Source organism: Capricornis sumatraensis, chromosome 9 (genome assembly GCF_032405125.1).
Source record: "Capricornis sumatraensis isolate serow.1 chromosome 9, serow.2, whole genome shotgun sequence".
Lineage (NCBI taxonomy): Eukaryota > Metazoa > Chordata > Mammalia > Artiodactyla > Bovidae > Capricornis > Capricornis sumatraensis.
Window position 1 is genome coordinate 51,624,777 of NC_091077.1, and position 72,089 is coordinate 51,696,865.

The 72,089-nt window shown below is 41.4% G+C and overlaps 1 protein-coding gene across 1 annotated transcript; it reads left to right on the forward strand.

The window, feature by feature from the left end:
- Positions 1-240: 240 nt before the first annotated feature.
- LOC138086144 (protocadherin alpha-6-like) lies at positions 241-49,143 on the forward strand. The gene is made up of 4 exons (XM_068980941.1): positions 241-696; positions 14,336-14,394; positions 17,674-17,762; positions 46,800-49,143. The coding sequence occupies exons 1-4, from the start codon at positions 241-243 to the stop codon at positions 47,108-47,110; spliced, it is 915 nt and encodes a 304-aa protein (XP_068837042.1). The 3' UTR covers positions 47,111-49,143.
- Positions 49,144-72,089: the final 22,946 nt, after the last annotated feature.

Genomic DNA, 72,089 nt, shown 5'->3' on the forward strand with positions numbered 1-72,089 from the left:
TGGCGAGCGGATGAGCTGGGATATGGCGAGTCAGGGCTGGCGGCGGGGCCAGGAGCCCTCCGGAGGGCCCACGAGGGGAGCGGCCCCTGGCATTTGCTAGCGTTTGCTGGCACGTGAGGTGTGGGGGAGCGGGCGCTGGGCGGCACGAGCGGAGGCGGAGGCGCGGCCGGGGCGTGGAGCAAGGCTGGGGAAGCTGCTGCCTCCGGCCCTGCCCGGCTGCCTCCGCCGTGGCCAGTGGCTATGGAGCTGGCGGGCATCAGACCCGGGGCGACAGTGCATCCGCGACCCCAGCCGCCCATGTCCTGGCTGCCGCTGTTGCAGCTTCTCCTGCTGCTGCCGGGCCCAGCGGCCTCCCAGCTGCGATACTCGGTGCCAGAGGAGCAGGCACCCGGCGCGCCTGTGGGCAACGTGGCTCGTGCGCTGGGGTTGGAGCTGCGGCGCTTGGGGCCGGGCTGCCTGCGCATCCACCACCTGGGTGCGCCCAGCCCGCGCTACCTGGAGCTGGACCTGACCAATGGAGCGCTCTTCGTGAACGAGCGCATTGACCGGGAGGCGCTGTGCGAGCAGCGGCCTCGCTGCCTGCTCAGCCTGGAAGTGCTGGCGCACAGCCCGGTGGCGGTGAGCGCCGTGGAGGTGGAGGTGCTGGACATCAACGACAACTCGCCCCGCTTCCCGCGGCCCGACTACCAGCTGCAGGTAAGCGAATCGGTGGCCCCTGGAGCGCGCTTTCACATAGAAAGCGCGCAGGACCCCGACGTGGGCACCAACTCGGTGCAGACCTACGAGCTCAGCCCCAATGAGCACTTCGAGCTGGACCTGAAACCCCTGCAAGAGAACAGTAAGGTGCTGGAGCTGCTGCTGCGGAAGGGCCTAGACCGCGAGCAGGCAGTCTTGCACCACCTGGTTCTCACAGCTGTGGACGGGGGCAGCCCGGCCCGCTCCGGCACGGCGCAGATCTCGGTGCGAGTCCTGGACACTAACGACAATTCTCCCGCCTTCGACCAGTCCACTTACCGCGTCCACCTTCGGGAGGACTCGCCCCCAGGCACTCTAGTGGTAAAGCTGAATGCCTCCGACCCGGATGAGGGCTCCAATGGCGAGCTCACGTACTCCTTGAGCAGCTACACGTCGGACCGGGAGAGACAGCTCTTCAGCATCGACGCCAGCACAGGGGAAGTGCGGGTCAGTGGAGCGCTGGATTACGAGGAGGCCTCCTCCTACCAGATCTATGTGCAGGCAACTGACCGGGGTCCGGTGCCCATGGTGGGTCACTGCAAGGTGCTGGTGGATATCGTGGACGTGAATGATAACGCACCAGAGGTGGTGCTCACGGACCTGTACAGCCCGGTGCCCGAGGACGCTGCCCCCAACACTGTTGTGGCCCTTCTCAGTGTCAATGACCAAGACTCAGGTCCCAACCGGAAAGTGAGCCTGGGCCTAGAGGCTGCACTGCCTTTCCGACTGAATGGTTTTGGAAACTCCTACACATTGGTGGTGAGTGGACCTCTGGACCGGGAGCGGGTGGCCGCCTACAACATCACAGTGACTGCCACTGATGGGGGAGTGCCACAGCTCACGTCCCAGCGGACACTGCAGGTTGAGATCTCTGACATCAATGACAACCCCCCCAGCTTCCCAAAGGACTCCTACTCCATCTACATCGAGGAGAACAATTTGCCAGGGGTGTTGCTCTGCACTGTGCAAGCGACGGACCCAGATGAAAAGGAGAATGCAGAGGTGACCTACTCCCTCCTGGAGAGGGAGGTTCAAGGGCTGCCGGTCACCTCCTATGTCTCCATTAACAGTGCCAGTGGCAGCCTTTATGCTGTCAACTCCTTTGATTATGAGAAGTTTCGGGAGTTTTTTGTGATTGTGGAGGCCCGAGACAATGGGAGCCCACCACTGAGCAGCACTGTGACCGTCAATGTGTATGTAGTGGACGTGAATGACCATGCCCCTCACATCCTGTACCCTACCTCAACCAATTCATCAGTAGCCATTGAAATGGTGCCTCGAACTGCCCCTGCTGGCTACCTGGTCACTAAAGTCATAGCCATGGACTCAGATTCTGGGCAAAATGCTTGGCTCTTTTACCATCTGTCCCAGATTTCTGACCTGGACCTCTTTAAAGTAGAGCTCCACACAGGAGAAATTAGGACTACCAGGAAGATGGGAGACGAGACTGGAACCACTTTCAACCTGACCGTGGTGGTCCGAGATAACGGAGAGCCATCGCTGTCAGCCTCTGTGGCCATTACAGTAGCCGTGGTGGATAGGGTTTCCAGAATCCTCCCTGACACTCAGAGACACGTGAAAAGTCCTCGGACATACTCTGAAATTACACTTTATCTCATAATAGCACTAAGCACAGTGTCTTTTATATTTCTTTTGACAATCATTGTTTTGAGCATCATCAAGTGCTACCGCTACACTGCTTACGGCACCACGTGCTGTGGAGGCTTCTGTGGAGTGAGGGAGAGGTGCCCTGCAGAACTCTACAAGCAGGCCAACAACAACATTGACGCCAGGATACCTCCCGGCCTCAAAGTGCAGCCGCACTTTATCGAAGTGCGAGGGAACGGCTCCCTCACCAAGACCTACTGCTACAAGGCCTGCCTGACAGCAGGCTCAGGGAGCGATACCTTCATGTTTTACAACACAGGGGCACAGACAGGACCAGGACCTGGGGGAGCCCAAGCAGCGGCAGGTGACAGCAGGCACCTCACAGGCCAAAGTGGGCAGAGTGCTGGGAACCTGATTATACTAAAAAATGAAGCTGTTTCTCAACATGAGGTGAGATGGTAGTCAAGGGGCCTTCCACAAAGTCATGCATTTTTCACCCCCCCCCCCACCACTATCATGTGGCTGGCTTTATTGAGTCATTAACAATGATGAGGGTTATCTGGCACACTGCATATATGTAGTACCTGTGACTGAGTTATAATCTTATGTGTTTTCCTCTAGAAAAAGAGCACTAGAGAATTGTTTTAGTTTCCCTTTTCTTTTCAGATATATGAAGACTTGACTGTAAAATTGTTTGAGAAATGAGGGTTTGTCTTAAGTGTGGGATGTTCAAGCACAGCTTTGTAGAGAAATAGAATAGACCCAAGAATAAGATGGTGCTATAGGGAGTGATGTTATGAGACTCAAGGAGGAAGGGCTTGTGCCATGTCATCTACAGGGAAAGTTCTCTTTTGAAACCCTAGAGGACTGTTGTTTTTTCAAAGTTCTTAGCCTTCAGGGTTATGGTGGTTCACCTCTATATGCTTTCCATACTATTTATACCTTGGACTATCTACAGTGTAAAGTATCTAGTTAATATTTCTGGATATTAGTTCATATTCGTTAATCCAGTTAATATTTCTAATATTAGTTTTGCATTGTACTAATGTGATACGATCTGCTAGAAACTCTTATCAGAGTTGATGAGACCATAGAATGTGGACCTCCCCTCCTCCCCACCCCAAAGACAAAGTTTGTTTTGGCTGTTTGCTGTGGTGACTCTTCTGTAGGGGCTGTCAGAGGAGATGAATGATGGTAAGGCCGGGAATCCATTTGTCTGGTTGGGCCATGGAGATGTTAGAATGAGTGGACTAGGGATGTGAGGGTATGGTGAAGCCTGGGACAAGCTGGGGTTGGGGAAAAAAAAAGGCGGGAAGAATCCTGCCTTTAGTCCTTCTTGGCATTGTGTGAACTCATTGTAAGAGGATTTCCCTGCACTTAGAGTAAGTTTGATTCCCTCTTAACAGTTTCTGAAGCTTTGATGAGATGTGAAGCAGCCTCTTCAAGGCCCTCTTGTCTTTAACTTAAATGATAATACTTTAAATAATACTTCAGTATGTTCCAAAGCACACGTTCATTTACTGAATCTAGCTACAAAAGCCTTGGAAAGTGGGACTTACTGTACAGGAAGGACAGGTGTTAGCAGATACACTGGTTTTAAGTTTTAAGTAGGCATAAGGTTAGTTTGCTCATTATATGAAGGATGTATATGTTGGATAGTGCATGTGTTTTGTGTAGTGTGTTTGTCTCCACACGCATTTTCTGTGATACTTTAAATAGGATTGCAGAAGTCAAAATTTTATCTCATAAATAGTGATAAATTGTTTCTTCCCAACCAACTACTTTATAGCTAGGACTTTCAGAGATACTGCAAAATGAATTAATAGTATTTGTCCCTCCTATATTTTTGTGATGTGTTTTCATTGACATATTGCTGTCTTTTTATCCATAGTTTCACATTCTAAATTCATGCTCATCTTCAGGAAATTAATACATAAGCACAGAATAGAACAGAGATGGATTGAGAGAATTTCCATGTACATTGAAGGTAGATTTATCTGAGGAGCCTGGTGTTAGTCAGTGCTGAGCAGTCACCAGAGGCAGATTGCAGATTAAGAACAAGGGGTGGGGAATCAAGGAGTTTCTAGAATTCTTTGGATCATAGCTTTTGGCAGCATGTAGGGGAGCCTGGTGGGCTGCTATCTATGGGGTTGCAGAGTCAGACACGACTGAAGTGACTTAGCAGCAGCAGCAGAAGGGCTTAATTTTAAATAAGGATGCTGTAGACATTTGCTGAACAAATTCCTGAGAAGTCTTCTTGGGCCTCTCTACAGAGAGCAGGGCAGGTGAGCTTTGCTACCTGCTGTGAGCCAGAAGCTAGGGGAGTGAACTGTTACCCTCCCTCTCCTGACTCAAAGCTTGAGACAATTTGATATGTGAACTATTTTTGTTTCACACTGACCTGTGTGTTAATATGTGCTTTGGTTCACAAACCTTTAATCTAGGGAGAAAATTCTGTCAGAAAAGTGCTTACTCCTGTGGGATTTTGCCAGGAGAGTACTTGATTTTAATAATGGCAAATTTTTGCCAGATGCTTTTGAAAATTCAGTGCCTATCTGCAGCTCCTGGAATACTTGCAGTTACATAGAGAGAGTGAGTCATGTTGTCATAGCATGGCAAAATGGGGACAGAAACCACTCAACTCTGAAAATCATCACTGCTGGATCAGCCTGTTAAAATCTTATATTAGGCTTTCTGTCTTCTCTACCCAGCCCTTTCAGATGGCAGGAGAGTCTTGGGGTGCAATTAGTCCCATGTGTCTAAAATTAGTTGGGGACTGGAAAAGATGAATAAGGAATTTGTGCTCACTGACCACCCAGCTATATATAAAAATATTCTGCACTGCAATATATGTATGGTTTTATTACCTGTAAGTCATATATTAAACAAATACTTATCAACCTCTAGCATATGAGGAAACAGAGATTAAGTAACATACACAGTCACTCTACTAGTGGTATTTTAAGTCATATCTGTCTAACTCCAAAGACTGTGCTGTTTGAAATGTTATAGATAGAAGTCTCATTGTTTATATTCCTGTTGATATGGGATACTCAGGCATTTAGGCTACTGCTGATTCACCTAGAAGTGTCATTTAACTGCTCTGGAAAAAGAGGAATTCTTTGCATAAAAGTAGGTCACCAATGGGAGGATCAGTGAGTAAAAAATGTTACTACCAAACTAGCATATTTTTATTTGTTTTACCATTGACAAAACCTGTTCAACAGATCTTTTATCTTCATTCTTTCTCTAGTTTCTCTTGTTGCTTATTAAATATCAGTATTTAACATCAGAATTATCTTTTGGTAGATTTTGTCCCCCAGTGAGTTTATTTCATGAGCCACTTGTGCAGTGAGGTTTTTGGAGTAACTGTTTAACAATGGGGCAGAATTTTTCCTTGGAGAGATCTGAAAACCTACTATTGAATGTAGTTGGCACCCTCTTCAGAATCACCAAGAAAAGAAACCAAAGCTTATGGTGGATTCTGTGCACTTGTGGTCCTTTCACTTGTGACTGCTGATGAGTCACTTTGAGTGCTCTGGTCAGAATTGTCCAACTGGGCCTCACTGGGACTAGTTGGCCCAAGATGTAGACATCACAAGAGAGTAGCAGAAATGAGGTATATTTACATTCACTTTCACTTATTTTAAAGCAATTTGGAGTCACCAAATCTTCAGTTATTTTTGCTGCTGTGTGTACATATTCACTCCAATTCCTGATGTAGTAACCTGGAAAGTAACCCTCCTTTCAGTGGCAGCTAATTTTTTTCCCACAGGACTGACTCTTCTAGCTGGTGACTGACTCTGCCCTGGATCAGAATGTACACTTCGTGTAAAGTGGCATTGTAGTGAATTCATTAAAAACCTCACAGTGGTCAAAATAGGCAAAGAAATTGTGTCTGAGCTTCCATTTCAATGTCTCATCCTCATATGGTCACTTTTGAATGGGTGGGGCTGTTTTGTTTTGCCATTTCTGTTTTGCTTATAGGGCTGTTGTGAGAAAAGGTTTCTTTGGTCTAAGAATACAATAATGTATTCACATTACCCTCTTCCTCCCCTTTTCTACATATCAGCTGAGCCAGATGGAATTATGGCTCAGGTCCTCTCTGTCTCTTTATCTTGCACATATTCTGATTGTTGACGAAATCTGTTTACTGTAGCTTGAATGTCATTGGCCTACCCTTCGTACTGACCCAGGAGTGAGCCTGCACACGGGCATCTGGTCTAACTCAGAACACTCTGCAGGGACACAGCCTGGCATATTATAAATTGTCTATTGGCATGCTGTCTGTTTGACAGAATAGCAGAGTCGATTCTGGATACTTGCCTTGGTTAGCCACCAAGTTTTGCTCTCAGTGAGAGGTCAAGATGATGTCAGTTTGCAAATGTTTGAGGAAAAATTACCACCAGCAAGCCAGAGGTTTAGCTGAACTGTGGGGATTTACAGATGTCTTCGAATGTGACTTTTGTAAATTTCACCTGGCTCCATGTTCCTGTGCATATTATAGTATGAATATAAATTTGGCTTATTTGTATGATAATATTTTGAGTATTTTAATCTGAAAGCATGATTTCAAAAATCAAAGGTCAAGAGAATTCCTCTGCAGTGTTTTAAATATGCTAGCCTAAAAATTATGCAACCTTTTTTCTTTCGAGGGTTTGAATTTGACAAATGTGAAGAAATCTCCAAAATCACAAAAATTGAAGAAGAATATTAGTTCCTTGGCACATGAACAACACTGGTTCCTTTCTGGCCTTGCAGGGTCAAAACTCTGGGCTCCAGGGAAGTGAAACTGTGAGTGAACAAGTAACTGCTGTGCTCGCAGGCTGTGCATCCAGAGTTAAGCAGACCCAGCATTTTCTGTTGTACTGGACCCATTATGTATGTTTTAAAGTTATATGTACTTTATTTTCCTGCTCTGTGATTAAGATTATAAATGACTATTTTTAGAAGTAACTATTCACCTAGAGGGGGCTTCCCAGGAGGCACTAGTGAACGGTTCAATCTCTGGATCAGGAAGATCCCCTGGAGGAGGGAATGGCAACCCACTTCAGTGTTCTTGCCTGGAGAATCCCATGGACAGAGAAGCCTGGAAGGCTACAGTCCATGGGGTCGCACAGAGTCAAATATGACTGAGACACTGAGTGTGATCACAATTCACCTAGAAATCTCATACTTATCATCTTTTCATTTTGATTTATGAGAAGACTAATATATAACATAACAATGATTATTTTAAATGTTAGATTCCTTTTTGCCTTGATGACCAACAGTTTTATGTATTCATTTCCTATTGCTTTGTAACAAGTCACCACAGATTAGTGGTTAAAACTAATACTCAATTATTACCTGCCCACTGTGGCTGGCTTCTCTGCTCAGGTTTTCACAAGGCTGAAAGGAACATATCTGCCAGGCTGAGTTCTCTCTTGGACACTCCAAAGAAGAATCTGCTTCCAAGTTCATTCAAGTTGTTGGGCAGAATGCAGTTCCTTGAGGACTGAGCTCCCTGTTTTCTTACAGGGAAAGAAGGGGGCCCCACGGCCCCCTCCATCTTCAGAGCTGGAGAGTATTTTGACAGTAGAAAATATTTTCTCTTGTGGACTCCCTCTCATGTTCAGATGTCTCTGATTTCTATACCCAGATTTAAAAGACTGGAATGATTAGATCATCCCACCTATATTATCTCCCTTTTTTCAAAGCCAACTGTGCCATATAGTATGACTTAATCATGGAGTAAGGCCCATCATATTCAGTCTTGGAGATTATACAGGGCATTCACACAGGGTGTAGTGATCCTGGAGGCCAATTTTGGGTTTTGCCTATCATAATTTATATTAGTGTTCATAAAATATCACTGAAAAATTTGCAGCGGATACATCTTTAGTAGATTCCTACTAGGAAGGAAAAGGAGATGCTACATGTAGTCTTGTTTCTCAAACAACCATTTATTGATAGCTTCATGGATTTCCATAATAAGAAGATAGCATTTACTTCACTGAGTAGTCCTATGATTTTATGAATGGCATAGAGTATCTGTCCTGGAAAAGGTGATTCACTCTTTTGTAGCTCAAATATTCTATAGTATAAATAGTAAATAATAGCACTACAGGATAAATAAAATCTCAGCTATAATTTTGATAGAAATTTAAATGTATTCTTGTTCTTCAATACTACATTACCTGCATGAACTACTTAATTCAGCTTTTCCACTTCTGGAATTTTGTGACTTATTCTACTGAAGGACTACTCTTTGAAACAACATACTGGGGCTTTTTACCTATAAAACTTAAGCAAAGCTCAGGAATGTACCATCCAAGTATTAGGGAACTGAACATATGTCACATTGTATCAGGTATATTGGTAGTCAACCTCTCAGCTTGAATTTTTCCAAGTTTAACCAAGGTCAGGTGAAACCCATGTACATTTTTTTTTACCTTTAATTTCATATCATTTTTAAAATTAATCAATATTGGGGGAAGTCAGTAGTAAAAAAGAGAAAAAAGTATATCTGTTATTCCATGCAAATTTATTTAAAACACAGACTTTCACATTCAGTTCAGTTCAGTCGCTCAGTCATGTCCGACTCTTTGCAACACCATGCACTGCAGCATGCCAGGCTTCCCTGTCCATCACCAACTCCCAGAGCCTACTCAAACTCATGTCCATCAAGTTGATGATGACATCCAACCGTCTCATCCTCTGTTGTCTCCTTTTTCGCCCGCCTTCAATCTCTCCCAGCATCAGGGTCTTTTCAAATGAGTTAGTTCTTGGAATCAGGTGGCCAAAGTATTGGAGTTTCAGCTTCAGCATCAGTCCTTCCAGTGAATATTCAGAACTGATTTCCTTTAGGATGGACTGGTTGGATCTCCTTGCAGTCCAAGGGACTCTCAAGAGTCTTCTCCAGCATCACAGTTCAAAAACCTCAATTCTTCGGTGCTCAGCTTTCTTTATAGTCCAACTCTCACATCCATACATGACTACTGGAAAAACCATAGCTTTGACTAGACGGACCTTTGTTGGCAAAGTAGTGTCTCTGCTTTTTCATATGCTGTCTGTATTGGTCATAACTTTCCTTCCAAGGAGCAAGCGTCTTTTAATTTCATGGCTGCAGTCACCATCTGCAGTGATTTGGAGCCCCAGAAAAGAAAGTCTACCCCTGTTTCCCCATCTATTTGCCATGAAGTGATGGGACCCAATGCCATGATCTTAGTTTCCTGAATGTTGAATTTTAAGCCAACTTTTTCACTCTCCTCTTTCATTTTCATCAAGAGGCTCTTTAGTTCTTCTTCGCCATAGGGGTGGTGTCATCTGCATATCTGAAGTTGTTGATATTTCTCCCAGCAAATATCTTCCAGCCTGCGCTTCATCCAGTCCAGCATTTCTCATGATGTGCTCTGCATATAAGTTAAATAAGCAGGGTAACAATATACAGCCTTGACATACTCCTTTCCCAATTTAGAACCAGTCTGTTGTTCCATGCCCAGTTCTAACTGTTGCTTCTTGACCTGCATACTGATTTCTCAGGAGGCAGGTAAGGCGGTCTGGTATTCCCATCTCTTGAAGAATTTTCCACAGTTTGTTGTGATCCACACAGTCAAAGCTTTTGGCAAGTCAATAAAGCAGTAGTAGATGTTTTTCTGGAACTCTCTTGCTTTTTCAGTGATGTAGTGGATGTTGGCAATTTGATCTCTGGTTCCTCTGCCTTTGCTAAATCCAACTTGAACATCTGGAAGTTCACGGTTCACGTACTGTTGAAGCCTGGCCTGGAGAATTTTGAGCAATACTTTGCTAGTGTGTGAGATGAGTGCAATTATGTGGTAGTTTGAACATTCTTTGGCATTGCCTTTTTTTGGGATTGGAATGAAAGCTGACCTTTTCCAGTCCTGTGGCCACTGCTGAGTTTTCCAAATTTGCTGGCATATTGACTGCAGCACTTTCACATCATCATCTTTCAGGATTTCAAATAGCTCAACTGGAATTCCATCACCTCCACTAGCTTTGTTCTTAGCAATGCTTCCTAAGGCCCACTTGCCTTCGCTTTCCCGGGTGTCTGGCTCTAGGTGAGTGACCACACCATCGCGATCATCTGGGTCGTGAAGATCTTTTTTGTATAGTTCTTCCATATATTTTTGCCACTTCTTCTTAATATCTTCTGCTTCTGTTGGGTCCATACGATTTCTGTCCTTTTTTGTGCCCATCTTTGCATGAAATGTTCCCTTGGTATCTCTAATTTTCTTGAAGAGATCTCTAGTCTTTCCCATTCGATTGTTTTCCTCTGTGTCTTTGCACTGATCACTGAGGAAGGCTTTCTTTTATCTCTCCATGCTATTCTTTGGAAGTCTACATTCAAATGGGTATATCTTTCCTTTCTCCTTTGCCTTTTGCTTCTCTTCTTTTCACAGCTACTTGTAAGGCCTCCTCAGACAACCATTTTGCCTTTTTGCATTTCTTTTTCTTGGGGATGGTCTTGATCACTGCCTCCTGTACAATGTCACAAACCTCCATCCATAGTTCTTCAGGCACTCTATCAGATCTAAATCTTGAAATCTATTTGTCACTTCCACTGTATAATAAAATGTATAGTGACTTTCACATTAGTTAGTTCAGTCACTCAGTCGTTTCTGACTCTTTGCGACCCCATAAATCGCAGCACGCCAGGCCTCCCTGTCCATCACCAACTCCCGGAATTCACTCAGACTCACGTCCATTGAGTCAGTGATGCCATCCAGCCATCTCATCCTCTGTCGTCCCCTTCTTCTCCTGCCCCCAATCCCTCCCAGCATCAAAGTCTTTTCCAGTGAGTCAACTCTTCGCATGAGGTGGCCAAAGTACTGGAGTTTCAGCTTTAGCATCATTCCTTCCAAAGAAACCCCAGGGTTGATCTCCTTCAGAATGGGCTGGTTAGATCTCCTTGCAGTCCAAGGGACTCTCAAGAGTCTTCTCCAACACCACAGTTCAAAAGCATCAGTTCTTCGGTGCTCAGCCTTCTTCACAGTCCAACTCTCACATCCATACATGACCACTGGAAAAACCATAGCCTTGACTAGATGGACCTTACATGACTATCAGCCAGACCTACTTATGAGGCAGGCAATTTAATCTCTCTAAAATTCCAGGTTTCTAATTTTTGTAATTTAAGTATGATAATGTTGCCATTGCTTGGTAGTTAATTTATTTAAAAGGATTTTAAAAGCCTATCCAATACCTGAACCTTGCTAGCTTCTGAGGATATAACTATTATTATGAATATTTGAGACTATCTGTATGTTTTATAAACAAAGATATAATCCCTTCCATAGAGATTATGGTCTAACAAAGGTGTTAGGATAAATGCAGTAATATGTATAAAGTGCTTATCCCATTGCCTGGTATTGTGTGGATACCTAAAACATATTAAGCACTTTCTTCCTTACCTTTTCCCTGCCTGATCTCATTGCTGTAAGATGTATCATAACTATGATTCTGGCAAATAAATCTCAGAAGCATCGTGTCACTGAAGAATTAGTATAGAAAATAGCAGCATGACAAATTACACGTTGCTGAGGAAGTGAGATTATGTAATAGACTGAGTTTCCTGGTCAATTTTGCTAGAACTGTGCCTTTCAGCAAAATGAAGTTGGTGATTTTGTTCCCAAGATCAGCAATTTTCATCATGGATGTTACCCGGTCATAGAAAAATTGGCAGCATTTACTCAACAGATGTCAGAGTCTTTCTTGAAGGAAGGGCCTCATAGCTGACAAGCTGATACCAGTGCTACCAATCATCGGGGGAAAGCTGGTGATGACATGATTAATAAAAAGTATTTTGATCATTTTTCAGGTTTACCAAATGGTTGCAATTTTCTGTGTTGCTCCCTCTACTACCACTGATAGAAAATGTGCAGCCTTCATTTCATATGTAGTTTTATGCTACTTTATGAGGAACATCAGTAACAGTTTGTGAACTCAAGAACCAAGGGTGAAACAACTTGTATGTTCGTATCTTGCCAACAGAATGGAAGGGACCAGAGAGGGCAGTTAGTGTGTGGGGACATTTGAGGCAAAAATATCCTAGAGTTGTAGCTTTTTCCGGGACTTGACTTGGCTAAATCTCAGAATATCATCTAACCATCCCAAAGTCTGCCTGGAAGTTGAGATTCTGATCACTTCTTTGCTGGATGTTGTGAAGAAATATATTTATGAAATACTGTGTATCCCTTGAATGAACTATAAGAATGACAGGATCAAGACTTACTGACATTTTGAAATAGTTTATTGGCATTACTGTGGCCTTGTGTCTACCAAACATGATAATTATAGTCCAGAGGAAAATACAAAATACAACATCTTTCTCTTCATCTTTCCACTCAAATAGACTTCTGTATTCAGTGACAGGACTTCTTTATTATTTTTTTTCAAAATACTTTAAAAGAAATTCAATTGAAAGATAATTGCTTTACAGCGTTGTCTTGGTTTCTACTGTAAAGTGTGAATTGGCCATAATTATATGTGTGTATATATATATGTGCATCTCCTCCCTCTTTAGCTGCCCTCCCTCTCGCATGCCACCCCTCTGGGTTGTCACAGAGCACCAGGCTGGGCCCCCTGTGCTGTGCAGCAGCTCCCCACTAGCCATCCGGTTTACACGTGGCAGTGTACACACGTCAGCGCTACTCTCTCAGTTTGTCCCACCTCCTTCTTCCCCTGCGTGTCCGTAGGTCCTTTCTCTACATCTGCATCTCTATCCCTGCCCTGCAAATAGGTCCATCAGTACCATTTTTATAGATTGACAGGAGTACTGTAATCTCTGTTCATGAAAACACATCGAGAGGAACATCTGTCACAGGTTTTATTTAATACGAATTTTGTTAATTGCTACCAGAATAGTGGTGGTGATTGATTTTGTCCCCAGTGACTCCTGAGTAGCTCCTACTCAGCGCACAACTCTCAAAACAGTCTTCTGATACCCACATTTTCCTCTGTGTCCCCTTTACTCTGAATTGACAGTTTGTAGACACAGGGCAATACATCTTTCCAACACATAGGTGGTGCAGAGCAAGTCAGGTTCTTCTTAGGTCTCAGCTGCTCCCTGTTAAGCAGAGCTTAGCAAACAGTAATTGAATAAGAAGGCAAAGCACTCAGAGGAGCAGGAAACAAGTACAATTTTATGAAAAGGATTATGCAGCACAACAAGGTCAAACCCTGCCACGGTTTGTTTTCCTCTCCCTTGTATTCCTCTTCGATCAGCAGAAGAGGCTGTTATCAGTTGTTGGCATTATGACTGGGCGCATCCGTCCAGGGTCAAACATGCTGCAGTCTGCAAAGCCAGCAGCAGATTGCAGTGCTTTGCAGTCCAGCCAGACCAGCAGAACTTGTGTAGTCCTGTGCCCTGTTATAAACTAGAATACCAAACTGGGGATATTGCCTTAATGGGGCATTTGAGAGCAAAAGAAATGAAAGCTTTTCCTGTTTCAGAACAAACTGTCCTTCCATAAGTGCTGCCTTAGGAACATAGACCTGTGTTTTGTTTTTTAATGGAAGTATAGTTTATTTACAGTATTATATTAGTTTCAGGTATACTGTGATTCAGTTATACATATGTATTCTTTTTCAGATTCTTTTCCATTTTAGGTTATTACAAGATATTAAATAGAGTTCCCTGTGGTATATAGTAAGTCCTTGTTGTTTATCTATTTTATATATACACAGTAGTGTGTATTTGTTAATACATAGACCTGTTTGGAGCAAGACAAAGCCAAAGCTGATCCTCACAGCATCATTAAATTCTGTTTTCCATGATATTTAATCTGTGCATGGACCCTGATGAACTAGTTTAATTTTCTTCTGAAGTGCTATATGTGTGGATATTATCTTAGAGTTGCATATGAAATGGCAACTTCAATATTTTCAATAGATGCATGGAGATATTTAAGAACCAACTTACTGATGAACATCATCACTAGGAGAACATTGTTTTGCCATATTAACGGAAACTCCCTTTGTGATTTTGCAGCCACGACAGCCCAACCCTGACTGGCGGTACTCTGCCTCCCTGAGAGCAGGAATGCACAGGTATGTCTTTCCCTCCTCCTTTTGTCAGAAGTTACTGTAACTGTGATTCAGATAAACTCTTGTCTTCATAGGCCAGAAGCAGCTGTCAAAACTGAGATGTCTAAATACTTTGCCAGGGGAATGAACTTATTTTTGTCTCCGTATCTGGAAGTGGTCATTGCCAAATGCTTATCAAGTGCTGCCAAATAAGAGTGCCCTGTAAAGTCACAGACAGGCGGCTGTGTACTTTCTCTCATGACAATTTCTATAAGGAAGTAGTTTCAACTTCTTTTATCCTTTTTCCATCGATACTTTCTGACCCTGCTGTAAAATGATAACTAATACTGATGCTTTGGGACTTGAGTATATCATATGATATATGCTCGTGTTGTCCACCTTGGTTTTCCATCACCCATTGACTGTTATATCCTATTAGCCACATAATTGTTATTTTTGTCCATGTTCACCCCTATTAGCATCTCCTTATCTTTTCCATCTTGTTGCTGTCTTATTGCCTGCCCTCAGTGGCATGGACTCCTCAGAGGATGAGCCATGTGAAGGGCCTTTATTGAATATCTGGAGACTAAATCAAGCTTACTTTTAAATTAACCTAGAGTAATAGCATTACTCTAAGACTCAGATTAAATATAATTTTGCCTTCTCTACTTTGTCTCTTTGACAGTAATTGATTAACTACAATTATTCCCAGACCTGATCTAGTATTCATGCTACAGGGCCAAATAAAAGATTCATTATTTGTAAGTGTCTTTGGGAAACCAGATGGAGAGTGCCAAGCAACTTATGTTCACTACCACCAGAATAATTTAGTTTTAAAGAGGAAATAAACTCCAGAGTTAAGCCCCTCAAAATATCTGGGCAACTTTTGAGTAGCTCTTTAACCAAACCTTGATCAATTTCTAAAGAGAGAGTTTACAAAGTATGTGTTGAGTTAATGAAAAATTGGTTTTAACCCATGAAAAATGTATTAAATTCAAATAAGTCAGTATATTCCCAACCATTTTATTTCACATTGAGCAGAAATCATTATATTAGGTGCTCTTTCTGAACAAGAAGTGATCAGTTGAAGACTGAAGATCAGTAGTTGGCATGGTGAGACACTGCACTAGAATCTGGTCATAATTTTAGGCCAGAAACACTCAGGCAGATGCCAGCATACTAGGTTTCAGAAATATTCTTTCTGCTTGTTAGAAGCTATCTTATGCTTTTTCCTGCATCTAAGCTATTGTGGTAGACTATATGATAGGAAAAAATATGGTTTATGTTACCAACTCTTTATCTCCCAGTTGAATTAGTACTTTATTTGAAAAGCACCAAAGCTATAAGATTCACCTTTAAAACTATATTAAAATAAAATGCTAAAACATATCACTTCCTTATTCTATTTTCAAATGAAAAAAAAAAGCCATATGTGCTTCTATTCAGGTTTCAACTAAGATGTCGTAAGATTCAAGTAGGATAAGAAAGGAAATAAAAATTAAAACTAAAAGTTATTTATTTCTCACAGTGTAGTACATGGAACATATGTTAAGTTGTGAACTTAAGTAATACTCATCTTTTTCATGCATATGCTTGGCTTCCTTACCTTTCTAGCCTCAGATACTGTATACCTGTCCTTTGAAAATTCTGCTTGAGCTGAGCTGGTTCCCAGGGTAGTTATATCTTCAGAGAGAATCTAATTGAATCTGTATAATTTGTTGGCAGGCTCCAGCAACCCATCAGCAGTACCTGAAGGATATTAATATTTGGAAAAAAGGGAAGATTATAGGATATAGATGAAGGGAAGAATAGCAATAGAGCAGAGCTTATTGAGTGAATTTCCACTAGATACGTTGTTTGAAGTCAAAGGGTAAGAGGATCTTGGGAATTCCCTGGTGGTCCCGTGGTTAGGACTTTGATGTTTCACTGCCAAGGGCGCATGAATCCCTGGTCAAGGAACTAAGATCCCACAGGCCACATGATGTGGCCAAAAAAAAAGGAAAAGAATGTTGAATTTATTTCAAGTTTGCCTGCTCTGTTGAGTCACATGACCCCTTCCGGCAGTTGTCCTCTAAGTTTTACTTCAGTAACTTAATTTCCAAGGTGAATCAATGTCTAGTTTCACAGACTTCTCTTATTTTGCTAAAGGTTTTCTTGGGTGATATTTATTCTTAGGGTTCCATTCATTCCTTTCTTCATCCAAAACATATTTGAGAGTTTCATATGTGCTTATATTCAGTTCAGTTCAGTTCAGTCGCTCAGTCGTGTCTGACTCTTTGTGACCCCATGAGTCGCAGAACGCCAGGCCTCCCTGTCCATCACCAACTCCCGGAGTTCACTCAGACTCACGTCCATCAAGTCAGTGATGCCATCCAGCCATCTCATCCTGGGTCGTCCCCTTCTCCTCCTGCCCCTAATCCCTCCCAGCATCAGAGTCTTTTCCAATGAGTCAACTCTTCGCATGAGGTGGCCAAAGTACTGGAGTTTCAGCTTTCGCATCATTCCTTCCAAAGAAATCCCAGGGCTGATCTCCTTCAGAATGGACTGGTTGGATCTCCTTGCAGTCCAAGTGACTCTCAAGAGTCTTCTCACATACATAAATGAATATGATGTTCTCTCTGCCCATGAACAGTTTACATTCTATCTCTACTTACCGCTAAGGATCTCCCAGTTCACGTCTCACTCCTTTGCAGTATTTCATGCAGAGTTAATCTCTTCTGAATTGGGGTCCATGAGTGGTGATGATAAACTTTCTCTAGTCCCAGGATATGTAGGGTGGGTTTTCTTTGAGGAAAAAATAAAGAGTGATGAAACAGAAAATAAAGTTAGGGAATAATTGGGCAAAACTGAAATAATACTGTAGTTACCAGCAAATAATGTTTGTGCTTTCCTCTGCCCTACAAAAAACCCAGAAATCAGAGAATCAGCAAAAGAAACTTGGGGCTTTTGAAAATAAGCTCTCTTCATCTGCTTGAGCATTAAGATGATAAAATGGCATTTTTTTAGCCCTATGATGGGCTTCCTGTTAGATTTAATGAACACCACACGGCATTAATGAAAACCAAAATTGCTGTAAAGATAAAACACATTTATCTCCTGCATGGTGTAGCAGGCAGTAAGTCAGCAATGCTTTTGCATTTTATGCAAGGTGACTGCTCAATGGTAATTGCTTCAGTTTAAGCACGAGTAGAAATTGTTAGCTGCAGTCCTGCCTCCAGAGATGTAAGCACTTTCTGAGAGTGGAAGGAGAGCTGGAAAGACATTTATGGTCTAACTTTTATTTGGGTCTATGTGTTTACTCAGCTCTGTGCACCTGGAGGAGGCTGGTATTCTACGGGCTGGTCCAGGGGGACCCGAGCAGCAGTGGCCAACAGTATCCAGTGCGACACCAGGTAAAGACCCAGGGTCTCTCCCTTCTTGTTTGAGTTCTGGAAAGTCATCAGATGACCTGTTTTTGTAAGACCAGGAATATCAGTGGCTCTTTTAATTCTTTCTTTTCCTTACATGTGTGACTTCCTCATGTACATGAGTATACACAAGTATTTTGATTTTCTTCTTAATGTACCTCAGTGGTTGGAAACAGGTAACATAAGGGCGTGTGTGCGCATAAACTTCTTTTCTGTAATAACCAGGTACATGTCAAATACTTAGTCTATCTGAGCTACACAGACAAGATCTGGTGGCCTCATGCACAGAGATGACACTGTTAGCAAAGATCTTTTGGTTAAAGATGTTGGAAATCCACTCCAAATAGTAAACAAAAGGGAGACTGATAGATTGATTAATAGATAGACTGATGAAATGGAGCTTCTCGTGGAAGTAGAAAACTTGTCGGAACCAAGGCACCACTCTGTCTGACCTCAAGTCACAGTCAGGCCTCCTTCTTTCCTGACATCTGCATCTTTCAGTAGACTGACTTTTATTGCCTTGACATGCACGTTGCCAAATGTGACCAGTCTTGCAGTTTCTTAGTGCAGAGTACCAGTGGGAACTGATTCCTAATCCAAACTTTCAGGAAAGAGAATGTGCCAGGTGACACAAGAACCCAGTGGCTGGGTGAGCATTAAAAAATTTCCCAAATTCACATTTCCTTATTTTCCTTATCTTTCCCAGTCACTAAAGCAGTGTCATATAACATAAATATGGCTTTGGAGACCCATCCTGGTGGCAATTTTCAGAAAGGAACAAATATAGAGGTTATAAATGTTGTCTAGCATAATCCTCTACAAATAGAACATCATTGTGGTGATAATAGTTACTAATTTTTGAGACACACTGTATCCAGACACTGTGCCGTGCATGATCTCATTTACTCCCTGAGACAGTCTTACATGGGATTTATTAAATCTCTGTTGTACATAAGAGGAACTAGAGACACAGAGAGGTTAAGAAACATACCCAAGTTCACATAGTTTATGGTAGAGGTAGGATTCAAACCTAAGTGTGTCTAACTTCAAATCCAAGTATATCTAGTTCTTCTATTCATAGCATGGCTGGCTTGCAAGAATCCACCCAAATTCGAACATATATATATATATATATATATATATATATATATTCACATACATAACAGATTATATAAGTGTATGTGTAAAAAGTTCTTTCCAAAAATAATCTGGTGCCTTTCAAATGATTAGGCTGTGCAAGTAACATGTGCAGCTAAGGGCCCATTTTTGCTGGCAGCTCTTAAGAGTTTTCGTTGATTCTAATCAGCCAGCATTTGCTATTTATGAATGTTGTATAATTCAACTAAAAGTCACATTTGTCAAAAAAAAACACAAATGCCTAAGTTAAAGCAATTCATTAGAGAGCTAATATTCCAGATGGCAAGGGGGAGAACGTAAAATAGTTCATTGACAAATTTGCAACCCCAGTGCCAGTGGTGGCATAACATGGTGGAGGAGGAAGTGGTTTTAGACTGCCAAGCGTTGCAGGATGAGAGGCATCTGAGAGGTGAGAACTGCTCAATCAAAGCAGTGCCATGAAATCACCCCTACCATCCTGCCTCCATTTCAGGGTTTTTCTTGTTCTCATAGAGACTTTGCAGGTCAGGCTGGTGAGTCCAGAACTAGCTTTGAATACATTCTCCCTTTCATTGATGGTGCTAGTTGGTGTATATTCCTAGGCAAGTGGGAAATAGGAACTGTTTATAGATTATTTTATCTGCATCTGGCCCAGGACTCTCCTTCAAATTCAAAACAATGTTAAGAACCCATCTTTAAAAAAAAATTATTGAAGTATAGTTGATTTACAGTGTTGTTTCTGCTGTACAGCAAAGTGATTCAGTTATTCATATACATATGTTCTTTTCTATATTCTTTTCCATTATGGTTCATCACAGGACATTGAATATAGCTCCCTGTGCTATACTGTAGGACCTTGTTGTTTATCCATTCTCCATGTAATAGTATGCATCTGCTAACCCCACACTCCCAAGCCATTCCTCCTCTAGCCCTGTTTCCCCTTGGCAACCCCAGGTCTGTTCTTTTTGTGTGTGAATCTGTTTCTGTTTTGTAGGTAAGTTCATTTGTGTCATGTTTTAGAGTTCACATATAAGTGAGATCATATGGTATTTGTCTTTCTCTTTCTGACTTCCTTCACTTAGTATGATAATCTCATGGTCCAACCATGCTGCTGCAAATGGCATTATTTCATGCATTTTTATGGCTGAGTAGTACTCTATTGTTGGAGAAGGAAATGGCAACCGACTCCAGTACTCTTGCCTGGAAAATTCCATGGATCAAGGAGCCTGGTAGGCTACAGTCCATGGGGTCACAAAGAGTCGGACACGACTGAGTGACTTCACTTTCACTTTCAGTACTCTGTTGTATGTATATTCCACATCTTGATCCATTCATCTGTTGATGGACATTTAGGTTGCTTCCATGTCTTGACTATTGTAAACCATGCTGCTGTGAACACAAGGGTGCATGTATCTTTCTGAATTATAGTTTTATCTGGGTGTATGCCGAGGAGTGGGATTGATGGATCATATGGCAACTCTATTTTAAGTTTTTCAGGAACTGCCTTACTGCACCAATTTACATTCCCACCAGCAGTGTAGGAGGAAGGAACCCATCTTCTTGACAGAAGATAGAGAAGGAGTCGCCATGGCTCCCTGTCCCTGCTGTCCTGACTCCTCTTGGATAATCCCTTCTGTTCAGGGCTATCCCTGGCTGCTGACTCATGAGTCAGTTTTCATGGACTGAGCTGGACAGAGCTTCCATCTTCCATGGGTGACCTCCCCATACTTTTCAGCATGCCTCTGCACCAGTGATGGGACTTTAGAGAGATGCTCCTCTGTGTTCTGCTCTGTTCTTTGGGTATTTTAGACTCAAAATATGTTCTGCACTGTTTCGAGGGAACACGGGATAAAGATTTAAGATTATAGTTTAAAGTCAGATGTGAATTGAATTCCAATTCCAAACTTACTTGTTGGGTGAGCGCAAACAAATTGGTTAAATTCAAGTTTTCTTTGTTACCCTATCTGTAAATTGGGTATAATAATACCAATTTTATCCAGTTGCCATGATAACTGAAGAAGAAAGAGCTTAATATAGCACTTGACATATAGTATTAATAAATGTCTAATCTTTTCACTCCTTTCTTTCCTGGCCTACTTTTGTTTCCTGCAGTCTTTGTTGTGGCCTTAGATGGTAGCATGGTGGGCAGCGTTCAGTAGTTCTCACTTCTGAGCCCAGATACAGAGCCTCTGAAGTAGTCTGGATCATCCTGGTAGCTGTACAGTCTGTTACACCTCGCTCCCACCCCAGCCACCTTCCTGGAGAATTCATCGACATGCCCCAAAACGCTTGGTTGTTTTCATTCCTAGGTAGAGCTTGCCTTTCACGGATTCTGCTGCCCTTAGTGCTTCATGATGATGGTGTCGTTGCTTCCAAAAGGCTTCCACCTGGTGCCCAAGTCCCCGCACACTTGCTCTCTCCATCTGAGAGCTTCTCTGGAAATAGCACCGTCTCACACCAACCCCCGGCAACAGCCGTGGGAATAGAGAGAGGCCTGCTGTGACCCAGTCCTCCTTGGCATGTGTTCTTTGTAGTTGTTTTTCCTCCACTGATGAATCCTTTGGCCTTGTCATCAAACTGTTCATTTATTGTCACAGTCCCCAGAAGCTGAGGCTAAAATGCCACGCTCTAAAGGGGTCAGTGGAGACATCACCAGGTGATGTTTCTCGCAGGATGAACAAGCCAGGCATTAAACCCGTTAATCCCAATTCCTGGTCCCTTTCTCCAGCCTCAGCTCTGTGTGAGCAGATTTGGACCACAGGCTTCTTATTTCCTTAGCAGCTCAGAGAGACTGAGGAGGGAAAGAAAAGGAGCTGAGGTGGGGAGTGCACAGCTCACAATTCCTCTTCAGATGGAGGAGTGTGTTGCGGGGAGGGGCATTAAAGGGCCAGCCATTCACGCTTACAACTCTTTTAACGTTCTTAGTGTGCAATCTCTGGAGAGGTTTTAATGAGTGCCCTCTTGCACAGTTCCTAGAGGGAATCCCAAGAGATTATGAAAAGACTGTCTGTACCTTCCAGAGAGCCAGTCTGGCTTCGGGGTCCCTGGCTGCTTTGCCCTCACACTGGTTCTTCCGGGCTCCTCTTTCCACATTTCATGGGATCGCAGGACTTATTCAAGGCAACAGTACATTGTTTTTGGAGTGGGAGATGTTCACTGTTTTCAAAAAGAGCTCAGGGAATTCCAAAAGGCACAGCACTGCCAAAGATAACATTATAGCTTTTCAAGCAACATCCGCCCCCGCCCCCCCCCCCCACCGGGGACCTGGGGCTGAACAGTGAAAGGTTAATTAGGTAGGTGAGGCAACTCAGGCCTTGAGGCTTCTTTAGACAAGCTTAGTTTAGAGTGACTGCACAGGGCTTCTCCAAGGATGGTTCCCAGAGCCACACTGATAACACCCATCAAATCCGAAAATCATGGGCGGAGGCCCAGCCATCTGTGTTTTAAGGGGCCCTCTAAGTGACCCTGATGAACCCTCCAAGGTTGAGGACTGGTCGAGAGTTGAGGGTATATTCCCGAGGTTGTCTCATACATTTGGAGGCTCAGAAACCATGCAATGAAGGCCTCTGTTTATGTGCCTGTTTATGATTCTTACTAGAAACAGGAAGCCTTCCCCATATCAAAGAGCCAATAACTAAGAGCTCAGGCTCTGGGTCAGAGTAACCCTATTTGAAATCTCACTCTTCCACTCAGAGGTTGTATATTCCTAGGACCATTATTTCTGAGTCCCAGTTTCTTTCTTTTTGAAATGGAGATAATAGTGTCTACCTTATAGGGTTGATGCATGAATTAAATGAGACAGTACACACATCTGCAGAGCCTGGAGAGCAATGTTTAGTAAACGATGGTTATTTTTAGGATTTTTCAAAGTATGAGTCTACCTTTCAACGTCAGAATTTAGGTCTGAGTTTTTCTGAGTAGTCTCTGTGGGAATGGTTTATTATAGAGCAGACTTTTTAAAAAGCACCATTTTGTGCCCTTGGGGGATTGTTTTTGCCCTGGTTTGCTGCATTTCTTACTCTGTGGAAAATGGACAGTTAACGTGCCCTAGTTTCACGGGGAGATTCATGCTCTTATTTGTCTTAGGGATTCCCACCTCCCTGACAAAAGCAACTCCCCACGGAAGGTCTCCACAGAGACTTCATCTTTGATTCTTCCCCAGAAAGAAGTCATGATCCTTAAATTTGGGGGAATCCATTTAGGAGCACTGCCAACATGAATTTTTCCACTTCATGAGTGGTTGTAGCCTCAGGCCTTGTCCGAGAATTTTAAAAAGCATGCTGTTCCACTAACCTGCTCACCCTCAACTTCTGCTGTTGTCATGGCAACGATAGTCCTGGGAGATGTCTGCATATCTTTATCAGGGAGAAAAAAAAATGAGATCAGCGATCTATGTGGGTGGGGCAGCTCCCTCCCATCAGTATCCTCCACTCTCACCTTGCATCTCACAGCCCAGGAATGCCAGATTGCCTTAGGGTCTCTAGTAGCCAAGAAAAACAAGTCCTTGTGTAAGATACACTTTAACTCTCTTGGTACTGTGGAGCTCATCAGGTCTGCTGGAGTTCTCTGTGTAGCTTATCTTGTGTGTTCTGACCTGGCCTGGAGGGGTGGAGCAAGGTGTTGTGAGAAAGGGAATTAGAATCCTCTACCCAGGAGACACCAGAAGTTTGTCTTTGCTAGCTCCATCTGTCTGGACTTTCTTCAACTCCTTCTTAAAGAGCACTTGGCACCACACTTGGCACCTTCTATTTTTAATGGTCATGTAAATGAAAAACTAGAAGGAAGACTTCCTGCTTTTTCTGAAAAGTTTCTGTTGAATAGATTCTGAGATAGTTCTTTCTCTCCACTTTGTATTCCCCACACCGCTCTCATTTTTCCTACATCCATTCTTCCAGGCTCGGTAGGCAGTATACAGTCAGGGTTGGGGCTGTGATACATAGTACAAGAATTTCTTCCATGTCAGAGGCCCACAACAGATCCTGTGCCTCCTGAAAATGGAATCCCTTGTGCACTGAGGACTTCCCTGGTGGCTCAGACAGTAAAGCCTCTGTCTACAATGTGAGAGACCTGGGTTCGATCCCTGGGTTGGGAAGATTCCTGGAGAAGGAAATGGCAACCCACTCCAGTACTCTTGCCTTGAAAATCCCATGGACGGAGGAGCTTGGTGCAGGCTACTATCCATGGGGTCGCAAAAGAGTTGGGCACAACTGAGCAACTTCACTTTCTTGTGCACTGAGATGTGTGTTCCTGAGCATATATTTTGGAGAGGGAGAGTGTGGTGAGGAGGGAGGAGCAGCAGGCCTGTTGCCTTAGGCCACAGTTTCCTTCAGCCCCACAGAAGCAGAGAAGCAGCTAATGGAGGGCCAGGAAATGGAGACTCATTACAGTTACCTTAGTTATCATCGATCCTTCTAACGAGCCTCAGGAGGAGTGAAGTCTGGTCCCTGCAAACTTCATCGTGAGAAACAATTTTTGCATATGTCTTTAGAAAATAATACACTTCATTCTTCTTTTATTTGAGTGTTGCATGGAACAGGAGAGTTTCTGAGTAACCTTCCTGTCTAGCTTTCTCTATACACTGTCCTTGGTGGCTGAACTTTTAAGTCCCTTTTCGAAAGGAAAATTCAAGTTTCTACTGTGGAGATGTCAAAAGACCACAAGGAAGGGGGGTGTCACCAACTCTGCTGCCTGTCTTGGCTCAAAGATGACAGGCCACCTGTGTGTTTGAGAGCTTTGTGGGGAAGCAGAAGTGTTGGGTGAGAGTCCACACTTCATTCTGTGGGACAGATTTCTTGGATTGTATGGAGCTGGTGGGCCTGGAGCTCCTCCCTGGGAGGTGCTTGGACGAGAAAGACCTATTAATGGCCAGCGTTGAGAGCAGATGGGTAGCAATAACTTGTAATGCCTTTCAGCTTTGCAGCTCTAGCAGGCATTGCCCTCAGCCTCACTGATTCTAGTGAACTGGAAATGAAAGCCAGTCCCCAGCAACAGCATGGATCTTTAATGACAAATATTTTCAGAGCAACTCAGCCCAGATTCCAAAAGAACTCAAAAAGTTCATTTTCTCAGAGGCAGTCAACTTTGCAGTTGAGAAGGTCACTGCCTAATCTGGAGAAACACATTCAGGTCAAGCATTGGCTAGAGACCAGGGGCCTCTAGGGGAAGGTCATAATAGAGTTCACTGCCAGGAGACCTGGAAGTGAGCCTGTGGGTTGGAGAGGAGCCCCTCTCTGACTCAGCCCTCAGAGCTTATTCCCCACGGTCAGAGAAAGGACAAGGAGCAGAGATGGGTGCAGTGTCACTCCCAGCTCAGTGAGACCAAGAGCTTCCTCAGCAGCTCCTTGCCTAGAAGGTCTGACTCCAAGGCAGTGGGCTAGCTGAAGGATGGGAGAAGGCAATCGTGATGGCAATACTAATGGAGATAAAGGGGGGAAAGGTGCTTGTGCTTAGTATTAAAAAAGGAAATGGAGAGCTTTGTAAAAGTCAGATTCAAGAGGTTAACTATAGAAGGTTAGGGTAGGAAAAGGTAACTTTCATGAAACCAAATTTGAATCCATAACATGACAAGAATAAATGAGAAATCTGTTGTTACTAGAGTTGTGTGCTTTAAGTACTGAATACCTAACAGAGTACCCTAAGCCTCCAGATTATAGCTGCAATTGCATGTGAAAAACAACCAAAGAAACTTCAAAAGTAAGTACAGCCTGTCCTGTACAGAAGGTCTGAACAAACAAGTTTGTTGTTGATGGTCCAAGAAAGCCCGCCAACTTGGGTGTACTTCCAACACTGGCCCAGTCCCGAGTCCAGAGCTGTTGCTCTAGGGCGACATCGCGGGCCACACTGAGCAGTCAGGTGACATTCCCGCTCTTATTTTCTTTGACTCTGCATTATAGATACTTTCTTATCCAAGCACACATATGTTATATGTGTTCCCTTGACCACCTGCTGTTACCTAAAGGTCTGTGACAAGGCTAGAAGCTTCAGCCAGTGTAATTGACTTACGTTAGATGCACACCAAGCTCCATGTCAGAGTTTTGTGGGGAGAAGGGTACCACTGGATGTGTAATCAGACTGAGGTGGATGCCCTTGTGGGAGCTTGGAGCCATGTTTGATGAGCCAAGGAGAAGTCCCCTTCCCTCAGCTAATGCCTATTTGTAAGGAGATGTGGAGGGTCATTTGGAGGGTCTTTGTCATTGAAGTTTCAAAGTCTTTAAATCCCATCCTGTTGCCCCTTTGTGTTGTGGAAATAGTATTTTAGAACAAGAGAAAGGGAGACTTGATATGATAGCTGTAGGGGTCTGAATTACTTTCCCATTTCTGCTGTAATAAGTTCCCACAAACTTTGTGATTTAAAACAATACAAATTTATTATGTTACAGTTCCAGAGGTCAGACATACAAAATGGGTTTTACTGTGCCACAATATAGGTGGGGTCCTGCACTATGTAACAAGAATCTACTTTCTTTAGTTTCCAATAACATGTTCCTCATTTCCATCTGAGCCCTCACTAACAGCATCTTTCAAGACCATATTTCCACAACAGTTTGTTAGTGACACTTAGGTATTCCCCAAGACAAGGTATGTTTTCCCTACCATCGTCCTCACTTCTGAGTCCTCTCTAGCAGAGTCGTTAATGTCCATCTTTCTACTAACAGCCTTTTCAAGGTAATCAAGACAGTTTCTCCATGCTCCTCAAAATCCTCAAATCTCTGTCTGTTTCCCAGTTCCAAAGCCATTTTTACATTGTTGGTAATTTTCACAGCAACACCCCATTTCCAGGTCCCAAAATCTATATTAGTTTCTATGGCTGCCATACTGAATGACCACAAACTAGGTGACTTAAAACAGAACAAATGTATTACCTTATAGTTCTAGAAACCAGAAGTCCACAGTGGGTTTCCTTGGGTTAAAACCAATGGATTTGCAAGGCTGCATGCCTTCCAGAGGCACTAAAGGAGGATATGTTTCCTTGTCTTTTCCAGCTCTCAGAGGCTGCCTGCATTTCCAGGCTCAGTGGCTCCTTCTTCCGTATCCATGGCCACTGCAGAGCGTCTGCAAACCTCACTCTCTGGCTCTCCTACCTTGCTCTTTCCCTCGTGAGGACCCTTGTGACTACATTGGTCTCACCTAGATAATCCAGGATAACCACTCTTGCTCAAGATCCTTAATTTAATCACATCTGCAAAGTGCTTTTCTTTTTTTTTTTTTTTTGACCATGTAACATAACATAGTCATAGGTTCCAGGAATTAGGATGAAGGCATCTTTGTTGTTGTTTAGTTGCCCAGTCGTGTCCAACTCTTTTTTGACCCCATGGATTGGGATTTCCTAGGCAAGAATACTGGAGTGTGTTGCCATTTCCTTCTCCAGGAAAATCTTCCCGACTCAGAGATCGAACACTCATCTCCTGCCCACGACTCCTGCATTGCAGGCAGACTCTTTACTGCTGAGCCACTGAGGAAGCCTGTGGACATCTTTGGGGGCACCATTAGCATGCCTATCTCAGGATCTTCCATGTGCAGGCAGAGGGGGCTCTGTGTGTCTGTGTGTGTGTAAATTTCAGTGTAGGTGAAGGTAAAGTTAGATGCAAATTAGGACCCTGAAGAGGGTGTAGTCAGTGTGAACTAGACTTTAAAGGCCTTTTGAAAGCTATCAATTGTCAACAGTGTGCTGGAGATGAATTCATCACCCCCTCCCTCTCCAAATCTTAGCTAATTAGGAATAGATGCATGGGACCAACTGAGAGAATCAAAGTTCAGAATCAGGCGTATTATTGGTAAAGAAGTTCTGGAGAGTGTGACAGGGCTTCCAAGCTTCTGAATGCAAGGGAAGAAAGTCAAGAATGGAAGAACTCTCTCTTGGTGAGGAGGGGGACCTGTCCTGGTTTGATTACCAAACAGAGGCTGAGCTGGAGCAGACAAAAAATTAGGTAAGAGCTATGTCATGAAAGAGGGCTTCCCTGATAGCTCAGTTGGTAAAGAATCCGCCTGCAATGCAGGAAATCTGGGTTCAATTCCTGAGTTGGGAAGATCCTGGAGAAGGGAACGGCTACCCACTCGAGTATTCTGGCCTGGAGAATTGCATGGACTATCCATGGGGTCCCAAAGAGCTGGACACAACTGAAAGTTGGACTTTCACTTCACTTCACTATGTCATGAAAGAACAATAACTGTTGATGTTAACTTGGCCCAATCAGGAAACACAATCTGAAGAATTCCCCAGCAGTCCTGTGGTTAGGACTTGGTACTTTCACTGCCTGATTTGATTCCTGCTTGGGGAACTAAGATCCTGCATTGTGGCCTGTGGCACAACCAAAAAAAAAAAAAAGGAAATTTAATGCATTTAAATTTTAGCTTATGATAATCTCCCCAATGAGACAACTTTTCTGAGAAGAGTAAGTAAGGAAGTAGAGCTAAACATGAAAAGTCCCTTCCTAGCACACTGCTGTGAGATTGGAAGGATGGTTGGTGGGTGTTTCCTCTTCTGTGTGAAGAGCTGGAAATGTGGAGAGAGGAGGAAAGTCCCCACTTCATTGTTATGCTAAGGGAGTTGATGTACTGTTTTGTCCCAGGCTTAAGATTATTTTCCCAAGAGTTGTGGAGCAGTCAGGAGAAGACAGGCCTCTTTGGGTCATTCACAGGAAAGAGTCAATTAAAGGTCTGGCAGAAAAGTCACTGTCCCTAGGGTGATGCCAGGAGGCAGGGCACTGCCCATCATGTGCCCTGTATGCTTGTAGCATCTGTGTCTAGGTGAAAGCAGATTAAAAAATATATATCTAGGACTTTCTTGAAGAAGAAAGTGTAGAGCCTGATCCGTGTATATGTACGTGTTGGGGGTTGTGGGCGGGAAGGGGTACTTTAGTCACTATTTCTAAATGTCACCTTTCCTCAGGGATGCCTCCTGTGTCAGGAGCAGGGGTCAGGGTGATTGTAGGCCAATTATATGGATACACATGCACTCAGGATTTGTTTGTTTGTGTTTTAGGAGCATTTTGCATAACAAATCTATTCTCACACTAGCTACCTCCTTGAGATCCTAACAGGCTAAGCACTTCCTAAGCCTAGAGTGTCCCAGCATGCTCAGCAGCTCTGACTGGAGACTAAATCAGCCTCTTGCCTCTGACAGTGATTAGCCAGGAGACCCATGGAGGAGCCTCCTTGGAGGCCAGCATCCCCTGGAGGCTCCTTGTGTCACTAAGATGTTGATCTGACTGCTATCCCTCAATCTGCAGCCAGTGTGGTTGTGTTTAGCTAACAAACAGTGTCATGTCAGTTTCCCTCTGTTGGACCAAGTGTAAATTCATTCTAAAGTGTTGCCTGGGGGAAATCTCTGTAGGGAAGATGAGCTTTTCAGTGTGCTCTCTCTAATTCTAGGCACTTAGAGATATAAATTAGCTTCCTTGGTCTTTTCTCACTCAAGGTCACAGCCTTTCCTCCAGGGTACTAATGTTCTAAATGGTTGTGATTTGAAGGGCACTAGGAAGGTCCTTACAAAACCTACCTGACAGACGGGTCCCTAGAACTTTACCATTAACCACCACCACTGTCGGCATTCTCTTCTAAAATGCCCATTCTTTCATTGATCCATTCATGCATTCGTATTTTCTCTTCCTCTCTCACACACACACACACACACATACACACACACACACACATACACGCACACACATAAAGAAGTATTAGACTATCCTGTCCAATGAAACTTTCCTTGGTTTGGCTTTAATATAGAATTTGGTTAAAGTGAAAGTGAAGTCACTCAGTCGTGTCCGACTCTTGGTGACCCTGTGGACTGTAGCCCGTCAGGCTCCTCTGTCCATGGGATTCTCCAGGCAAGAATACTGGAGTGGGTTGCCATTTCCTTCTCCAGGGGATCTTTCCAACCCAGGGATTGAACCTGGGTCTCCTGCATTGCAGGCAGATGCTTTATCCTCTGAGCCACCAGGGAACCTCCTATATTGTCATTAAACAAGCATTTGTTAAGTACCTACTTAAGGCCAGTCTCTGTTCTAGGTGATGCAGATACAATACTAAATATAACAGCCCTGTTCTCATGATCTAGTGGGGGAGACAGAAATGTAAAGAAATAAGATGGAAATATTACAGTGTCAGGACCGTAATAGTGCCATGTATAGGCAGGTCCAATGAGGGGCAGGAAGCTGGGACAAACCACCAGGGCCTGTCAGTCCAGGATGGGACCCAGAGTCTATCTGTGTTGTATCCATACAAACCCTATGTAAACATGGTCAGCTGGCTCATGTTTCCTGAGAGGGACGTCCTCGTTGTTTAACAGAGCCCAAACCCTCCCTCAGCAACCATGAATAGCAGATATGTTGTGGTAGCCCAGAAGATGGAATTGGGAATTTAGGGGACCAGGTCAGAGAGTATGTGACATTCAATACTGTATTGAAGGATGGTACATAGATTGTGGGAAGAAAGTTCCAGACAAAGGAAATAATACATGTGCCCCCAAACCAGAATGCATAGTATTGGTGAACAGAATGAATACATTTGATGGGAAGGGTGGCGTGGAAGACTGTTGGGAAATGAGATCAGAAAGACTAGAGTCAGATTTTCTTGGGCTTCCACAATCCTGCTAAAGAAGGAGAACTTTCATTCAGTTGCTAGAAGTGGAGAGCCGCCTCAAGGTCTCTTTTTCCTTTTTAAGAATAGAGCCTCTATTGAGCCTCTTAGCTCTGCTGAATCTGCAAAAACCATCCTGTAATATGTCAAGACAAACTCATGAGCTATCACTCTAACGTTTTTTTCCACCTAAACCAGGAGTTAGAAACTCTTGAGTGTCTAGAAATGTGGGACCGAGAGGGAAATGAATGCATTTTTGTAAAAGGGACTGTCCTTGGAAATGTTCTTAGGTAATTCTCCTGGACTTGGTTTAATCATGTCTAAGAAAATGTGGAATGAAGGGAAGGCTTGTTAAAATTTTGCCTTGTGTTAGGTTTTTAAGGGAGGCAGTGTGGCATTGCATAGTCCCTCTGCTCCCTGTGGGACCACTTCATCATCATGCTTCAGATTTATTAATGTGTGAAAAAGGAAAGACTGTAGGCTGTTGTAAGGATTAAATGAGATGATGCCTGTGAAATGCTTAGCACAGTGCTTAGTTCATGGTAAGCACTCAAAAGTGTTACCATTTTCTCAGTTTTAATACTCCTGATACTTAGCACAGTAAATAGGATTCCCAGTGTCTTTGCTAGAGGAAATGGAATGGTCTTGGAGTGCACAGAATCAGAGATGGTGGTAGAGGAGAGGGTTCTCTCCGATGACAGTCATTCCCCTGCTCTTGTCCCTACAGTGTTCTGACAGCACCTCCATTTTACACCCTCAGTGCAGAGATACCACGGCTTGTCTAGAAATGGTTGCTCAAGGCTGCAAAGTGACACAGCAACGTAGAGCCTGGGATTGCTTCCAAGTTTTAAGAAGCGCAGATTGTGACAAAGTAAGGGAGGGAGGCAGAGAAGAAAAATTTGAAAACCAGAAGCAGTGTTCTTGCTGAGCGACACAATGGTGGCTCACACAGTTTCAGGTGGGACAGGCACTGTGAGGGGTCACTACCAGATGGTGGTGCCGAAGGAGGAGCCCAGTAAGGGACTCGGGTCCAGGTAAGGCTGCTGCATGGGGCCCTGCACTTGGAAAAGGCCCTGTTGGGTTTAATACTCTGCTTTTGCCATCTTGAAGTTCTTAATCTTTTTTTAACAAGGGGCCCCCCTTTTTCATTTTGCAGTGAACCCTGCAAGTTATGTAGCTGGTCCTGGGTCCAGGCTACCTGGGGCAGGGACATTTTGTCTCAGCTAGTGTTTTGAGCTAGTTTTTGAACTTGCAACTGATCAAGTAGAGTGGGTTAGTATTCTGTTTTAAAAAGGTTTTATTTATTTGCTTATTTTTGGCCATGCTAGGTCTTTGTTGCTGAATGGGCTTTTCTCTAGTTGCAGCGAGTCGGGGCTACTCTCTAACTGCGGTGAAGTTGCGGTGCATGGGCTTCTCATTACGGCGGCTACTCTTGTTGCGGATCACGGACTCTAGGGCCCTCGGGCTTCAGTAGTTGTGGCGCAGGGCTTTAGCTGTTCTGCAGCATGTGGGCTCTTCCTAGGTCAGGGATCGAACCCGTGTCTTCCGCATTCGCAGGCAGATTCTTTACCACTGGGCCACCAGGGAAGCCCTAGTATTCTTTTTAATCTCTCTCTCTCTCTCTCTAATTATAAAAGGACAAAAATGATAACAAATTAAACCTGTAAAAACTGAAACAAAATGAGTAGCACCTCACTCCTTTTCTCCCCAGAAATAACCACTAAAAATGCTTTAGTGTGTGTCCCCCAGATTTTTTGTTAACTGTAAAGTACTATATTGTAAAACTGTGTGCATTTACATTGTTGATGTAAATATTAAACAACACAGCATCATTTATGCAAAAATATTCACATTTCCGCAGACCCACTCCCCTTCAGTGAGGCAACCACCATTAACAGTTTTGTCTGTATGCTCCAAAGATATTTTTTGAATAAACTTTATTTCTTTAGAGCAGTTTTAGGTTCCTAGAAAAATTGAGTGGAAAGTACAGAAGGTTTCCAAATGCTTCTGTCCCCACACTGCACAGCCTCTCCCACTATTGATAACCAGACCCAGAGCCGTGCACTGTTACACCTATACTGACACATCATTGTCACCACCCAGAGCCCATAGTTTATATTAATACTAGAGTTCAGTCTTCCAAATATCTTTCAAATTTATTTTTAGTTACGTAATTGATGTATGAATGTGTTTTCTATGTTTATTAAAAATAGGTAGGCTTTCAGAAAGCAAAATGGGATAATTTTATACATATGAGTATGTAGCTTGTTTTTATTTTTTAACAAATGCTTTTCCAAGTCACTACATATAGACCTGTCTCCTTTTTCTTTAATAAGAGCATACTGTATTGTATGTCTATATTACAAGTTATTTATCAAATTTCCCTTTGGTATATATGTTTTTCAAACAATGCAGTACACATTCTATTTTTTAAGTTTAAAAATATTTTTTTAGTTGGAGGATAATTGCTTTACAATGGTGTGTTAGTTTCTGCTGTACAGCATTGTGAATCAGCTATATATATATATATACACACACATACATATATGTATATGTATACATGTATCCTCTTCCTCTTGAGAGTACACTTTCTTACATATATTTTTTGTGCTCCTAGTATATATAGGATAGGGTATGAACATATCAAATTGGCAGTCTCATATCTGGGGTTGATCGGAGAAGGCAATGGCACCCCACTCCAGTACTCTTGCCTGGAAAATCCCATGGATGGAGGAGCCTGGTAGGCTGCAGTCCATGGGGTTGCTGAGTTGGACACGACTGAGTCACTTCACTTTCACTTTTCACTTTCATGCATTGGAGAAGGAAATGGCAACCCACTCCAGTGTTCTTGCCTGGAGAATCCCAGGGACGGGGGAGCCTGGTGGGCTGCCGTCTATGGGGTCGCACAGAGTCAGACACGACTGCAGTGACTTAGCAGCAGCAGCAACACTTGTTATACACACCCTCTAACCCCCACCTCTATGTCACTTAACTCACTGATCTTCCAGGGACTTAGCCCTCAGGGTTGAGAATCCTGGAGCAGATAAAGGAGAGAATTTATTTGTGACTAATAATAGTAACAGCTCACCTGTATTGAGCACTTAAACCATGTTTTATGCACTCAAGCCGCATATTGTTCTAAATATTTTGTGCTGTGCTTAGTCACTCAGTTGTGTCTGACTCTTTGCTACCCCATGGACTGCCAGGCTCCTCTGTCCATGGAGATTCTCCAGGCAAGAATATTTGAGTGGATTGCCATGCCCCCCTCCAGGGAATCTTCCCAACTCAGGGATTGAACCCAGGTCTCCCGCATTGTAGGTGGATTCTTTAACGTCTGAGCCACCAGGCAAGCCTGAGAATACTGGAATGGGTAGGCTATCCCTCCTGCAGAGGATCTTCCCAGCCCAGGAATCAAACTGGGGTCTCCTGCATTGCAGGTGATTCTTTATCAGCTGAGCTACCAAGAAATACTTTATATGTATTAAATCTGTTAATCTGTATAACCACCTCAGAGATAAGTCTGTTATGATACCCATTTTATTTTGTTTTTTAAAAGCCTTTTATTTTATATCAGAGTATAGCCGGTTACCAATGTTATGTTAGTTTCAGGTGCACAGCAAAGGGACTCAATCATACATATACATGTATCCGTTCTCTCCCAAACACCCCTCCTATCCAGGCTGCCAGGTAACACTGAGCAGAGTTCTGTGCTATACAGTAGGACATTGTTGTTTATTGATTTTAAATATAGCAGATTACACCTATTTTAATATTTAGGAAACGGAGACACCTAGCGTTAATTAAGGTCACACATCTGTCTAGTAAATGCCAAGATCTAAAGCAAGGCTCTTTGACTTCTCAGCCTGTGCTCTTTAACCTCTACACACATTCTCTCTGCTGCTGCTGCTGCTAAGTCGCTTCAGTCATTTCCAACTCTGTGCGACTCTGTGCGAGCCCATAGACGGCCTCCTATCAGGCTCCTCTGTCCCTGGGATTCTCCAGGCAAGAACACTGGAGTGGGTTGCCATTTCCTTCTCCAATGCATGAAAGTAAAAAGTGAAAGTGAAGTCGTTCAGTTGTGTCCAACTCTTAGCGACCCCATGGACTGCAGCCTACCAGGCTCCTCCATCCCTGGGATTTTCCAGGCAAGAGTACTGGAGTGGGGTGCCATTGCCTTCTCCAACACACTCTCTCTAGAGAGTTTAATGCCGTAACAATGTCAGTTTCTCTACATTGTTTATTCCTTAAAACAATATTGTATTTACTCATTTACTTGTCTTTTCTACACTGTAACTCTCTGAGGTGAGGGTACCTGTCTAAGTATTATTCACAACCCTATACCCTAATGTCTAGCACCACATCTGCTTTATTGTATGTAATAAGTAAATTTAGTTGAATGGATAACAGTGCCTCTGGGAGGTCGCTGCTGTTTTCATTTTATAGATGAAATTACAAGTCAGTGTCACCCACATAGTGTAGTAGAAAATAGTAGGAAGCAGAATAGCGGAGCTGCAGTGTGAACCCAAGGCTTTTGGTATCTAATCCAAGGTGCCGTCCACCTTGTCTAAGCTGCTTCCATTCTGCCTGTTTCAGAGGGCTCTGGAGAATGGTTCCCTACCTAGCAACCATTTCTAAGCTGGAAGACTTCACAGCTAGCTGGTTTTAATGATCCCTGGGAGGGGCAGAGCCTGATGAGAGGAAGGCCCTTGGAAAAGAGTTTCAGGAAGCCCTGCATCCGGGAATCAGTTGTTAGAAGAGTCAGGTTCCTTAGAGGACTACCATGTAGTAATAATATGTATCCTTTATTTCAGCTTCTGCATGCTAAATATTATTCTGTGTGATTTATGAGCAGTCTCTTTTAATGATCACAGTCCCATTAGGTGGATATTGTTATCTTTGTTTTACATGTGAAAGAATACTGAGAGGCCAAGTGGCTTGCTCAAGGTTACACAACAAATAAGTGCTAAAACTAGGATTCAACTCAAAATGTGTGACCCCCAAACATTCATTTCAAGCATTCTGCTACCCTTGGTTATAAGAGAAGCTGAAGCACGGGGCATTGTAAGAAGAAATTGCCCTCCCAAGACCCTGGAGGACATTAGTGATGAGAAAATAAGGTGGAGAGAACCATGTAGTCTGAGCCCTCTTAGGTGAGGGTGGGTGGGCGGGGTCACAGAGGAAATGTTATTTATTTATTTTTTAGCTGACTATGGAGAGCTAGGGAGATTTGAGACCAGCCATTCCAATTTTTGAATCTGGGTTCTCAGCACGTGATGTCTTTACAGTCTTAACCTAGAAATGGCAGAGTTATTTTGGGCACAAAGCAAGAGCTGTGGCTTTAAAAATACGCCACTGTATTTATCGCTTCCGCTTCAAGATTACTGAAAATTAGCCCAGCTGTGGCCTGAGGCACCAAGCAGCCACACAGTCTTCTGAACCCACCCAAAGCGGCTGAAACACCCAGAAGTGGCAGCCTCTGGGGAGTGGCTATCAGATTAGTTCTCCATCACCAAGCCTGCTCTCTGATCACACAAACACACCATCCTTTGCCAGCTACTGTGGGGATCAAGATGCTAGGCCTGTGAATCAGCTCAGCTCTGTCTTCTCCCCCATCCCCAAGGCTTTAATAGAAGTAAAAACATTAATAATTCTATTATTGAGCTGGAGAATCAGTACAGGAATAATTTTTCAGCTTTGTTACCCAATTGCTGTTTGAGTTAAGGCAGATAATCTTGCTGTAATTTAAGCCTTCAGTTTCCTTTTCTATAAATTGGAAATCTTATATATATATTAAAAAAAATATTTTAAATATATATATAAGTAAATATATATATATATATATATATATATATATATATATATGAGAAGGAAATGGCAACCCACTCCAGTACTCATGCCTGGAAAATTCCATGGATGGAGAAGCCTGGTGGGCTACAGTCCATGGGGTCGCAAAGAGTCTATCGACTGAGCAACTTCACTTTCATATATGTATACATATGCAAAGTACTTAATAAAGTACTTGACCTATAGTAAGCAATCAATTGATATTCCTTGAACGCATCAATCTTCTGTTACTCTGGTCTTAGTAACAGGTAAAATGGTGATGAACTTTTACTTTGTGCCAGGCACTGTGTTATGTGCTAAGGATAACTGATAACTGCAAATAAAGAATCTGCCTGCACAGGAGACACAGGAGATGAGGGTTTGATCCCGGGGTCAGGAAGATCCCCTGGAGAAGGAAATGGCAATCTACTCCAGTATTCTTGCCTGAAAAATCCCATGAACAGAGGAGCCTGGTAGGGTGTAGTCCATGGAGTCACAAAGAGTCAGACATGACTGCCCAACTAAACACACATACAAGAATAATTACATTTAATGCTATGACAGCCCTGTGAAGTGGATGCTATTACTCCTTTACACATGAAAACTGAAGCCCAGAGGTAATTAAATAATTTGCTAAACATCACATAATTTACATGGTGTAGCCAGATTTAGACCTAGTACTCTGATTATAGACCCTAAAGACTTAAAGAGAAGAGGGAAGAATATTTTTACATTCTCCAGTTTCCATGGAAAATTCTTTCCTCTGTCAACTGAAGGACGAAGAAGCTGTGGGGAAATGCTGTTAGTGCTAGCCCAGGTGGTTTCCGCTTTCTTCCCCTCTCTATGATCCTGGACAGGATTTGAGTTTCCAGCCGTCATTCTCCTGTGTTTTGTGGGCTGTAATTACTCAGATTTACTTTGTCCAATTCATGAAGGATCCAGCAAGAGGGAGGAGGTGGAGCTTATCTAAGCAATTCATAGACCCCACTGATGGAGTAGGGGGTGGGGAGGGAGCTGGAGATGTTTTACATCCTAATCTTTCAGTGCTGGCAGATACTTTTTGCCTTTTGGTCTGAGCATGTATTCAGGCCGGGCGTGTATAATTCTGCAATCTGCCAAGTTCTGGTAGAGAGACAGAGACAGAGAGAGAAAGACAGGCAAACCGACTCTCTCTCTCTCTCTCTCTCTCTCTCTCACACACACACACACACACACACACACACAGAAAGACAGGCACACACAGAGAGGGAGATGGAATGGTTGCTCAAAGCTGCAGAAGGATCCAGCAAAATTGGAACTGCTTGAAAGGCCTCAGTGGCTGGCAGGGTGGGAAAGAAGTCCAGGAGAAGCGAGATGCCGCTGTGCAGAAAGCCTGGATGTTCATTTGCAAACCCAGAATCTGCGCAGCCTTCTGTGCCTCGACCCTTCCCTGGGCAGCCAGAGGCAGCAGCAGCAGCCCAAGCCCGCGGGAGAACAAGCAATCCAGGGGAGCTGTCTAGCGGAGCCGGAAACGCCTGTAATCATTTAATAGCCTTTTCTGGCTGCACCGACAGAACGGAGTGGGCGGTAGGCAGGCTCCAGAGTGCTGTCTGGCAAGATAGTCCCTGGCTTTAATCAAAATGATGGGTTTCCTGGAAGCTCTTTATTAACCTCAGCACCAGAATCCCAGAGATGGTAACAAAAGGATGAATGGGGCGCGGAGGGGAGGGGCTGAAACCTGCAGGCTGGGCGGTGATTTTCCTGAGCTGAGCACTCACTCCCTCAGGCACCCCTCCCCCCCAACTGCACAAGTCTTTCCACTTATGCTCTCTTAGAGAGAAGCTCCTGCCTGCATCGCCATCTCCCAAGTGGGTGACTAAACAGATACAGCGTAGAAATTGCTATACTTGTATAATGCCTCAGGGTTTTCACAGAGCCTTCCTATACAGCTCAGGATGTGGGTCTCATGACTGGAGTGAGACTCCCTAGATTTGAGTTCCAGGCTCCACGGTTAGTACTTCTTGATTGATCTTCAGTATCTTCATTTATAAAACTGACATATTTATAAAGCAGACATAGATATTGGTCGTATCTACTTCCTGTGGTTCTTGTGAAGAGTAGAAATTATATTGCATGCAAATCTGCTTAGCTGGGTGCCACACACAGAGGAAGGCAGAGTAAATGTTAACTAATTCATGACTCTGATGGAGACAGAAAGGTGATCACCTCCATTTTATGCCTGAGGCAACTGAGGCTCAGAGTTGTTTCTATAAATTGCCTAGGTCTAGATACCCTTAAGGGCTTCCCTGGTGGCTTAGATGGTAAAGAAATCTGCTTGCAATGCAGGGAGCCTGGGTTTGGTCCCTGGGTTGAGAAGATCCCCTGGAGAACGGAGCTACCCACTCCAGTATTCTTGCCTGGAGAATTCCATGGACAGAGGAGCCTAACGGGCTACAGGCCATGGGGTTGCAAGAGTCAGACACGACTGAGTGATAAACACACACACACACACACACAGGTACCCTTAAGTGATAGAACCAGAGCAAGCCCTCAAGTTCGAAAGAGCAAAACAAGAGGAAGAGAGGAAAAGAGAATTAAAATCCCTCTAACATTTTCTAGGTTTGCCCCTCTAAGAACTTTCCTGAAAGTAATATCCTTAGTCAAAATGACTGTGGGTGGTTCTGTTAAGTAGAGTCCCTTGGACTGCAAGGAGATCCAAGCAGTCCATCCTAAAGGAGATCAGTCCTGTGTGTTCATTGGAAGGACTGATGTTGAAGCTGAAACTCCAATACTTTGGTCATCTGACGCGAAGAGCTGACTCATTGGAAAAGACCCTGATGTTGGGAAAGATTGAGGGCAGGAAGAAAAGGGGATGACAGAAGATAAGATGGTTGGATGGCATCACCGACTCAATGGACATGAGTTTGGGTAGACTCTGGGAATTGGTGATGGACAGGGAGGCCTGGCATGCTGTGGTTCATGGGGTCGCAGAGTCAGACATGACTGAGCGACTGAACTGAACTGAACTGAGTTGAACTGAAAGTCAGTAGAAATCAGATAAACTGCTCCTGGCCTTAATTGGTTGTACAGACAGATTAGAATGGGAGTTGGGGGTGAGTTTACAAGTCTGGCATTTGCTTCACAATCTTTAGGACTTTCCCTGGCATCTGCATTGTCAAAGCCTCCAGCTTAATCGTTCCTAGTCACTGAGGCTAAACTCCAGTCAGAGTTAGGTCAGCATGAAAGAGGAAAAGTTGGGAATGTTTGCCTAAGGGGAGTGCCTAACATGGATTACTGAATCAAACGAAGTGGTCAGCTTCCCCTAGAAGGCAGTTTTTTTTAAAGTTGCAGATCTATATGTCTTTGTGTAAAAAAAAAAAAAAAAAAGTATGTTGTTTGAATTTTTTAAAGTATCCCTATCTATTGTGGATAAACCAGTCAATTAAAAAAAAAGAAAAATCTATATTTAACGTATAATTATGACCATACTCTGTTAAACTTTTGGGGCTTCCCTGGTGGCTCAGACAGTAAAGAATCTGCCTGCAACGCAGGGAACTGGAGTTCAATCCCTGGGTTGGGAAGATCCCCTGGAGAAGGAAATGGCAACCCACTGCAGTCTTCTTGCCTGGAGAATCCCATGGACAGAGGAGTCTACTGGGCTGTAGTCCATGGTGGCTGCGAAGAGTTGGACACGACTGAGCACACTAACACTTTCACTGTTAAACTTTTAAATCCCATTCGGCTGTAATCTGAGCGTCAGGGAAGGGTTGATGTCTGTCAGAAGCCCTCTACTGAGGACTCAGTTCAGTTCAGTCAGTCACTCATGTCCGACTCTGTGACCCCATGGACTGCAGCACGCCAGGCTTCCCTGTCCATCACCAGCTCCCAGAGCTTCCTCAAACTCATGTCTTTCGAGTCGGTGATGCCATCCAACCATCTCGTCCTCTGTTGTCCCCTTCTCCTCCTGTCTCCTGCTATCTAGGTTGGCCATAGCTTTTCTTCCCAGGAGCAAGTGTCTTTTAATTTCATGGCTGCAGTCACCATCTGCAGTGATTTTGAAACCCAAGAAAAGAAAGTCTGTCACTGTTTCCTTTGTCTCCCCATCTGTTTGCCATAAAGTGATGGGAGTGGATGCCATGATCTTAGTTTTTTGAATGTTGAACTTTAAGCCAGCTTTTTCACTCCGCTCTTTCACTTTCATCAAGAGGCTCTTTAGTTCCTTTTTGCTGTCTGCCATAAGGGTGGTGTCATCTGCATATCTGAGGTCATTGATATTTCTCCCGGCAATCTTGATTCCAGCTTGTGCTATATCCAGCCCGGCATTTTGCATGATGTACTGTGCATATAAGTTAAATAAGCAGGCTGACAATATATAGCCTTGACATACTCCTTTCCCAATTTAGAACCAGTCTGTTCCATGTACAGTTCTAACTGTTGCTTCTTGACCTGCATACAGGTTTCTCAGGAGGAAGGTAAGGTGGTCTGATATTCCCATCTCTTTAAGAATTTTAAGACTCTAGTAGATCCATTAATTTGGGTTGTGGCTTGTCTCTGTTTTGTCTTTGTCAGCCAGTGTGCTGGGTCCCTGGGAGCAGAGGGGAGGGGACCTGTGGGAGGTCCCAGGAAGGGGAAGGGAGACAGTACAGAAAGAGGAAGCATTCCTTTAACTCACCTGGGACTGGCCCTGGGCTGGGGTTAGGGGCAGAAAAGGTATGTTTTCCTTCTCATCTTTTACCCATCTTCCTATCTCATCTGTCTCATGAGATACCTTCCTCAAGTATCTCATTGATTCTGCCCCCAAAGTCACAGTATTTTATAAACAAAGTCAGCCAAGGGTTTCAGTGCTCTTGGTCAAAAGGGACTCAAATGAAGAGGTCAGTAAATGTTGTTTGCCAGATCCTTTAAGCTGTTATTTCATCCAAATGAACCCTCAGAGATGTTTGCGCATACATTGGCCTGAATAGGTTGAGTACAAGGATCCAGGAGACGCTGGAGAAACCAGATCCTGTTCTGCTCTGCAGAAGCTGAATATGGGGTGGATGTACCTGAATGGTTCTCTGATTGCTTCTTAGAGTGGAGGCTGAGTCAGACCCAACCAAGACTCCCAGCACAGGCGCAGAAGCTCAGTGACATATAAAAGAAGCTCATTAACTCTTAGCAGTCCAGCTGTGAGGGGCTGTTTCTGCCAATAGGCATGGTCATTCAGGTCTCTTAACTCTGCAAGATAAAAATATCTCTGAGCTTGGCTTCTCCAGATGACCATCCTGAAGGCCTCATGCAGGGTCCTGGCTGTGGTCAGAAAAAATTTCCATCCTAGGCTTTGAGAGCAGTTGAAGGGCTGTGGAGTGGCGTTGAAACTGAGTTCTCCTAGACGCCAAGTCAGGAGCTTTTAAATACATTTCCCACTTTTGTCTCAGTCTCTCAGAGGTAGGCCTGTAATTGAAAGGTCAACAGGCAGATTCTGGGTGAGTGCAATTGCAGATCTGATTATCTTAGGTGAATCAAAGAAATCAGTCTTGGGGACAAAATATCTATTGCTGTCTGTCCAATGGGCTTCCCAGGTGGCAGTAGTGGTAAAGAACCTGCCTGCCAGTGTAAAAGACACAAGTTTGATCCCTGGGTCAGAAAGATCCCCTGGAGGAGGAAATGGCAGCCCACTAAAGTATTCTTGCCTGGAGAGTCCCATGGACAGAGGAGTCTGGTGGGCTGCAGAACATGGGGTGGCAAAGAGTCAGACACAACTGAAGTGACTTTGCACACACACACATGCCCTCTTCCAAAGAGCTATATTGTCAGCTCTGCCAGGGAGGCATGGTGAAGCACAGGAGTTTATGGGACAGAAGAAACTCTTCTACCCCCTTTCCCTACTGTCTGCTGGCATTTGGATAAATCTGCAGTATCTTTACCCTGACCTTCTAGCCCTGAGAGCTGTGCCTTGTATATTGCCTGTGTGTGATTCCATTTGTTGAGCTCTTACATTGGGCTGGAGGACAGCCTCAGCACTTCACATGCATTTCCTAATTGTCTTTAGGGACTCCAAAGTGCAGCAGAGGGAAGTTGTTTGAGCTACTGAGGAACTGGCACCACTTCCATTTCTCACATCAGTCCTTTCATTCATCCATCTAGCAAGTATTTATCAAGTATCTGTTATGGGACAGGAACTGTGCTAGACACTGGCTACACATTGGTGAATAAAACAGATATATTTTCTGCTTCTCTGGACTTTACAGTGATAGAGGTGAAGGGAGGTGCTGCTTGGCTAGGATGACTGTAGAGTGCCTGTCTGAAGAGGTTCCAATTAACCGCAGACTTGGAGAATGAGAGTCTAAGCATGAAGGGGAGATCATTAAGGCAAAAGGAGACCGTATGTGTACAGGCCTTGAGGCAAAAACAATCCCAAGGGGTATTAAGGAATTGAAAGAAAACTTGTGTGGCTGGAAGATAGTGGTAAGAGGGAGACTTATAGATGAAATCGGAGAATAAAAAAATAACAGGTTATTGAAGGGCCTTATATACCATGTTAAGGAGTTTGATTTTTTTTCTCAAGGCAATAGAAAACATTCAAATAATTTTAAGTAAGGGAAGTCTATTTTTAAAGGATTTTACTGTGTGTATATTATACTTCAGTACTTTTAAAAGGGAGAAAGACTTAAAGGAATAAAGATAACTCTGGCTGTGTGGAAGATTAGAGAGAGGCAGAAGTAGAAGCAGTTTGAGCAAGGAAGAGGCTGTAATTGTTGTAATTCACAAACAAGATATAGTAGTGGTATCTTGAAAAAAGGTAGCAGCAGTGAAGTTGGGGAGAAGAGGACACTGGTTACATTTAGGAGGTTGAAATGACAAGTGTTGGTATATTATAAATGAAGAATGAAGAATAGAGACAAATGAATAATGACTCTGGAGTTTCTGCCTTGAGCATTGGAGTGAATGGAGTATCATCGACTGAGATGAGAGATTTAGAAGGGAACAGAGGAGAAGAATCATGAGTTTGATTTCAGATTGCTTCTGTTTGAGATGCCCATGAGACTGCCAAGAGGAGATACCAGACAGGCAGTTGGATACATGAGATTAGAGAGAGCTGTGGACTTTGAATTTGTATCTCATCAGCATATTTAGATGGTGTGTATACCCATGGACAGGCTGAGATCCTAAAAGGAGAGAGTGAAGAGAAAGAAGAAGAAAAAGTCTAGGACCAAACCCAAGGAAGCTTCAGCGCATTGATGAACAGTATCTTGTGAGGAAACTAACAGCCTGAGAGAAGGGTCAGGAGAATAGTTTTACTAGCAACTCATTAAACATGTCTTTCAGGACTGCCCTGGTGGGAAAGTGGTTAGGTCTCTGTGTTCCCAATGCAGGGGACACGGGTTCAAATCCTGGTCAAGGAACATAGATCCTGGATGCCATGCAGCATGGCTGATAAATAAATAAATGTTTCAAGAAGGTTTGAAACTAATGCTGCTGAGAAGTTCAGTAAGATGTGACTGAAATGTGATCACTAGCTTTGGAAATAATACAATTAGTGAGCTTGCTGTGAGCAGTGTTAGAAAAGCAGTGCTCAAGGATGCCAAATTAGAGGAGATTGACAAGTGATGGGAGGTAGGGAGATGGAGATAGCACACACAGAGAATCCCAAACTACAGTCAAACATAAACCATTTGTCTGGCGGTTCATGGCCCCTCCAAAGGAGCAGTGTCAGATACGTGAGCCTTCTGTGATGCCAAAGAGTTCCAGTGTCATGGCCCTTGGGATCACTTTGCCCAGACAGACCATTACTCTTCTTCTCCAGCTCTGACTTCTACTCTTCTAGATGTCTTTGGTGCACTTTAGGTTTGTCTTCCATTAGAAGACTCTTGGAAAATTCTTGAATTGGGAACCCCTGTGGATGCATAATCTTTTTCCTCAAATCTCAGTGCAAATTTCACTTCTCTTCTAGAATCTTGTTTGAATTTCTCAAGTGTGATTAATGATTTTTGCCTCTCAGTCCTATAATACTTTGGGGCTTCCCTGATGGCTCAGTTGGCAAAGAATCCACCTGCAGTGTGGGAGACCTGGGTTTGATCCCTGGGTTGGGAAGATCCCCTGGAGAAGGGCATGGCAACCCACTCCAGTATCCTTGCCTGAAGAATATCCATGGACAGAGGAGCCTGGCGGGCTACAGGCCATGGGGTCACAAAGAGTCGGACACGACTGAGTGACTAAGCACAGCACCCATATATATCTTTTATTTTTAATTGAGATGTAATTGACACATACTATTATATCAGTTTCAGGTGTACAATATGGATTACTACCTGTATATGTAGGAAAATGATCGCAATAAGACTAGTTAACCTGTCAGTACACATAGTTACAAAAACATTTTTATAATGATGAGAACTTTTAAGATCTCATCTTTTAGCAGCTTTCAAATCGGCAATACAGTGTTAGTAACTGTAGTTACTGTACATTACATCCCCATGACCAACTTATATACTATAACTGTAAGTTTGAACCTTTTGGCACCCTCACCATCACCACCATCACTACACCCCACCTCTAGCAACCACCAGTCTGTCTTCTGTATCTATAAGCTAGCTGTTTTGTTTTTTTATATGCCACGTGTGTGACATTATATGTATTTGTCTTTCTCTGTGTTATTTTGTCAAATATTTAAATATTGATTTATTTCACTTAGCATAATGCCCTTGAGGTCCATTCATGTTGTCACAAAGGGTAGGATGTCATTCTTTTTTTATGGCTGAGCTTTATATATATCCATCACATTTTCTTTATTCATGAACCAGTAGATACTTAAATTGCTTCCATATCTTGCCTACTATAAATAATGCTGCAATGAACATGGGGTACATATATCTTTTCAAGATAGTGTTTATGCTTTCTTCAGATACATACCCAGAAGTAGAATTGTGGGATCATATGCTGGCTCTATTTTTAATTTTTTGAGGAATCTCTGTATTCTTTTCCATAGTGACTGTGCCAATTTGCATTGCCACCAACAGTGCACAAGGGATCCCTTTTCTCCGTACCCTCACTGACACTTGCTATTTCTAGTTTTTTTTGGTAACAGCCATTCTAACAGGGGTGCGGTAATAGCTTATTGTGGTTTTGATTTGTAATTCTCTGATGAGTAGTGACATTGGGCACCTTTTCATGTACCTGCTGGCCATCTGTATGTTTTCTTTGGAAAAATGTCTATTCAGATCTTCTTTCCACTTTTTAATCAGATAGTTTGGGATTATTTTGATACTGAATTCTATGACTTCTTTATATATTTTGCAAATTTTTTCTCCCATTCCATAGGTTGCCTTTTTCATTTTGTTGGCTTCCTTCTTTGTGCAGAAGTCTTTTAGTTTGATGTAATGTAATTTGTTCGTTTTTACTTTTGTTATCAGATTCAAAAAAATCATTGTTAAGACTGATGGTAAAAAGCTTACTGTTTATGTTTTCTAGGAGTTTTATGGTTTCAGGTGTTATGTTCAAATTTGTAATCCATTTTGAGTTAATTTTGGTATATGGTGTAAGATAGAGGCCCAGTTTCATTCTTTTGTATGTGGCTGTCCATTTTTTCCAGCATCATTTATTGAAGATGTTGATCTTTTCCCATTGTATATTCTTGGCTTGTTTGTCATTAATTGACCATTTTTGCCTGAGTTTATTTTGGGGCTCTGTATTCTCTTCCATTTATCTCTGTGTCTTTTTATGTCATACTGTTTTGATTAATTAGCTTCATAATATAATTTAGAAGCTTCATGCCTCCAGCTTTGTTCTTTTTTCTCAAGAATGCTTTGGCTGGGATTTCCCTGGCAGTCCAGTGGTTAAGACTCTGCACTTCTACTGCAGGAGGGCACGAATTTGATCTGTGGTCAGGGAACTAAGATTCTGCATGCCACGCAATGCAAAAACAATACAATACAAACAATACAATACAAACAAACAAAGACAAAGAATTTGGCTACTGGGTTCTTTTGTGGTTCCATACAAATCTTAGGATTGTTTGTTCTATTTCTGTGAAAAATGCCATTGGAATTTTGATAAGAATTGCTTTAAATCTGTAGATTGCTTTGAGTAGTATGGGCATTTTAGCAATATTAATTTTTCTAATCCATGAGCATGGAATATCTTTCCACCTGTTTCTGTCTTCTTCAACTTATTTCATAAATGTTGTAAAGTTTCCGGTGTACCAGTCTTTCATCTTCTTGGTTAAATTTATTCCTGGGTATTTTATTGCATATTCTACTTTAATCCAGTACATTTCCTGCCCCACTCCCAGGCAGGGTAATCACAACCAGATATTCTTTAGGGAATTCTTCACAAAGAACCAAAAACATGTTATTAGAAACTTAGATTTATGGACCCAGTGGTGAAAAAAATCTGCCTTCCTGCTTGTTTCCAAACACCGGCCTTGCCCTAGGCTTGAAGAAATAACCCATGGTTTCATGGGTGCTGCGCAGCCTCTCCTGTGTTCAGTGTGGCACATGGAAGACATATGTTGACTCTGTGACTGACTTGCAGTGTTTTGTCTTGCAGAACCAGAGGCAGGAGAGGTGTCCCCTCCAGTCGGGGCTGGTGTCAACAGCAACAGCTGGACCTTTAAATATGGACCAGGCAACCCCAAACAACCTGGTCCCGGTGAGTTGCCAGACAAATTCATTATCCCAGGATCTCCTGCAATCATCTCCATCCGGCAGGAGCCTACTAACAGCCAAATTGACAAAAGTGACTTCATAACCTTCGGCAAAAAGGAGGAGACCAAGAAAAAGAAGAAAAAGAAGAAGGGTAACAAGACCCAGGAGAAAAAAGAGAAAGGGAACAGCACGACTGACAACAGTGACCAGTGAGGTCATCTACTGGAAACAAGCCACTTAGCCAATTTTTGTAATAATGGCAGACCTCTCCCATGTAGCAACTCCCTACTCCTTTCTCCTGTCCACACAGACCCTCTCTTATAGACCTCAGAAATCTGCAGAAAGTTCCCTGTGTCTGTCTAGATCACATTTAACAGGTTTTTGTCTTAAAAGCTTTGCTAAGTCTGGTGTTAACTCTTTCTCTCCACTCTGGCTTGTTTGCAGAACCTAAAAAGCAGACCCAAGTTTCCTTTCTCCTCCGCCGCAAAGGAGAGGCTTCCCAGCCCCGCCAGTGAGAGGTTGGACTCTCTGCCCTGTGCTCCGGGGATCCTGTCTTGATGACACTTGCAGGGCAGGCTGAAAGGTTTTGAGATTGAGCAGCTTGAGTGTCTGTGGCTACTGGGTATGTGTGGCCACCGGGGATAGGTGAGTGTCAGATGTTGGCTGGGATGGGCCAGGTTAGACTAGGAGGGTTGGGAAACAAAGGCAAATCAACAATGGGAAGTATGAAATGAAAAAGGACCAGACTTTCTAAATCTTTACAACTCAAGAGGTGGTGGCCACCCTCTAGCAGACAAAATTCCCTCCACTGACAAGGCTTTAGGAATCCCTAAGTCTCTTGGCTGTGGTATCATTATACCTAAAACCTGCATTTTTACCTACAAGCCTGTAGTTCAGTGTTCCATGGGGGGGCCAACCAGGGCAACAGAAGCAGATCTGATGTGTTTCCTGTATATGTCCTTGTGCTCACTTTATTAAAAATTCTTTTGCACACAATGTTATGAAAAGGTCAGATCCTTTTCCAACAACACATATGCAAAAGCAAAAGAAAACCCCAACACCTCACTTTATGCTGTTTGTTGTTTGATAGATTTATTTAAATAAGAGCAAATCTATAACTATAAATCTTTAAAGAGAAATATGAGTAATACAACTCCCCTAAACTATCCTCGAAAGAGAATTTTGTCTACAGCCATTTAAATGATCATTGCTGCTACAGAAGTGCTTTAAGAGAATTGCCTGAAACATCTGTATTATACCGGCCACCTGCCAATCACAGCTTTACTCTTTCAGGTCACTCTGGGGCTGCCTCTTGCATGTATTAATGACTAAATAAAAGGATCTTTCTCTCTCTCTCTCTTTTCTAAAAAACAATTATGTGCACTTTGAATACACAACCTTCTCTAGCCAACCCTATCAAGACCCAGAAATTGAAGAAAAATATTGTTTTCTCGTACATAACAGTGAGCAGACTTTTCAATCCTCGAATTCTGTGATTTGTCTTGGAGTGCTAGCCAACACCTTCTCTTTGGTTTAGTTTTCCTTTTCTATAACACTCTGAATTGCTAATCTTGCTAACACCTATGATATTACCTGAACTCAATCTCCCATATGTATGCTGTATGCTATTATAAGACTCCTGAAATATATTTACTCTGTGCTTGTGTATGTGAATGTTATTGCAACTATTACCTAGAGTGAACTTTAAGCTTTATTGTTGAATGTAATTCCATTATATTTCCTTTTGTACACCTGTGAAAAAGTGGAGTAGTGTTTTTTTAACCATTGTTAATCAGCTTTTGTGTATGAAAGACACAGTAAAATTTCTTTCTTAAATCAAGATACTGGTGATTCAAGGAATTTTATTTGTGGTCAGCCAAGAGCCATCTCTTGCCAAGACTCTGGCTGGCAAGGGAATGGATAAAGCTGTTTTTTTCTAGTAACAATTCTGGAATACATACTGAAGATATTCCCTGAGGGTGTGTGCAAGCACAAAATTTACCAATTTGACCTCTTTGAAGTTGCAGAATGCTTTGAAATTCTAACAATACCTGGAATATCAGCTCATAGAAAATAATAAAATTTACTGCCAACCTTAAATAAATTTTAATTTTGTTTAAATGTACGGTTTAAGAAGTTTGATTATATTATCTTTTAAAAGTTAACATAAAAGAGGTAGGAGTCTGTTATTAAAGCAAAAGCATTAAATCTAAAAAAAAAAACCTGTTTTGTCTACTTTTAGCTTCATTCTCCCATTTTTTGAAGGGTGTGTAACTTCAGCTCTGCAGGATTGCATGGGGTAAAACTTCTTGCTAACACATGTGAATCATTGCTACATTGTAGGTTGTGATCATTTTGCCCCACTGAAACCCATGTATCTGACCTTACGTGCCTTTTGAATACTAGGAGAATTGGGCTAATTTATTAATGATGATAATTATAATGTATGTGTACAGCACTTTTTACATTTGCAAAGTGCTTTCCAATCCATGTTAGTTACTAGTTATTACAGCTGTAAGGATAAAACACATCATGTGGATTCATTTTTGATTGGTGCTATTGGTATTTCCTCTGTATTGCTAATAAATGGAAAATGGTGGTATGAAAGAAATGGTGGTCATTTCTAAGCATAAAAGTAGGAGCAAATAGAACACTGATTATCATTAGCTATTATTATTGAAGAAGGTTGCAGTGTGAAACTTAGTGTATCACTCTCTGGCTGTCTCCCTGGCTATTATGTTCATTACTAAGGCACGACACCCAATGGAATCAAGAATCAAATTCCACAATATCACCGGAATAGGCAGCCAGGAGATTTCTGGGTCACATCCCAGCACACCATTTCAGTCTTCTCTAATAAGAATTCCAGCAAACCAATTTTAATCACTAGAGCCCTCCAGTCATCTAGTTCATATTTTGTTTAGCCCTTGCATCTCTCCACAATTGGAAAATCAAATAATGCCCCCAAGAAATTAACTTTTATTGTGTACAGGTGTATGCCAGCCCGTGTAACAGGTAGGCTCATAGTACATGTTCTGTAACAAATAGATGATATTTTCCTTCTGTAGTTAAAATTTTATAAGCATGTGCTAAAAAAAAAAAACAATTACTGACAATAACTTGGAGATTCCTCCAGGTCAACTCTTAAGTCATTCTTTTTAATTCCTGTACAAATCCCATATGATAGCCAGATCATAATTTCATAATGTACTAAATTTTTTTCTCTATTAATGGACAGTTGGGTTAGATCCAGATTTTTGCTACTAGAAACAACAAATAGCACTTATATGCAATGATAAATTCAGTTGCTGAACTTCATAAAACCTGGTCTAGGTGTATCCCAAAGAGGAAATGTGGAAGGCTTTTATGAATATTACGGAACTCCTGCAATAACTGTAGTCCTCTATGTGAACATACACTTATTTTTAGCACTGAGCAGTCGATTATGGCTCTATTCATATAGATGACCGATGAAAAACAGAATAGACGTTCACAAGAAAGACAGAAGTGAGAAAGATTTGTTTTCATTTCTTATCCAAAATCATTTCATAGGAGCTCCATTTCACCCGAAGACTTTTCTTCTTCCAATTGTAGATTGAGATGCATGTGTCCAGGAAGAAGAAATTTTCCTTTATCCTTCTACATTCTTCTGGCTGATTGAAGCAAGAAATTGACATGAGACTGATTAACAGGAGAAAATCAAATGGAAGTTTAATAATAGGTCTATGTGGGAGATACCCAGGAAAACTGAGTAACTCACTAAGATGCCCAGAACCCTCACCTTAAACACCATCTTCAGCTAAAGACAAAAGAGGATGTTGGGGGTAGCAGTTTGGGACTTTAAAGGAGAGGAAGGCAATTCACATGGAGATATAAAAGCAAATGTTTGGTAAACAAATGTTTGCTGGGCCTACAGAGACAATGGGACACAGAATGGACTCTAATCTCTATCTAGGCCCTGCCCAATTTCCCCCTAGTTTTTCTTTGCATATGTCTGATGACAGCACTATTCTGCAAACAGGCCCTTTATCTAAATTCTTTTTTTTTAAATTGAAGTGTAGTTGGTTTACAATGTTGTGTTATATCTAAATTCTTCAGGCAGCTAAGTGGGAAGTAAAAAGAGAGACTTTCTGAGTCTTCAGTTTCTTAAAAATAATCAGCCTAAATTAATCCTCATGCCAAAGAGATGCATTCTGGGTGGAAAATTTTGTCCCCTGCACCAGTTTTGAAACATTGATGTTGGGCTTGTTAGGGAGCTGTAGCTGGGATGGGGGCTACCCAGATGAAGCTCGTGGTAAAGAACCCACCTGCCAATGCAGAAGACCTTAAGAGATGTGGGTTCAGTCCCTGGGTCGGGAAGATTCCCTGGAGGAGGGCATGGCAATCCACTCCAGTATTCTTGCCTGGAGAATCCCCATGGACAGAGGAGCCTGGTGGGTTACAGTCCATAGGGTTGCAAAGAGTCGGACATGACTGAGCGACTGAGCACACAGTACAGCTGGAATGAGCAGTACTGGATCAAGCCTAGGGTTGCTTGTAGGACAGGGAGGTGGGTTTTTATAGACTGAGTTTAAATCTGATAGTAATTTTAGTTTCTTTGCATAAATTTGGGATACTAGGGCCAAGAGGCTAAATATCAAGTCTGTTTCTGCTGGTTAGATGTACATTGTGGGAAAGATTCTTTGATTGCAAGTTAAAGACTAGCTCTACCTATTAATAACTTAAGCTAAAAAGGACTGTCTAGTATAAGGCTACAAGTTTACCTCACTGAAACTAAGAATAAGAAGGCAGCTGGGCCTCCAGAAGGGACCAGAGACTAGAAAGCCAGAAGAAATATTAAAAACATTTTTTTAACTTTATCTTTAATTATTTTTCATAGTCTGTTTTATTCTTCCTTATCTCTACAGACCAGTTTTTTCTTTTCTTTTCCACAGCTTCTAAATTTATTTGCCCTTAATTCTAGTGGTCCATAAAAACCTACCTTCTCTTTCTAAATCCTCTTTCTAAATTCTTCATGGTGAGAAAACTTGACTGGATCACCTTCAGTCAGGTGGCTACTCTTGGACCCATCAGTCATGGGCCAGTGGGTTATGGATGGGAAAGATAGTTCCCCATAAAGAAGAGTCAGACACTTAGACACAATTTTAATAGCTTGCTAACAGCTAACATTAATTACCCAAATGTATACTAAACATCAGTGTATAGCATCTTAGAGCCTAAAGGGAACTTATTTAATAAATGACAAAATTGAAGAGAAATGACTCTTTCCAAAAGTCACATAGCTAGTCAATGACAAAGCAAAGTCATTATTCTGTGACCATGGACTGAAAGACCAGAGGCCACCAGGAGTGAATAACATTATCTATTTCATTATATTCTTGACAGTCATAAGTAGTATAGTTTAGGGAGGCCATGTTATTTCACTTTTATTGGTGTTTAGTCCAACCCTTTTGCAACCCCATGAACTGTAGCCCACATGCTCCTCTGTCCACAGGATTTCCCAGGCAAGAATACTGGAGTAGCTTGCCAATTCCTTCTCCAGGGCAGGGATTGAACCTGACTCTTTGTGGTCATCATCATCTTTTTGATGACCACTGTGTCTCCTGCGTTGCAGGTGGATTCTTTACCCCTGAGTCACCTGGGAAGCTTATAGAAAGCTTATTTCACATAAAGTAGTATATCATCCTTAAATATATTTTAATTCCTCTTTTTAAGCAAAGTAGAAACATTAATACTGATTTTACTGGTTCTGAAAATAGAACACAATTATATATACATATATTTTTAAAATAAAATATGCAGAAGCCAAGAATTTAGAAAATGAAGTATCTGCAGAAAGCACCATTAAGGAGTTTCAATTCTATTCTTCCAAGTTTTTTTCGATGCATATTGCTGCTTGAAAGTACCTGATAAATAGCGCCTTTCTTCCTTGTCCAGAGTAATGAATAAACTTATAAATAAGATGAATAGAAGGCAAAAATGTTACTCTGATTCATGTAAAGATGAATTAGAGGATGTTGATTAGTGTGGGTGCCAGAGTAGGGACTGCTAAATGAACTCCAGAATTATTCAGGGTTTCCCTCCTAGTTAGTATCAGGCAGGAGAGACAACCTGGAGGAGCAGAAATAAGGTGGTATCCCAGTAGGCAGCACAATTCCAAGCAGAAAAGGGGCACAGTTGAGTCAAGTATTCTATCTGAGTTGGACATTACAGGGCCTTCTCAGGACAGATCCACCATGTCCTCCGCTGGCCTCCTGTTTGTAAAAAAGTTTTCCTTTCCCAGGCCTCCCCTGAGTCACAAGGGGCTGGCTCAAGAGTTAATGATTGAAAGAATGTGAACAGATAGTAACAATAAAAAATAGCAGTGGGGTCAGGAGTACTGGTAACCATTTAAACACTAAATCAGCCAAATAGCGGTCACAGAGTCTTTTTGTTACCCCAGAAGGACACAGAAAACAGTTGGATGCACATTCCTGAGTTATTGTACAGCTATTGAAACCCTCACCAGATGGGAGAGGTTAACTGCCTAATGACCACTGGCCCCTAGGCTGGCTGGAACCAAAGACTGATAATGTTAAACACCTGTGACACTGTCCCGTAACTTCACCATCAACCAATCAGAACTGTGCATGAGCTGATCATGCACCCTGCAGCTCTCCTCCCTTAATTGCCTTTAAAAACTCTTTCCAGAAACGTCTTTTGAGCATTAACTGCTCGATGTCTTTGCTGAGGATCGTTCTTTCCTTCACTACAACCTGGTGCCTGTAGGCTGGCATTCCGGCTCACTGATCAGCGGACCAAAGTTTGATTCCTGTCAGTTTTAACTTCCCCACATTGCCCATCAAATGAATCACGGCAATTCGACGAGGAAGCGTGCATATAGGAGTATAGAGAGGTAAGACTGCGACTAGGTTCCCTTTGCACAGAAGGGAACACTCAGAGTGAGAGATGCATTTTTCCCCCATAAATATGTATTTTAGAGGATCATACTAGTCTTTCTGTAACTTGGTTTTTCCCACATAAATATAAGTCTTTTAAGTTATTTGCATATATTCTATGATATAACTACACTAATTTATTTAACCAGTCTGTTAATAGATATTAAAGGTTTTTCAGTTTTACTACTGTAAACAGAGCTCTAATGAATATTCTTTTACCACGTTTGGCATATTGTCCAATTTTCTTTCAGGACAAGTTCCAAAAAGTGGAATTACTAAGTAAAAAATATACACATGAAACTTCTTATATATTTTACAAAATTGGCTCTTAGAATTGCAGTATACTCCCACCAACAGTTTATAAGAATGTCTAGGGTTTACCTGGTGGCTCAGTGGTAAAGAATCTGCCTGCCAGTGCAGGAGACACAAGAGATGGAGGTTCAGCCTCTTGGTCGGGAAGATCCCCTGAGAAGCAAACGGCAACCCACTCCAGAATTCTTGCCTTAGAAATCCCATGGACAGAGGAACCTGGTGGGCAACAGTCCATGGGGTTGTGAAGAGTCAGACACAACTTAGTGACTAAACAACAACATGTATAAAAAAAAATAATAAAAAAATTTAAAAATTAACATAAGAATTTCTACACCTGGCTAAACATTGAATGTTATCAGTCATCCTCGTTTTTTGAAAATATAAGCAAAACATTGTTGTTTAATCTGTATTTCTTTGATTACCATAAAGTTGCAATTTTCCCCCATCTCTTCTATCAGAAGATGATGATTTGACTGGTCTGATTTACTTTGTTGTGGTATAAACCCTGACAGGTGCCTGATTTCAGCTTTGATTGCAGAGGCATCCATTTTAAAGGGGCCTCCATTTCATAGATGCCTGTCCTGAGTAAACACAGCAGCAGCCACTTGACTAGATAAAGAGACAGGCTGCCCCCTACCTCTTTTGATTTTGAGATCTTGGTCAATTTTGATAACTGACCATTTGGGCCTAGTTTTCCCCTCCACCTCTGTGCTTTGAATTCCCTCCTTATGTTTTAAATTTACCAATAAAGAGTAAGCTCAGAAACCCTAGGCCCCCACCCTTGACTCCAATAAAATCAGAATGCTAAGGTGCACATATGTTTTTTGCTTTCTCTCTCTTCCCTTGTCCTCACTGTGGCCCTAGTTATATGATTTCCAGGATCTCTAAGTATTAAGCCTTTCCCCCTCAAGGTTTCCTGGTGACTATTGCTGAGGGTGTCTTGTAATCATAATAAGTACCATAAGGGCCAGTCCAGCCACAACAGTGGTTATTGATAGGCTGAGACTGGCACAAAACAGGTGTCAGTTATTTACCAGAATATGAGATGCCTTTAAGAATCTGAGCAGCAAATCTGGCTTCAAAACAGAGTGAAAAATTGATGGTGTTATTTGGCCCAGCAGATGTATTAGGTAGATTACAACGTGTGATCTCAGAATCGATGTTCAGTCCATATATTTGTGCGATGGACAATTACTGTAATAAATGCAGACTTGACAATTCAATAGAAGGAACATAGTGCATTAGGCCTGTGTCCCAGAGGGCTTGCTGGATCAGGAGCTCTGAAATCATCCAGAACAGTGGGCTGAATGTCTTGCTTGCAGAACTCCACCCTTCGGTCCTCATAGTGACTGGAGGCCAAAGCAGAGCACACAAGCTTTTGTCTTCCATTTTTCTGAAAAGGAGCCCACATGTTACTGATCCTGGTTCTCTAGGTACATTGATAGAAGTTTGACTAACTCCCCAAGTAGCAGACTTGGAGCCTTTTCTGTATGGGTTTTAGTGTAACTGGAAGAGGTTGGTAACCAAACCCAAGTTCAGCTGCTCACTGTTCATCTTGAAAGGTAAATACTCTAGAGACAAGTGTTAGTGGAAATGGTGAAGTTGTTTTATTTGGGAAGCCAGCAACTGGGATGATGGTGGACTAATGTCCTAAGATCATTTCCAAGTTGCTGGTTAGAGGATGAGGTTTTAAAGGGAAGTTTCAATGTGTTAATTTTATATCCTGCAACTTTACTATATTCATTGATTAGCTCTAGTAATTTTCTAGTGGAGTCTTTAGGGTTTTCTATGTAGAGGATCATGTCATCTGCAAACAGAGTTTTACTTCCTCTTTTCCAATCTGGATTCCTTTTATTTCTTTTTCTGCCCTGATTGCTGTGGCAAAAACTCCCAAAACTATGTTGACTAGCAGTGGTGAGAGTGGGCACCCTTGCCTTGTTCCTGACTTTGGGGAAATGCTTTCAGTTTTTCACCATTGACAATAATGTTTGCTGTGGACTTGTCATATACAGCTTGTATTATGTTGAGGTATGTTCCTTCTATTCCTGCTTTCTGGAGGGTTTTTATCATAAATGGATGTTGAATTTTGTCAAAGGCTTTCTCTGCATCTATTGAGATAATCATATGGTTTTTATCATTCAATTTGTTAATGTGGTGTATTACATTGATTGATTTGTGGATATTGAACAATCCTTGCATCCCTGGGATAAAGCCCATTTGGCCATGATGTATGATCTTTTTAATGTGTTGTTGGATTCTGATTGCTAGAATTTTGTTAAGGATTTTTACATCTATGTTCATCAGTGATATTGGCCTGTAGTTCTCTTTTTTTGTGGCATCTTTGTCTGATTTTGGTATTAGGGTGATGGTGGCCTCATAGAATGAGTTTGGAAGTTTACCTTCCTCTGCAATTTTCTGGAAGAGTTTGAGTAGGATAGGTGTTAGGTCTTCTCAAAATTTTTGGTAGAATTCAGCTGTGAAGCCATCTGGACCTGGGCTTTTGTTTGCTGGAAGATTTTTGACTACAGTTTCAATTTCAATGCTTGTGATGGATCTGTTAAGATTTTCTATTTCTTTCTGGTTCAGTTTTGGAAAGTTATTTTTCTAAGAATTTTTCCATTTCTTCCAGGTTGTCCATTTTATTGGCATATAATTGCTGATAGCAGTCTCTTATGATCCTTTGTATTTCTGTGTTGTCTGTTGTGACTTCTCATTTTTATTTCTAATTTTGTTGATTTGATTCTTCTCCCTTTGTTTCTTGATGAGTCTGGCTAATTAAACTTAAAGCTTCTGTACAATGAAGGAAACTATAAGCAAAGTGAAAAGACAGCCTTCAGAATGGGAGAAAATAATAGCCAGTGAAGCAACTGACAAAGAATTAATCTCAAAAATATACAAGCAACTCCTGCAGCTCAATTCCAGAAAAATAAACGACCCTATCAAAAAATGGGCCAAATAACTAAACAGACAGTTCTCCAAAGAAGACATACACATGGTTAACAAACACATGAAAGATGCTCAATATCACTCATCATCAGAGAAATGCAAATCAAAACCACAATGAGGTACCATTTCACGCCAGTCAGAATGGCTGCTATCCAAAAGTCTACAAGCAATAAATGCTGGAGAGGGTGTGGAGAAAAGGGAACCCTCTTACACTGGTGGTGGGAATGCAAACTAGTACAGCCACTATGGAGAACAGTGTGGAGATTCCTTAAAAAACTGGAAATAGAACTGCCTTATGACCCAGCATAAGTGTATGACACTGCTGGGCATACACACTGAGGAAACCAGAATTGAAAGAGACATGTGTACCCCAATGTTCATTGCAGCATTGTTTATAATAGCCAGGACATGGAAGCAACTTAGATGTCCATCAGCAGATGAATGGATAAGAAAGCTGTGGTACATATACACAATGGAGTATTACTCAGCCATTAAAAAGAATACATTTGAATCAGCTCTAATGAGGTGGATGAAACTGGAGCCTATTATACAGAGTGAAGTGAGCCAGAAAGAAAAACACCAATACAGTATACTAACACATATATATGGAATTTAGAAAGATGGTAACAATAACCCTGAATGTGAGACAGCAAAAGAGACACAGATGTAAACAACAGTCTTTTGGACTCAATGGGAGAAGGCGAGGGTGGGATGATCTGAGAGAATAGCATTGAAACATGTGTATTATCATATGTGAAATAGGTCGCCAGTCCAGGTTCGATGCATGAGACAGGGTGCTCAGGGCTGGTGCACTGGGATGACCCAGAGGGATGGTATGGGGAGGGAGGTGGCGGGGGTGGTTCAGGAAGGGGAACACATGTAAACCCATGGCTGATTCACGTCAGTGTATGGCAAAAACCACTACAATATTGTAAAGTAATTAGCCTCCAGTTAAATAAATTTTTAAAAAATTTAAAAAAAAAGGTAAGCTTCAGGGGTGTCCAGGCAGGAGGCCAGGTGCTGATAATCATCTCAAAACTGGTCATGGAGCGCTCTGGTCAGTGTCAGCTTGATGGTTTTATGCCCGATTCATTTTCTACTCCAAGGTAGGTCTGCTCCCACCTCCTCAAGGCCAGACTCTAGAATTCTTAAGCAAGCAAGATTAATTCTCTCCTAGTTAGCTAGACATTATCTGTAACTCTTAAGACGTGCCAGAGTCAGGAGGAGAGAAAAATGCAAGTTTTAAAATCTGTGCTGCTGAAAATGGAGCATCTTATGCTGCAGTCACATTAGATTTAATAGTACCAACAAAAGCAAATTTAGACATGTAGGTCTAATCACACATCCAGAGACATAACTGAGTAAGGATCTTAGAGAAAGGTTAAGCACAGAGGAAGCATTTAATAAATTTGACACATTTTTTATAAGTTGACATGTTTTATAAGTATGGTATATGAGTCCATTTTGAATGAGTGAGAATCAATTTTTTTTTCTTTCTCCCTTTTCCCATCTCTTTTTCACTCTCTGGCCCTTCCCCCCTCTTTTCTGCCTTTCCTCACCATTGTATCTCTCCTCCATATCTTCCTCTCTTCTTCTCCCTCCTTCCTCCCTTACTAATTTAATTAAACCTTTTTCTTGTCAATGAGAGGCTATGATTGAAATTCTCAATAGCAACTCAGAGTCAACAAAACTACAAAAAATAAATTTACAGAAAGTGAATCTGCTTAATATTTACTTGGACTAAAAAGTAGTTTTTTTCAACTCAGTTTTTCTAATTTCATATGGGACATAGTCTTTCCTCATATTTGCATGCTTTACAAGTAAGTTGATATCACCCTCCTTATATCTCAAGGGTTTCTACTAGATTCTTTCAAAGTCACTTTTAAAAGAAAACTGCACATTTGAGATTACAGTTACAGGGGAAAGTGTCCAGAAAGGGTTGACCACTTTCAGAGACAATTATCCCCTTCTAATTAATAAATCAAAAATCACATAAATTTGTACTTTTTTTTCACTTCTTTCCCTCTTTGCCAGCCTATGGAGTGCTGAAGTAGAGGCCTAAGAGGAGGAAACTTGGGAGATGGGCTGAAGGCAGACAGAAGGGTTTTCACCGACACATCAGAATGAAACATGAAGAGTTAAATGTAACATAAACTATAGAAGAATTAGAGTAAGACAAAAGCACATGTCTAATAAAGGCAATAAGTTAAAGCTTAAGAAATAGATTGACTATATACATTTCTTTTGTATCCCTAAGTTAAAGCAAATGAGCTACCAAATATACTAACAGAAAATAAATAAAATAATAAAGAATGAGGCTTCCCAGGTGGCACTAGTGGTAAAGAGTCCTGCTGCCAAGGCAGGAAATGCAAAAGACATGAGTTCGATCTCTGGATCAGGAAGATCCCCTGGAGTAGGAAATGGCAAGCCACTCTAGTATTCTTGCCTGGAAAATTCCATGGACAGAGCAGCCTGGTAGGCTACAGTCCATGGGGTTGCAAACAGCTGGACACAGCTGAGCACTTAAACACCCTTTAGCACATAATAAAGGATAACTTTTATTGCATAAAGACATTATACAATTTGATAAGAAAGATGCTCAGGCTCTAAGAGATATGAACAACCAGAGAATTTAAAAATATTTTGTAAAGTGTTCCACTGTTCAACCTCATTAATAATCAAAGGTAGAAATCAATTAGATATCATTTGTGGCCTATTCAATTTTTTCACAAATCCATAATTTCCAGTCCTTATAAAGATGTGAGATGACACTTTTTCTCTACTCCTTCCTCTGTTCTGGGAGAGCTCTAAAATGACTCAGTTCCTCCAGTCTCTTCCCAATCCCTCACTGCATAAGGGAAAAGACATCTGATAGAGTTTGAAAGGCCTACAGACACCATTCCTGTTCTTTTTTTTCCTTTCCTCGTGGATTCAGCTCTTTCCACTGGAGCCTATGTTCTAACTCCAGCCCTACTGGTTTGAGAAATGCTACCACCTGTGTTTAATTCTTATTTTTTTTTTTAATTTAAAAAAATTAAAAATTTTTTTCTTTTGGTCATGCCTCATAGCATGTAGAGTCTTACTTCCCTGACCAGGGATCAAACCCTTGCCTCTTGCACTGGAAGCTCAAAGTATTAACCACTGGACCACCAAGGAAGTCCCTATGTTTAATTCTAGAGATCAGACTAGGAAGCAAATTTCCTAATATCAGACTTAACAGTGATAAAGGGGCTATTTTCATCTCCATATATTTTCTTTGTTTTATATTTCCATTGCTTTACATACTGGACACAAAGAGGGGTACTACTTATTGGGGCCTGTCAAAATTGAACATTTTATCAGTGTGTATCCAAAGCTTTAAAGGTGTTCAAAGCCTTTATCCACTTCTGGAAATTACATTTAGACACTAAGCTTTATGCACTAAGATCTTCATTATGTTTTAATTATTAATGATAAAATAATGGCTAGTGAGTCATTTCCCTGGTGGCTCAGAGGGTAAAGCATCTGCCTGCAATGCGGGAGACTCGGGTTTGATACCTGGGTCGGGAAGATCATTTGGAGAAGGAAATGACAACCCACTCCAGTATTCTTGCCTGGAAAATCTCATGGACAGAGGAGCCTGGTAGGCTACAGTCCATGGGGTCGCAAAGAGTTGGACAGGATTGAGCGACTTCACTAATGACTAGTGAATCAATGTTGTATCCACTAACATTTCACGAAAAGGCAAAAATCAAGATGCAAAAGAATGTACACACTTCATTCATTCAACCAATTTTTTTAGCTTGTACAATGATTTGAGAACTTTGCTATGTAAATCACAAAGAAAAAAGTCTACACAGAAGTACACCAAAAAAATCTTAACAATATTTTGTTTTTGTGAGTTTTGTTTTTATTTTATTTTTTCGATGTGGACCATTTTTTAAAGTCTTTGTTATAGCATTTCTTCTGTTTTATGTTTTGATTTTCTGGCCCTGAGGCATGTGGGAGCCCAGCTTCCCAACCAGGGATCAAACCTACACGTACTGCTTTGGAAGGTGAAGTCTGAACCACTGAACCACCAGGGAAGTCCCAACAATGTTTATTGTTAAGAAGTAAGATGAAGACTGATAGCCTCTTCCCGATTACATGTTTCCTTTTAACTTGACACGTGCTACCTTTCTGATTTTATAAAAATATATGTCGTTGTTTAGCTGCTAAGTGTCTGACTCTTTGCAACCCCATGGACTGTAACCTGCCAGGGTCCTCTGTCTGTGGGATTTCCCAGTCAGTACTGGAGTGGGTTTCCATTTCCTTCTCCAGGGGTCTTTCTGACCCAGGAATTGAACCCATGTCTCCTGCATTGAAGGCAATTCTTTACCATTTGAGCCACCAGGGAAGCCCATAAAAGTGTATACACCAAAATAAATTCAAGATGGAGAGAGAGAAATAATACCGTTAACAGCAAACATAATGCATCATTTAGGTTGAGATATTTCTAAAATATGTTGATATATTTCTAAAAGACTCAAAAGTGATGGGAAATATATCCCTTTCATAAAAAGGAGTCTGAATGTAGAGCATCAAAGCTTTGCTATGTCACTAGGGACCTAGGATCATATCTTCTGCTCTGCCACAATATTCTGCTCAGCATTCTTCCTCATCATCAAGGTCTCCCAAATAATGGCTGCTAGATATCCAGCCATTTCAAGAATAAGAAGGAGGTAGCAAAGTCTTTTAAGAAAGTTTCCCACGAGTCCCTCCTAACATTCCTCTTTACATCTCACTGGTAAATCAAAACACATGGTGAAAACTAGATGCAAGGATGTGACCAATTAAAAACAGGACACTCTCTCTTTGATGTGGACCATTCTTTAAGTCTTTGTTGATTTTGTTACAAGATTGCTTCTGTTTTATATGTTTTGGTTTTGGCTGCCAGGCATGTGGGATCTTTTTTTTTTAAAAAAACGGAAGTATTTTTATTTATTTATTTTTTACTTTACAGTATTTTTATCCTATTTTCTTTCTTTCTTTCTTTATTTTTTTTACTTTACAATATTGTATTGGTTTTGCCATACTTCAACAGGAATCTGCCATGGATGTACACGTGTTTCTCATCCTGAATCCCACTCCCACCTCCCTCCCCACACCATCCCTTTTGGTCATCCCAGTGCACCAGCCCCAAGCATCGAACCTGGACTGGTGATTCATTTCTTATATGATATTATACATGTTTCAATGCCATTCTCCCAAATCATCCCACCCTCTCCTTCTCCCACAGAGTCCAAAAGACTGTTCTATACATCTGTATCTCTTTTGCTGTCTTGCATACAGGGTTATTGTTACCATCTTTCTAAATTCCATATATATGTGTTAGTATACTGTATGGTGTTTTTCTTTCTGGCTCACTTCACTCTGTATAATAGGCTCCAGTTTCATCCACCTCATTAGAGCTGATTCAAATGTATTCTTTTTAATGGCTGAGTAATATGCCACAGCTTTCTTATCCATTCATCTGCTGATGGACATCTAGGTTGCTTCCATGTCCTGGCTATTATAAACAATGCTGCAATGAACATTGGGGTACACATGTCTCTTTCAATTCTGGTTTCCTCAGTGTGTATGCCCAGCAGTGTCATACACTTATGCTGGGTCATAAGGCAGTTCTATTTCCAGTTTTTTAAGGAATCTCCACACTGTTCTCCATAGTGGCTGTACTAGTTTGCATTCCCACCACCAGTGTAAGAGGGTTCCCTTTTCTCCACACCCTCTCCAGCATTTATTGCTTGTAGACTTTTGGATAGCAGCCATTCTGACTGGCGTGAAATGGTACCTCATTGTGGTTTTGATTTGCATTTCTCTGATGATGAGTGATATTGAGCATCTTTTCATGTGTTTGTTAGCCATGTGTATGTCTTCTTTGGAGAACTGTCTGTTTAGTTATTTGGCCCATTTTTTGATAGGGTCGTTTATTTTTCTGGAATTGAGCTGCAGGAGTTGCTTGTATATTTTTGAGATTAATTCTTTGTCAGTTGCTTCACTGGCTATTATTTTCTCCCATTCTGAAGGCTGTCTTTTCACTTTGCTTATAGTTTCCTTTGTTGTGCAGAAGCTTTTAATTTTGATTAGGTCCCATTTGTTTATTTTTGCTTTTATTTCCAATATTCTGGGAGGTGGGTCATAGAGGATCCTGCTGTGATTTATGTCAGAGAGTGTTTTGCCTATGTTCTCCTCTAGGAGTTTTATAGTTTCTGGTCTTACATTTAGATCTTTAATCCATTTTGAATTTATTTTTGTGTATGGTGTTAGAAAGTGTTCTAGTTTCATTCTTTTACAAGTGGTTGACCAGTTTTCCCAGCACTTGTTAAAGAGATTCTCTTTTCTCCATTGTATATTCTTGCCTCCTTTGTCAAAGATAAGGTGTCCCTAGGTGTGTGGATTTATTTCTGGGCTTTCTATTTTGTTCCATCTATATTTCTGTCTTTGTGCCAGTACCATACTGTCTTGATGACTGTGGTTTTGTAGTAGAGCCTGAAGTCAGGCAGGTTGATTCCTCCAGTTCCATTCTTCTTTCTCAAGATTGCTTTGGCTACTTGAGGTTTTTTGTATTTCCATACAAATTGTGAAATTATTTGTTCTAGCTCTGTGCAAAATACCATTGGTAGCTTGATAGGGATTGCATTGAATCTGTAGATTGCTTTGGGTAGTATATTCATTTTCACTATATTGATTCTTCCAATCCATGAACATGGTATATTTCTCCATCTATTAGTTCCTCTTTGATTTCTTTCACCCGTGTTTTATAGTTTTCTATATATAGGTCTTTAGTTTCTTTAGGTAGATATATTCCTAAATATTTTATTCTTTTTGTTGCAATGGTGAATGGAATAGTTTCCTTAATTTCTCTTTCTATTTTCTCATTATTAGTTTATAGGAATGCAAGGGATATCTGTGTGTTGACTTTATATCCTGCAACTTTTATATTCATTGATTAGCTTTAGTAATTTTCTGGTGGAGTCTTTAGGGTTTTCTATGTAGAGGATCATGTCATCTGCAAACAGAGTTTTACTTCCTCTTTTCCAATCTGGATTCTTTTTATTTCTCTTTTTTCTTCTGATTGCTGTGGCCAAAACTTCCAAAACTATGTTGAATGGTAGTGGTGAAAGTGGGCATCCTTGTCTTGTTCCTCACTTTAGGGGAAATGCTTTCAATTTTTCACCATTGAGGATAATGTTTGCTGTGGGTTTGCCATATACAGCTTGTATTATGTTGAGGTATGTTCCTTCTATTCCTACTTTCTGGAGGGTTTTTATCATAAATGGATGTTGAATTTTGTCAAAGGCTTTCTCTGCATCTACTGAAATAATCATATGGCTTTTATTTTTCAGTTTGTTAATGTGGTATATTACATTGATTGATTTGCAGATATTGAACAATCCTTGCATTCCTGGGATAAAGCCCAGTTGGTCATGGTGTATGATCTTTTTAATGTGTTGTTGGATTCTGATTGCTAGAATTTTGTTAAGGATTTTTGCATCTATGTTCATCAGTGATATTGGCCTGTAGTTCTCTTTTTTTGTGGCATCTTTGTCCGGTTTTGGTATTAGCGTGATGGTGGCCTCATAGAATGAGTTTGGAAGTTTACCTTCCTCTGCAATTTTCTGGAAGAGTTTGAGTAGGATAGGTGTTAGGTCTTCTCAAAATTTTTGGTAGAATTCAGCTGTGAAGCCATCTGGACCTGGGCTTTTGTTTGCTGGAAGATTTTTGATTACAGTTTCAATTTCCATTGTTGTAATGGGTCTGTTAAGATTTTCTATTTCTTTCTGGGTCAGTTTTGGAAAGTTGTACTTTCTAAGAATTTTTCCATTTCTTCCAGGTTGTCCATTTTATTGGCATATAATTGCTGATAGCAGTCTCTTATGATCCTTTGTATTTCTGTGTTGTCTGTTGTGATCTCTCCATTTTCATTTCTAATTTTATTGATTTGGTTTTTCTCCCTTTGTTTTTTGATGAGTCTGGCTAATGGTTTGTCAATTTTGTTTATCCTCTCAAAGAACCAGCTTTTGGCTTTGTTGATTTTTGCTATGGTCTTGTTTGTTTCTTTTGCATTTATTTCTGCCCTAATTTTTAAGATTTCTTTCCTTTTACTAACCCTGGGATTCTTCATTTCTTCCTTTTCTAGTTGCTTTAGGTGTAGAGTTAGGTTATTTATTTGACTTTTTTCTTTTTTCTTGAGGTATGCCTATATTGCTATGACCTTTCCCCTTAGCACTGCTTTTACAGTGTCCCACAGGTTTGGGGTTGTTGTGTTTTCATTTTCATTCATTTCTTTGCATGTTTTGATTTCATTTTTTATTTCTTCTGTGATTTGGTTATTCAGCAGCGTGTTGTTCAGCCTCTATATATTGGAATTTTTAATAGTTTTTCTCATGTAATTGAGATCTAATCTTATTGCATTGTGGTCAGAAAAGATGCTTAGAATGATTTCAATTTTTTTGAATTTACCAAGGCTAGATTTATGGCCCAGGATGTGATCTACCCTGGAGAAGGTTCCGTGTGTGCTTGAGAAAAAGGTGAAATTCACTGTTTTGGGGTGAAATGTCCTATAGATATCAATTAGGTCTAATTGGTCTATTGTATCATTTAAAGTTTGTGTTTCCTTGTTAATTTTCTGTTTAGTTGATCTATCCATAGGTGTGAGTGGGGTATTAAAGTCTCCCACTATTATTGTGTTATTGTTAATTTCCCCTTTCATACTTGTTAGCATTTGTCTTACATATTGTGGTGCTCCTATGTTGGGTGCATATATATTTATAATTGTTATATCTTCTTCTTGGATTGATCCTTTGATCATTATGTAGTGTCCTTCTTTGTCTCTTTTCACAGACTTTGTTTTAAAGTCTATTTTATCTGATATGAGTATTGCTACTCCTGCTTTCTTTTGGTCTGTATTGAATGGAATGTCTTTTTCCAGCCCTTTCAGTCTGTATGTGTCCCCTGTTTTGAGGTGGGTCTCTTGTAGACAACATATATAGAGGTCTTGTTTTTGTATCCATCCAGCCAGTCTTTGTCTTTTGGTTGGGGCATTCAACCCATTTACGTTTAAGGTAATTATTGATAAGTATGATCCCATTGCCATTTACTTTATTGTTTTGGGTTTGAGTTTATACACCCTTTTTGTGTTTCCTGTCTAGAGAATATCCTTTAGCATTTGTTGGAGAGCTGGTTTGGTGGTGCTGAATTCTCTCAGATTTTGCTTGTCTGTAAAGCTTTTGATTTCTCCTTCATATTTGGATGAGATCCTTGCTGGGTACAGTAATCTGGGCGGTAGGTTATTTTCTTTCATCACTTTAAGTATGTCTTGCCATTCCCTCCTGGCCTGAAGAGTTTCTATTGAAAGATCAGCTGTTATCTTTATGGGAATCCCCTTGTGTGTTATTTGTTGTTTTTCCCTTGCTGCTTTTAATATTTGTTCTTTGTGTTTGATCTTTGTTAATTTGATTAATATGTGTCTTGGGGTGTTTCGCCTTGGGTTTATCCTGTTTGGGACTCTCTGGGTTTCTTGGACTTGGGTGACTATTTCATCACACCGGTCACAATCACCATAATCAGAAAATCTACAAAGAATAAATATTGGGGAAGGTGTGGCGAAAAGGCAACATTCCTATTGTTGGCAGCCATGTAAATTGATGCAGCCTCTACGAAGAACAGTATGCAAGTTCCACAAAAAAGTACAGAGTTAACATGTGATCCAGCAAACCCACACCAGGGGATATATCCAGACAGATGTATGCTTCAGAGAGATACAGACATCCTCATGTTCATAGGAGCACTATACAATTCATAGGAGCACTATACAATTCATGGGAGCACTATACAATAGCCAAAACAGGCAAACCACCTAGGTGTCCTTCAACAGGTGAATGGATCAAGAAGATGAGGTACATATACACAACGGAGTACTACTCAGCCAAAACAAGTAATGAAACAATGCTATGGAAGGACCTTGAGTTTACCAAAATAAGCGAAGGAAGTCAGAAAGCAAGAAATACCATATGATATCTTTTACATCTCAATATGACACAAGTGAATCTATCTACGCAACACGAATAGAATGACATACATGGAGAACAGACATATGGTTTCCAAGTGGGAGAGATGGACTGGGAGAGGAGTGTCTAGGAGTTTGGGATTAGCAGATGCACACTATCATATAGGCAATAGTGCAGAGAAACCTGTGCACTGCAATGAAGAGAAGGGCCCCTGCTCGCTGCAACCAGAGAAAAGCCCTTGTAGCAACAAAGACAGGGCACAGCCAAAAATTAATGAATACATGAAATTAAAAACAAAGAAACTAAGAGCAAAACATGCTCTGACATAAATTGGAGCAATATTTTCTTAGACCAGTCTCCCAAAGCAAAATAAATAGAAAAAAAAAAAACCCACAAATGGAACCAAATCAACTTTATAAACTTTTGAACAGAAGTGGAAATCATTAACAGAACAAAAAGACAACCTATGGAATGGGAGAAAAGATTTGTAAATGCTGCGACCATTAAGGGTTTAATTTCTAAAATATACAAACAGTTTATACCACTCAATATAAGAAAAATATAAAATAGACAGCAGATCTAAATGGACTTTTCTCCAAAGTAGACATCTCAGTGCCCAATAGACACATGGAAAGATCTCAGCACCACTGATTATTATGGAAATTCAAATAAAAACTACAATGAGGTATCACATCACACCAGTCTATCAGTGAAAAAAGCTACAAACAACAAATGCTGGAGAGCAGAGGGATCCCTCCTACACTGTGGCTGGGAAGGCAAACAGAAAACAACGACTGGAAAACAGTGTGGGAGTTCTTCAAAACCTAAAAATGGAGCTACCATATGATCCAGCAATTCCACTCCTAGATATATATCCTAAAATGTCGAGAACTCGAATTTAAAAAGTTGCATGCACCCCGATGTTGGTAACAGCACTGTTTACAACAGCCAAGACATGGAAACAATCCGTGTGTCCATCAACAGATGATCGGCTTAAGAAGATGTTTTTTATATATGTATATTACACACACACACACTGGAGTATTATTCAGCCATAAAAAATAAGAATATTGCCATTTATGGTAACTTCAATGGACCTAAGGAATATTATGCTAAGTCATACAATCACAAATTCTACATCATATTGCGTATATGTGGAATCTAAAAAATAATACTAATAAAACTGTATATACCACAGAAACGGACTCACAGACATAGAAAAACTCATGGTTAAAGGGAAGAGGGGCAAGTTAAGAGTAAGGGATTAACAGATGAAAACTACTATACATAAAATAGATAAGCAATAAGGATTTGCTGTATAGCACAGGAAATTATGTTTACTATCTCATAATGACTTAGAGTGTGATCAGAAATTACTGAATCATTATTCTGTATACCTGAAACTAACACAATATAATAAATCAACTATGCTTCAATTTAAAAAAGCAAATAGGAAACAAAGCTTTTAGAGACCCAAAGTCTGAGTTTGTCACCAATAGACCACACATTAAAGTAATTCTAAAGATTATACTTTAGGCAAAATAACCTCATTTTATACAAGAGATATGAGATGCAAGAAGGATTAAAGAAACCAGAAAAAAAGAAAATAAATATAACATTATAATACTGACAATAATAATAATGTTTTGAAATTTTAAAGAATAAAGATAAAATTAAGACAATAAAATTAGAGCTATAAGTGGTTATAAAGGTTAAGGGATTTTAAGGGTCTAATATCCTTCTTAGTTCAAGAGGGGCAAATACTGATTTGAACATTAGTAAGTTAGATATACATGTAATTATTACAGTAACCATTAAAATGATAGAAATAGATAATACCTATGCAAAAGTAGGAAAATCTAAATGAGAAATAATAACCACCTTCCTTCCTCAGAAAAGCAAGAAGTTAAAAACAGATGGAAAAAATAGCATAAGTTATGCTATAGACATTCTGAAAGAGATGGGAATACCAGACCACCTGACCTGCCTCTTGAGAAACCTATATGCAGGTCAGGAAGCAACAGTTAGAACTGGACATGGAACAACAGACTGGTTCCAAATAGGAAAAGGGGTATGTCAAGGCTGTATATTGTCACCCTGCTTATTTAACTTCTATGCAGAGTACATCATGAGAAACGCTGGGCTGGAAGAAGCACAAGCTGAAATCAAGATGGCTGGGAGAAATATCAACAACCTCAGATATGCAGATGACACCACCCTTATGGCAGAAAGTGAAGAGGAACTAAAAAGCCTCTTGATGAAAGTGAAAGAGGAGAGTAAAAAGATGGCTTAAAGCTCAACATTCAGAAAACGAAGATCATGGCATTTGGTCCCATCACTTCATGGGAAATAGATGGGGAAACAGTGGAAACAGTGTCAGACTTTATTTTTGGGGGCTCCAAAATCACTGCAGATGGTGACTGCAGCCATGAAATTAAAAGACGCTTACTCCTTGGAAGAAAAGTTATGACCAACCTAGATAGCATATTCAAAAGCAGCGACATTACTTTGCCAAGAAAGGTCCATCTAGTCAAGGCTATGGTTTTTCCAGTGGTCATGTATGGATGTGAGAGTTGAACTGTGAAGAAAGATGAGCGCCGAAGAATTGATGCTTTTGAACTGTGGTGTTGGAGAAGACTCTTGAGAGTCCCTTGGACTGCAAGGAGATGCAACCAGTCCTTTCTGAAGGAAATCAGCCCTGGGATTTCTTTGGAGGGAATGATGCTGAAGCTGAAACTCCAGTACTTTGGCCACCTCATGCGAAGAGTTGACTCATTGGAAAAGACTCTGATGCTGGGAGGGATTGAGGGCAGGAGAAGAAGGGGATGACAGAGGATAAGATGACTGGATGGCATCACTGACTCGATGGACGTGAGTCTGAGTGAACTCCAGGAGTTGGTGATGGACAGGGAGGCCTGGCGTGCTGCGATTCATGGGGTCGCAAAGAGTTGGACATGACTGAGCAACTGAACTGATGATATAGAGATTTAGATACAAATAAGTACTTAAATACAAATATGTATTTCTAAGAAATATAAATGAACTAAATGCTTCAGGTAGACTCATTGTAGGATAAATAAAAAACTGGATTATTTAAAGGTATTTAAATCAGATCACAACAATATACTAGAAGAGAGGGTTTTCTCCCATCTACTCAGTAGAACTGAGGTATCATGGAGCAAATCAGTAAGAAGAAATAAAGAAGCATTTCCTTACACACAGGAACATAGTGTATGTAAATTAGAAACCCTGTCACATCATTACATTATTTTTCCTTTAGTTTAAATTGTCATAATTTTCAAATAAATAATCAATGAAGCTATGTCTGACATTCATTCTTATAGCTCTATCATTAGCCACATTCCCTGGACAGCTACAAAATAATAATTATTTGCATACAGATGAACCTGAATATCTGTGGATATGTGTTACATTATCTCCAAAATCACTTCAGAGAAGTTCAGTCACAGTTTGTATAGTTTTAATGGTATATTATTCTAGTTCTCTGAATAGTACTTGACACCAATAATCTCTGATTAACCAATTTTTCCTGTCTAAGCATGCTGGAATTCATTTCACAATACATTAAAAATCATTCATCTACTTTATTAACCACACAACTATTCAGTAGAAATTTATTAACAATTACTCTGTCAACACAGAAGTCTTCAACTGAAGTTTGGAGAGTATATTCCCAAAAGCTTGAAAAACAGAAATTTCTATATTAAGATGCACTAGGGGGAGTGAACTTAGCTTTTAAATCCCATGGCAATAGCGGAGAGATATTGGTAATAAAAATACCATCTCTACCTTTCAGATAGCTCTCTGGCACAAAATATAATAAAACCTGAGTGGCAACAAAAATTGAGCCTTCCTAGAGTTTACTTTCTTGGGAGGAAGGTTAAACAAACAATGTATTAGTTAGATGGTAAACAGCTCTATAGAAAAAAATAATATAGGGAAGGGGGTTAGGGAGTGCAGTAGAAAGGGAGGTTCCACAGAAAAGGTAACACCTGAATAAAGACTAGAACACGGGACAGAAGTAAGGCATGTGGCTATCTGAGAAACACATTCCAGATTAAGTGAAGAGTAAATGCATAGACCCTCTAAAAGAAGCCATGTTCCTTGAGGATAAAGAGACCAGGGTAGCTGGATCAATATCACTTAAGAGGTAGAGTAACAGGAGAAAAAAGTTATAAAGGAGTAGCTTGTGTTGAACCGTGTAGGTTTTGACTTTTACTTGGGAGAAATAGATTCTGAAGGAATTATCAGTATTGACCATCACTAGGGCAACTGTCAATGGCACCCCACTCCAGTACTCTTGCCTGGAAAATCCCATGGACGGAGGAGCCTGGTGGGCTGCAGTCCATGGGGTCGCGAAGAGTCGGGCACGACTGAGCGACTTCCCTTTCACTTTTCACTTTCATGCATTGGAGAAGGCAATGGCAACCCACTCCAGTGTTCTTGCCTGGAGAATCCCAGGGAAAGGGGAGCCTGGTGGGCTGCCGTCTATGGGGTCGCACAGAGTCGGACACGACTGAAGCGACTTAGCAACAGCAGCAGCAGCAGGGCAACTGTGCTGAGAACAGACTGAGGAGGGCAAAAGAAATAGCACAGAGACCACGTAGGCGGCTATTGTAACAACTTAAAGGTTGTGGTATCTTGGACCAGAGTGGAAACAGATAGGCTGGGACATGGGACTCTTCACTACCGTGCTTGCACTTAAAATGTCTCCTCAAACATCAGAATACAAAGAAACTATAAGGGACTAAAGAAAAAAAAATGTATGCATGCACAGGAGCTATTTCAAATTGTAAAAGATGATGCTGTTAAAGTGCCGCACTCACTATGGCAGCAAATTTGGAAAACTCACCAGTGGTCACAGGACTGGAAATGGTCAGTTTTCATTATTATCCCAAAGAAGGGCAATGCCAAAGAAGGTTCAAACTACCACACAATTGTACTCAT

Excerpts from the sequence above, each read along its gene's own strand:
- LOC138086144 (XM_068980941.1), top strand. The coding sequence starts at position 241 with ATGGAGCTGGCGGGCATCAGACCCGGGGCGACAGTGCATCCGCGACCC. Across the intron at positions 14,395-17,673 it reads CTGAGAGCAGGAATGCACAG|CTCTGTGCACCTGGAGGAGG; the intron begins GTATGTCTTTCC and ends GTGTTTACTCAG. Across the intron at positions 17,763-46,799 it reads AGTATCCAGTGCGACACCAG|AACCAGAGGCAGGAGAGGTG; the intron begins GTAAAGACCCAG and ends TTTGTCTTGCAG.